General features: G+C 35.9%; 2 protein-coding genes across 3 annotated transcripts; both read left to right on the top strand.

Annotated features, from left to right (window-relative positions):
- Window positions 1-1,057: 1,057 nt before the first annotated feature.
- Polr2L (DNA-directed RNA polymerases I, II, and III subunit Rpb10) lies at window positions 1,058-1,469 on the top strand. The gene has a single exon (XM_081765661.1). It carries the CDS (start codon window positions 1,175-1,177, stop codon window positions 1,388-1,390), a length of 216 nt encoding a protein of 71 aa, XP_081621787.1. The 5' UTR covers window positions 1,058-1,174; the 3' UTR covers window positions 1,391-1,469.
- Window positions 1,470-15,246: 13,777 nt separating this feature from the next.
- LOC145690603 (uncharacterized) lies at window positions 15,247-43,496 on the top strand. 2 transcript variants are annotated; one of them, XM_081765660.1, is made up of 3 exons: window positions 15,247-15,421; window positions 21,364-21,580; window positions 42,076-43,496. In XM_081765660.1, the coding sequence occupies exons 2-3, from the start codon at window positions 21,393-21,395 to the stop codon at window positions 43,199-43,201; spliced, it is 1,314 nt and encodes a 437-aa protein (XP_081621786.1). In that variant the 5' UTR covers window positions 15,247-15,421; window positions 21,364-21,392; the 3' UTR covers window positions 43,202-43,496. The 2 variants fall into 2 exon arrangements, with proteins under 2 accessions (XP_081621786.1, XP_081621784.1); XM_081765658.1 differs by having other exon boundaries at window positions 21,361-21,580.
- The last annotated feature ends 17,452 nt before the right edge of the window (window positions 43,497-60,948 follow it).

Below are 60,948 nucleotides of genomic sequence, written 5' to 3'. Positions count from 1 at the left end.
AACCAGTGACACTGAACGAGAACAGAGGTCGGAAATACTACCAAGCTCATGAACGAAATGGGAGTATTTAGGGGCTATTTATTTTCCCCGATTACTGCGCCATGTTATGCATCGACGGAAAAGTATTGATGAAACTTTACATAGTTTGGGCCGTAGAATCCAAATCTGCAATCAAAAGTTGGGGTTTCCATTAGAAATTTCAAAATTGACCCCACTCCAACCCCCAGGGGGTGGGTCTAGAGGGTCAAGTTTGGTTTCATCAGATAGTTTTTTTAATATTACTAAACACGTGTTTTTTGGTTTTTCGATTCGAAGTTAAGTTCTCGATTTATTCCACCGTGTCCAGACTTTTGATTCACTCTGTATATATATAACTTTATTTATTAAGAAATTGGGGGAAAATGTTTGATTTTTCTTTCACTGTATCTTTTGTAGGTACGAAATCAATAAATTTAGAACAATGAAAATGTGAGAGTATAAGAGGTCGTATTCCGGTCTATAGCTTACTGTATCGGTATACTGTCCAGACTAACCCTAATTCAATGTTCAGGACAGCGCAGAGCCAATGGGGGAGGAACTGGAATTGTATGATAGCTCACCGGCATTATAAGAGTAGAGAAAGATTCGATTGCCAGACAAGTCTAGCATTTTTTCTCTTTGAATTTTATTGAATTCGTACTTAAAGCATAGAGTGAAAAAAGAGTGTCTCCAATTTCTAAATTATACGAACATGGTACACAATAACCACACTTCAACTCTTATTAATATGACCTTCGATTAAAATAGTCGGATGAATAAAGATAGGAAATTAGGACTACTAGAAGGACATCGTATTTGAATTTTGAATTTAATGGCAAATATTATTTATAAACTACGTCAAGGTGCTGTATGGATATACTGCTAATGTTGGTAACTAGTCTATGCCTATGGATCTACTGCTTATATTGGTGAATTCTTTAGGTGGATAGTTACACTGCTGGTGAGTAGTTACATTATCCTGCCAGCGAGAGTAGATGTCGCTGCAAGCGCGACGAACTTGATACGCTTGTTTTTCCATGTAGTTACCAATCTTGCCGTTAGGCTATGTGATCTGTGCTTGTAGCGTTGTAGAAGTTTCGAGTTTGAGTTGTATGTAATTTTAGGTTATCTTCAATTAAATATTGTTTACGTGACAATGATTATTCCAATAAGGTGTTTTACTTGCGGAAAAGTAATTGGCAATAAGTGGGAAGCGTATTTAGGTTTGTTACAAGCGGAATACACAGAAGGTGATGCGTTAGATGCCTTGGGCTTGAAGAGGTACTGTTGTAGAAGGATGCTTCTTGGACATGTTGATCTTATTGAAAAACTTCTGAACTACGCTCCTTTGGAAAAATTGGACACCAAGTAACGCAATGCTGACTGCAAAATCTCAGTTCTTACGCAATTATAGTATTTCGGAATCTAGTACTCAATATAAATTATGGTAAGTATTAATTTCATATGAGAGGGATTTGGAACAGTTGCAGACTTATAATCATTGAATCAACAGTTTTTATTACTATTATTATTATTTTTATTTATTTAGTTTTTTGTTGTTGGAATCATTTTGGGCGAAGAAAGATGTTAGTGTAGTCTCGAACCGGCATTGTTCTAGAACACAGGTTCAACTTCCTATAGAGCTTTAATAAAGACAAGACAACGTGCCCTGCAGGGCTCTAACCCGCCTTCACTCAAAAAGACTTGCTCGGCAATACTATGTGTATTAAAGTGGATCACCAGTCGGAAGCCAGTACATATTTTAGCTCATTCCCTTAACCACTGTGCAATGAAACGTTACATATTATAAATATTGGACTGTAAGATAGTTATGTTTCAGCTACAACACAAGACATTGATTTATTTGTTGTGTCTTCTGATATCGAAAAAGGTCACACATAAAAGAAAATATTTGATTCGTTTTACAATGAGCACACAAGATGACATTTGGTATTAGATCTTACTTGAACTGCTCAGTTTTATGAAACCTTTATTTGTATGTGTAAAGTATTTTAAAGTACCGGTCTTATTATGAAATAGATATATTGTTTGACCGTTTTTCATGTTGTTTCACATTTTATTTAAATATTAATTTACATTTAAGGAAATAGATTTTGAGAAGAAACTTGCGCAGAACGCCATAATGCGTTCTTGCCAAATTTGTACGTATACTGTATTAGTCACAATATGAAAATTCCTGGATTTTAGTATTGCAGCTCGACAAGCGTAACTTACCCGTGAATTGCGACAAGGTCGAAAACTACTTTTTCCCGTAAGTATCCAGGCAGAATTCCATGATCAGTTCCTTTATTATCTGGCATCAGTAAACAGTCGACTCTATTTAAACACTGGGGTTTTTCCTTATTAATCAATCTACACTGATGACTTCTCTTACCTTTTTTCCTTTTTTCTTATTGCCATGATGACATTCTGTCACTCTGTTTATTTCTCCGTAAATTTTGCACCACATTTTGGTTGTAAAAGTCCCGGCCCAAGTGGGTTTTAATTTATTAGATAAAATCAGGTTTTATTGCTTTTCCCCGTTTTTTATTGCCATATTTCCACTTAATTACTAGGTGTAGCTTTATTATATGAAGTAAGGTGATTTTGAGCTTAACGACTCTACAGTAGCGAGGCTATGTAAAACGTGGATGTTCTGATTAGCGTGGGATCCGATCCACATGAGCTCCCGCCGGGAATCGAACCTGGTTCTCTCCCACGCTAAAGGCGCGTACACTAACCGCTTAGCCATGAAGGAGCTCTGAAATTTATTATATGGATCCATACATAAATCATATTCTTTTTGTATCGTCCTTAAAGATTTCATTTCATTTTTTTCTTTTTGTATCTTAACCAATAATTTTTGGGGTGTGAACTTGATACGAAAGACACGAATAGTATCTAACCGAGTGAGGATAGGAACGGAGCAGTGTGTCCGAGCGTTAGCGAGGGGTTGTGTACGTATGGAGCAGGCGCGTCAGCGAAAGTGGTTATACACATAATCGACAGTAGCACAAAACTCTGTATATGGCATAAAATTACTTACCTTACGTTGTGGATTATTTATACGTTACTAAAGACGTTATAGGTAATACCCCGATATGTTTTCATTGCTTGCATAATTTTGTTCCAAATTAACTTAACACGTTACTAACGTAAATTTCACAATTATGTGGATCCCTTAACTCTTTTACACTCCTATAGTTGCGCGTCATCAGTTAGCACATTGACTAGAGATACTTCACTTTGTATACTGTGCTTACTAGCTACTTTATGGGTGAATCCATACATAACAGATTTGACTTTCATTGATGCATTTTTACATAGATACGCATCCCATAAGTAAGAGCACAGTATATTTAGATTATTTACATACTAATCTATTAAAATATTGTTACAAGTTTGTTCCTTAAATTTTACAAATTCTTGGATCCGTACATTAAATCTGCACAAAATACTATGTTCCTGATTCGACTCCAGCTCCCACCAAGTGGTTTTTGTGGTGGGACAATACCATGTGTGTATTTTCTCGTGGTTCTCTCACCATTATCATGCATCTCATCATCATAGTTTCCCTTGGCCTCGGTTCATAATCGTGAAACATTGAACTTTATCAACAAGAAAAAGAAAAAAAGTGTCACAAGGGAAGCCGTTAAGCCCCATCCGCGGGACATACTTTGCACCATTGACACCCGCTTGTATTTCGATTTTTAAAAGGAACAAAATATACAATTTTGTACGTAACAAAAACGTGGGTAATTTTATATAATGTAGGATAGGAATAAAATCCCGTATTATACTCAGGATTTAAAATCCTGAGCTGGCCGTCCGGACTGAAGATTCCTCTAGTTTCTCTTCATATACTATAATAGTGCCTCAAGTTCTGGAGCCAGGAATTAAAAAGCGGCATATTTGAACCCTCTGTAGATTCTGTTGAAGTTTTACGCAATCATCAATTGACTTACTTTCGAGTATTATTTAAGATCGTCGGCGAGAAGAACTTGAAGTTTTTATACACAGAGGAATATCATTAATAACAAGAAGAAACAACAGGGGAATCTTGAGGGACTCCCGATAGAGTATTGAACTTTTCACTTACAAATTCTTTGTGTGAAACATATTGTTTTCGGTCATGCAAGTACGATACAAGATATTCCATTGTTTGCTTCGAAAAATTCAGAGATGCTACTTTTAGTAGCAAGACATCATGATCAGCGACGTCAAATGCCTAGCTAAAATCAGTATAAACGACATCTACTTGACCGCCCACGTCGAATTCTGTTGCTATAAAAATTTTTAAAATTGATAAGTTTGTCGAAGTAGATCTATTATGTAAGAAGCCGTGTTAAGTTGGAAGAACGGATTTTACCTTATTTAAAATTCGCGCACATAACATATTTTCAAGGACTTTGGCAAAGTGCGACAGAATAGCTATTGACATGAAATGTTCAATTTCTCTCTTGTTTCCAGATTTTGGTAATGGACAAAGTAAACTTCCCATTTATCTGGAAATGTATTTGTTCTGATAGAAATGTTAAATATAATGCAGAGTGGGTATTGAAATACATCACTTCAATATTTCACAACATAAGGAGGAATGTTATCAGAACCACAAGATGCTTCTGGTTTCAACGCTCGTATAGCATTTTCTATTTCTTCGAGTTCTATTTCATTTCATTGAAACTTGTTTAATACCTTACATTCGGTCCGATTAGAAAGCAGAGTCAACTTTTATGTGGCGGGTACATTGTTGTAAACTGAATGAAAAAAATTTGTGCAAATGCCTGTGTTATTTCATTGGCATGGTGGATATCATGGCCATTGTATGTAAGGGTGCTTGGTGACAAATGTGTTTTGCGTTTAATAAAACAACAGATCCGGCTCGGGTCTTTTCCGATAGAGCATTCTGAGTTTAAAATAAAAGTTTTGTAGGCTAATTTTATATCAGATTTTATTTATTTAAGCAGTCTTTCAAATTGATCGCGATGATAAAGTACATTTATTGATCCCTTTTTCCACTTGTTATGGTGGTACGTCTTGAATTTTATTTTCTTAATTATAAGTAAACCAACATATGGATAACTTCCGCTGATAATGTCGTTTGGTACAGAAAATATGTTGTTAATCATTTGATAGAAGTTTGTTAATGCAGATTTTACATCATTCGATTGCGAGAGGCAATCCGAGTTTACGTTAGAGAGTTCTATGTACATCTTTTGGAAATCTGCTTTTCTAAAATTAAAGCCGGATTCCTTAACTTCTATCTTGTGTTTCTGCAGGTGTTTAAATGGGAGAGATAAGTAAAGCTGGGTGATGCCTGTCTTCATTAGAAAAAAGAGAACACACTTTTATCACAAAACCTCATTAAGATTTGAAAGTACTAAGTCTAATGTTCGATCATTAGTATTTTGAATGTCATTATGGGACGTTAAGTCATACAGGGAAATAAAGTTATTTAAGTCTTTACATTTATTTGTTGAAAGTAGGTAAATATTAGAACATATTTTATTTATATTAAGTCCCCTATGCAAAGAACGGTGCTTCCTATTGGAACATTACTTTCAATAATTCATAAAACAATTCATATGTCGTTACAGTTGTATTCGGAGGAATGTATACTGCACAAATAAACATCTTTTGTGAGTGACAGGAAAGTTTGACAATTACACAAAATTTAAAACACAAGAATTTATGTAGGATACATTGTAATTTTGATGTACTGGTATTATTACAACCCTTCCTTTACAATTATTTGATAGTTCATTTCTGTGTTGAAAAACTTGGTATCTTTTATCAAAGAATTACCCATCAATATAACAGTGATTGTGATTACATCATAATTATTTGATAGAGATTTGGACCGTAAGATAAAAGTATTTTGATAAAACACTGAAAACAATTTACAAGTACGGTTTGAAGCATGGTTTCGGATACATAGCTATTATCTACAGAGCACGACAATGAATGAAAGCCTCGGGGCTTTGCAATACAATAAAACTTGAAGGTGAAGTTCTGCTTTTAACAGACCTGGGATTTACTAATTTTGTTGTACTAATTGATGCAGTTCCTGAGCACAAATTTCTCATCGGTTTTAGGTCGATTTCCGCTTCACTGACTCGGGGTTGGGTAGTTGGTTTCCTAACAATGGGGTTGGGACAGCGGGAGGGTTAACATTCTTCAAAGCATTAACACTTTCATTTTGAATGCCTTAGGCAGACTTGTAAATGATAATAATGTAAATACTAGTCAGTTACATAGGTTAGTATTACAAGTTTTTTTTTTTTTTTTTTTTTTTTTTTTTTTTTTTTTTTTTTTTTTTTTAAAGACCACTTACGTTACTTACGTTACTGATGGGCGATTTGCTTTCGTTATACCACAGCACGCATTGCGCTTTCTCCTGCTTCAATGCCATTTCGCCAAATAACCCGCGCGCGCTAAGTAACGTACTGCGTCACTCTTAGATAGCACTAGTGCCATCTATTGGTCTTAAAAAACTTGTCATACTAACCTATGTAACGGACCAGAATTTACATTATTCTGTCCAACGGTTATTCCGTAATATTTTTTTATAATCAGGGCAGGACTTTATGCTCACGGTATGTCCCTAAAGTCCTTTGCCACCCCTAAAACTCGGAAACAGTGAAATATATGTCAAAACGAGAAAACACGTACTTCATCATTTCAAAAATACCACGTATTGAGGGAAACAGTTTCCCCAGGGTCCCTCGGAAGGTCGTAGACGGGGTCCAACTCAAAATTTTCAAAATGCAAGGGGATCAAGTAGTATATCGTTTGAAAGCTATTGTTTAAAGAAGGAAGATGGAACAGAAATATTAGTACTTGTAATAGGAATATTAGTAATAACGTCAGAGGTATAAGTAAGCACACTTCTACTTGAAATAGTATTGTCTCACTTAGTAATGCAGACATGCACCCAGTTAATTAAATCTTTCAATAGGTGTTACTGTTAACATATCTCTCAGTTCACCCAATCCCTGTTCTTTCGGACACGGTTTGCATAGCCGTTCCGAACTTGTATCGTCTTCATTCTTTTACGAATAACTTTCAAACAATATGGTACTTGACGCTTTTTCTACTCGCAAATTTTAAGTTGGATCCCACTTGGAACCTACAGAGATTCTGGGACAAATATTTGCACATCGAAAAGCTGTACTTTACAAATAAGGAAACACTCCTTTTATCGTTTTGACATTTTATGTTTTACCGTTTTGGATCATTAGAAGTGACATGGACTTTTCAATCAAGGCCGTGTTAACATTTTAATCCCCCCGTCATTTCATTCAGGGTTGGTATTGAAACATAAAACCTGTTTCATCTTCCTTCTTTTAACAATAGCTTTCAAACGATATATTACTTGACCCCTCCCCCCTTGCCATTTGCAAATTTTGAGTTGAACCCCGTCTGGGACCCTGGAGCAACTTTGTTTCCCGCAATACGTGGTACTTTTAAAATGATGAAATACGTGTTTTCTCGTTTTGACATATACCATTTCCGAGTTTTAGGGGTGGCAAAGGACTTTATGGATACCCTGAATATAGTAAAACCTCTCTCATCCTTCTATCTATCTATCTACCTAACTTTTAAAACTTAAGCAGAAACGCTGATTTTTTTTTTTTTTTTTTTTTTTTGTACTATGTAAATATCGGCAAGGAAACATTGTTTAGCGTACTCAGTGATACCAGAAGATCAACAATATTGTCAACTCAATATGAAGTTGTATTTTTTAAATGCTACTACGTCAGGTTATTACATATGTCAAATCCCTTAGTATTGTAAAACGAAAACTTACAATACTATCCAGTCACACAGTGTTGCAAACAGAGGACGCTACAGTATCATAAACACCCGAGTTTGGGTGCCCTTAGAGCAGTAATAACGTGAGACAGACGGGGCATATATGTAAAGTACTTCGGTGTTGAATACTATGATCATGATGTTACAGATTTTTTTTTTTTTTTTGTTTTTGTTTTTGTTTAATGCGTATGAACGAAGTTACGAGGAATTGAAAATTTGACTTCTTTCAAGAGCTTCTGCCCGACTTCGTATCTCAAAAACGGATCACAGACATTCAATTACGTTTACGTGCGGAGGTTAAGCAGGCCAGGAGAGGTGTTCAGTTTCGTTCCTGTGCTCCCCAAACTACAGCTAATTGTTTTACTACTACAAGAGCTAATTGTTCTGTGAATGGACATATAATCCTAGTAGAATATAACATTATTGCCCGGAAACAATATCTTGTCCATATGATTCACGTCGTCCCCTAAAACTGTAACATAATCACTGGTAGTATTCAGGGTGGATTGATTTAAATCACGATTTTAATCACTTAATTTTTTAAATAAAAATCTTTGATTTAAATCAAATTCCGAAATAAATTAATTGAAAGTGACCCGTTTTTGTTCTGTTATTTCGATTATACAAGATAATAATCATAATACAATGAGACTCAAATGTATGTGAGCACAGTATGAAAACAAACATAATGCAGAGGAAGATTAGAGAAAATTCCGTTTTGAACGGGTAACGGGTGAATTCTGCTTTCTTTTCTTCGTAACATAGGGTTTTTAAATCGTTAACTGTTCCAGCGGGGAAATCACCATGGACATTTAAGACGAAATTTCTTTTGTCTCCACGTCTATTTGTTTGTTTCCAGACAATAGGGGCGTATTTAGATGGGTCCGATCCCCTCTAAAACAAAACAAAACAAAAAAAAAAAAAAAAAAATTAAAACTAGGCGAAATTTATATACTAAATACATAGAAGTTCCTCGGGGTCGTAATACGGCAAATTTTGGATGCGTTAAAATATCGAATAATACTTTTGATGAAGTGGATATTTTCAAATATCTAGGATCAATATTAACAGACGAAAAGGATATTCACGAAGGAATTAAATGTCGACTAAAAGCAGGGAATTCGTGTTATTAGTCAGTTCGAAATCTTTTTTCGCGAATTCTGTCGAGGAATTTGAAGCTTAAAATATATAAAACGATAATCATGATTTGTTCTGTACGGTTGAGAAACATGGTCGCTTACTATGAGGAAAGAACATAGACTGAAAGTATTTGAGAACAAGATCCTTAGACGAATATTCGGACCCAGGAGGAACGGGAATGGGAAATGGTGGAAACTTCATAACGAGGAACTACATAATTTATACGGTTTATCAAACATTGTTAGGGTCATCAAGTCTAAGAAACTCAGATGGGCAGATCATGTAGCTAGGATGGAGAAAGTAGGAACGCTGTTAGTCTTAACTGAAAGATCAATCGGAAAACGATCATTAGGAAGACCTAGTGCAGATGGAACGACAATATTAAGATGCATGTCGCAGAAATAAAAATACAAAGTAGAAACTGGATCCAGTTGGCTAAGGGTAGAAGTCAGTGGAGAGCTTTTGTGAACGCGGCATTGAATCTCCGGGTTCCATAGGCCATAGAGTTACTTAGTTAATTTCAGGGTTTGAAAAAACCCGGGTATTTTTGAAAAAACCCAACCCACCTGGGTCCATGTGGGTTTTTCGGGTTTTATCGGGTTTAATTGGTTTTTTTTCGAAATATTTCAATGTCTTTGGGGTAAAAATGTTAAAATATTTATATTTCAAGATTGTCATTGTTACAACTTGCAACATTTTTCTATTCTCTGCTGTTTTGAAAAAATGGCCGCCATTTTGAAATTTTTTATTGGATAGCCGAAAAATCTATACAGCAAATTTAGAATGTCCCGTGCTTCTACCCTCAAAATTTGAACTTAAAAAGTACGAAAATTGTACCCTGTAGCATGGATACGCGCTATTTTGAATAATGGCAGCCATTTTGAAATTTTATGCCGCCAAAATATATACAGCTAATTTAGTCTCTCGAGCTTTTACTCTGAAAATTTCAACTTGGAAGACCGAAAACTGCCCTTTGTAGCGTGGATATCCGCTATTTTTTTAAGAGCCATTTTGTAATTTTACGTTCGTATACCGCCAAAATCTATGCAGAAAATTTAGTGTAGGTCCAGTTTGTATCCTGAAAATTTAAAAGACCGAAAGTTGAACACTGTGTAGTACAGGCAGACAAACAAACAAATTTGGATCATCCCAGGAGCCTGAGTGACGTTCGGCAAATATGAATACCAAATAGCTATATTATTTTGAAACAAAGACATAATTCATCAAAATGTCTTTTATGAAATAAATATTTTTCAACGTAAAATAAATGGTTTTATTGTTGAAGTTCACTTTCGATGCTTTGTGCGTTCAATTACGGGAATTTCCCGAGCACTTGTTGCAAGACGTTTCTTTTCTAGTGTTTGCCAGCTATGGAAAGTAGTAAAACCGCACCCCCGCAAAATTCCCTATGATATAGGTCTAAGTGTAACGTATCTCTGTTCGGACCCCTTCCCCATGGGGAGGAAAATACTATCGTGAACAAAAGTTCATTAGCACCTGTATTCTGCATATTCTTAGTACATTCAATAATAAGCTTAATACTATAAATTAGGAATGGCCAAAATTTTCCGGATTCCGGAAATTTCACTTTCCGGATTTCGGAAAATTCCAGAATTCAGAAATTTTTCCGAATTCCAGAATTGGCCATCCTTACTATAAATGAGAAACTGAAATCGGCATTGATCTTTTTTTTTTTTTTTTTTTGTATTTATCACCACATCTTTAAAATTATCGAAACAAATGAATAAATTAATCTTTACGTTACAATTTTAAATTTGGAAAATGAAATTTATTGTTTAAATTTACACATCAACTACAGGAAACTGCTTTAAGAAGTCCTTTTCTTTATTCTCAATAAATGTATAAAGTTCCATACAAATAAATTTCAAATTTTCCGTGATACAGTCCCTGTCATCTCTTCAAAATTATGTAAGCAGATGAACAAAATATATTAATCGTTGATAGATGGTGAAAGGTGAGTTTTGGATTTACAGAACGAAAGTTACTTTTTTAATCTATACTTTGAACTAGATACAAGGCTGGTAAGAAGTTTGCACCGGTCACCGGCTTTAATCAAAATAATAGCAATATTTCCGGCCAGGTCGGTGAAATAGCAACCCTATTCTTTTCCGAGGCCTGAAATTCATAATTTATAAAGAAAATGTTTCAAAATGTAATAAACGAAATTAAATATCTTCTAGCGTAAAATAAATAGCTTTACTGTTGAAGTATTCACTTCCGATGCTTTGCGCATTCCATTGCGGGAATTTCCCGAATACTTCTTTCACGACAGGTTTTCCCTGAAAATGCAGCTTGCTTTACTGTACATCGAAACTTCAATTCATACTGAAGTTTGAATTCAGCACTTGAAATAGTAAGAGTTACGTAGTCTTCGGAACTCCGAGCATTAAGCTTCTTAATTTTGACAAGAATTTTATGCTATTGCTGGTTTTGATTCTACAAAATGCTTATTTGAAGGGTAGCAACAAATGACTGTTGTTGGAAAACCAAATTTTACTGAATACTTTTGTTACCACCAAAGGTAAGAAATAATACTAATAGTTTTACTAATGTATTTACATATTTACTGTTAGTACCGGCATCTATGACCTTAAACCCGTCAAAGTATGAGAGTATGAGGGATAGCGTCTCTCGGTGGCGTCGAGTCAGCAAGCACACTATTCACGGAAAGTATTTTTCTAAAATATAGAATTGCTTATTTTATTTCAAATAGGCTATAAGCATAATCCACACATTAATTTGTTCTATAATTATCTCAAGCTAAGGGAAGTTTTTTTATTATTATTATTTATTATTTATTCATCCATTCAGTTTATTCAGAACTTTATAAAGGTCTTATGTTGAATGTTGTTGTCTACCTTAAATTGAGAGCATCTAATTCGCCCAAAGAAAGTTCAAAATCTGATAAAAATAACTTTCAATGTGATCACCTTAGTTGTACCAATAATATACTAACAAAAAACTCAAAAACCCAGGTAGGTTTTAAGGCGGGTTTTTTCAGGTGGGTCCAACCCGAAAAAAACCGCTGGGTTTTTTCGGGCTGGGCCCACTTGGGCAAACCCTGGTTAATTTGAGACGAAATTTATGTACTTTATATGTATTTCGTACCGTTAGCTAGTTCCGATTTTTTTTTTTTTTTTTTTTTTTTTTTTTTTTTAATATGCCCCTGCCAAATATCGGTAACTTTCGTGAAAAGAAGTGTCATGTTGATAAATGTTGCTGTACTTTTTCCCTAATGCTTCTGAAACATTGCTTGGGATTGAAATAGGTTAACGATTGGGGTTTAATTCAAAATCAAACCCCAATACTTTCGCTTAAATGGCATAATTAACAACAGATTGCAAACAAGGAAACGTTATAGTAGAATATTTAGTACCAGACGGACAGATTATTGAAAATAGAAATATCTGATTATTTGTAATATTCTGTAAAATCTAAATCAAATTAACACTTAATATTAATTCCTAATGTTTTTCTTCAGTTCGCGACTTGTATTATACGAGGAGAAAGATTTGATTTAAATCAAAAAATCTATTTAAATAAAAAAAAAATTAAGAAAAATGATTTAAAAAAATAAATCATGTTTTTTTTCCACCCTGGTAGTATTCCAGTTGTATTGACTTCCTTTTGTGTAAACAGTTTTTTCCAGTCTTACGTGAGCCTAAATAAATCACCGATTTTTACGAAACCCGTTGATTAACATTTTGTCGTATGGTTATTCATTGCCTTTAAAATTTATTAAAAACGCAATCAATTTATTTACTACACCATTTTATATTTTTGTGCTTATCTTTTAGCAATTCACAGTTGGTAGTTCATAAATGGAAATTGTTCCAGTCGCAGTTTTTTGCTTTTTTGCGCTATATACAAGGTGGACCACAATAAGGTTTACCGTTATAAACTTCTGCAACAGCGATACATGGCTCATTGAATTCAACGTCTCAATTTTTGGTTTGCTTATCTGAGAACACATGCGTGACGTCACATACAAGATTGCTGTCTCTCTCAGTTTAGAGCAGCGTTTTCATTGTGAACGATTATACGAAACTAAATCACCCATAACAGTGCAGTGCAAAGAAGTGGAATACGGTAGGATCAATTCATATCACTTTTCTGATCTTGTGTCATCATTTCCTGGTCGTCTAATTTGGCATAAGGGACGGAATATTCCTTGGCTACCGAGATCACCTGAAGTAAAACCCTTGATTTTTATTTGTGGAGTTTTCTACGGGAGAAAATAGTGCAGGTGCAGTCACCACCTATCGAAGAACTGAAGACAGATGGTGATTACGCCTCAACGAGATTACGGTCAAGACCTATACGGCTGCCATAAGGATTGATGCTCTCAGAATGCAAGTGTGTTTGTCGAGACACGGTGCCCATTTTGAGCAAGTTTTTAAATGCACAAAGGGAGGAAAAATATATTGCTGAATTCAACACTCATGTTATTGTAGTTTGTTCCTGTACAGAGCTCCGTCTCCTTTAGCCTAACCGGCATAAGATTTCTTTTTCCCTGTACAGAGTTACTAAAGTTTATAGTGATAAACCTTACTGTCGTCCACAACATGGAGGTGAGTGGGAAAAATTTAATGATATACTGTTTCTTGTCCCAAAAATAGCTCAGTTCGGCAAATTATTGTGGAGCCATTATCACAGTTCTACCTTACCGTTGCTAGATTTTAATGAAGTTTGGTACAGGTCTTGGTACCACTGGAAAATGACAAACCTTGATATTTCAGATTGAGATCGTTTGTCTACTTTCAAATATGGAGTTGAAAATTAGTTTAATTTAAGTCCTTTTTGTAAAACTAATTGAAATTATTTTGTTGCATAGGATGAGGCGCAAAGCTATTACTGAACCAGTGAGGAAGCCACTGCGTATAGTTAGTGATCGCACCAGAGGGGAGGGGACAAGTATGTGGGAACCTCCTGGTGACTACGTCTGCCTCTCGTGCATGCGTTATCTTTTTCGGTCTACAGGAGCCCCTAAATATTTTCTATGCCTCTCCGTCCCCTCAGGGAATTTAAGCTGGCGACGGTATTGTTTGTAGTTCACTTTAAGGGAAACAAAAACACAGCATATCAGTTATATTGTAATCTTGGAGTGTCGCGAAACAGTGTCCGCAACATTCAAGATCGGAAATTTTATGCTTTCATTTCTTCAGCGTCAGATATTCCCAATCTATTTGTCAGTATAGTTTCGTGTTCTAGAGTTCATTAAAACAGACACTTACTAAAATGCGACGACAAGCTGGCAGTGGCAGAGAGAAATTTATACATAACTGCAATCTATAACAGCAGGTGGTGGCTGGGTATCTTTTGTGGAAAGATGTAGTGAACGTGACATTTTTCTATTCAGCTGGCTTATCTCCACCTTTTGCATATTCTGGGAAACTAGATGTTCTCTGGATTTATGCAGTGGATGTACTGTGTATGGTCAATCCTGTGATCCTGACGCACTGACTGTACACCTTGCCTGACAAGAATATAGTAACAAGCGAAAAGAAAGCCTTTTTGAGTTCACTCCAAATTAAGTGGTAAGCATATTCACAGAGGACTTGAGCTTCCAAATATGGACAGAAAGCAGGTTTTTTTTTTTTTTTTTTTTTTTTAAATAAACTGTGTATGTTAATAATTTGATTTTAATACACCTTTATTTCTTTTGTGTGATCTTTCTTATGAAGAACCTAAATTACTGCAATTTTCAACTTTGCGTTTGGAAGTGTAAATTCTTGTAACAAACGATTCCATGCTAGTACCAAAATAAAATTTTGGGAATACATTCATGGCTTTTTCAGAAAATTCTTCAAAATTTTGATTTTTTTTCGAAAAAAAAAAATTTAAGAAAATTCCATGGTGTTACATACGATTTAAAAGCTCTTGAAAATAACACCTTAACCAGTGTCTTAAATTCTTTAGGTCAGCGGCAAATGCCAATTGAACAAATATCACTCATGCCATTTTTGGTAAATTTTGAGAACTTTGGGATCTTGTAATTTCGAAACCGATTCATGAGTTACCTTGAGCTTCCCGCTTTTCCACACACTAATTATACCGATGAGAATATAAAATATCACTGCAGTCTGTAAAAGTCGATTGGAAACTGTATGTTTGATATGGAATGACTGTCGTAGATTCACCACATTTCTGTGATTTTGTGAAGAATCTGCTATGCAATATTGCTTTAATGCAAATATATATAAAGTTGTTTATTTTATTTTATTTTATTTTTATTTTTTTTTTTTGTTTCAGTTAATGGTGATTTCGTAATTCTTCCCAATCCTAACTTGTGACACAATTTATTCTTTTGAAATTGAACGTAAAATTAACAAGAATCGAAAGGATTCCATAGTTGAACCTTCAACTTTGTCTCAAGTCTGCTTACGTGGTACCATTCAGTGTGATTTGTGATCTGGTTGCATGAAAGGTACGTACTGATAAATTTTCTTGTATCTTTGTGTACTTATTTATATTTATATATGGAAGAGGAGAAGGTAGATCCGAGTACAGTTTGAATCCCCATAGCAGAACATGCCGCGATCTGCGATATGATCGCAGAAAATTTGCCACGCCTGTGCAGAAAAAATGCCACAGGAGAAAAAAAAAGCCAACAGAAAAGTTTAAAAACATGCCTGCTATGTGCAGATGTCTTAAATGGACGGATAACTCACATAAATATAGTTTGAACTGTTTTTTATACCGTGTAAAATGTATTTTTAAGAATCACAAGTGTTTCATCTGCAGAAAATTTTTGAAGAATTCGTGCAGAAAACCTTTGACTTACAAGATCTCATCGCAGAAAGACAAAAGAAGTTCTGCCATCAAGGTTTGAGTTACTGATTCTAGTTTTGCAATGATTACTTTTTTTCAGTGTCGAGTTCTAAGTTTTGAGTACCTATTGTTTTATTTGTTTCCCGTTGTTTCTGCGTAACATAAAATAAGAGAGCAGACAGGAAAAACGGTATGGGCTATTCCACGTCAATTCAACCAACAGAAGATCAGTGCATTTTTACAAATAATTAACTAGGTTTTTATGCTTGTGGTGTACAGAAATAACCGTAATAAATTTGTTTTATGTATTTATTTCTCCTTTCCAATGTTATTTCAATAATTTAAAAGACCGAAAAATATAGCAAATACTTAAAAAATATTTTTTGGAAAATCAGTTGAAAAGTGAATCTTTTGTTGATTTTTCTAATATTTGGGCTCTACTCGGCAGCAGAAGGAGTTGTCTAATCGAGTTGAGAGTTTTTATACGTTTTATTGATGTCATTTGGCCAAAAATCCGCACTAGCCGTAACCGGATTTCGAAAAAAAGTTTTTTTTTTTTTTTTTTGATACACCCTATAATGTATGCCCATTTCTTTTCGAGTATTTGTCAAATGGTAAATATCTGATCGATTTCGACTAAATTCACACTGATAATCTCCAATAATTTAATCTGCGTATGGGGTCAATCTTATTAATAGAATGTTAAGAGAAATGCCTCGATAATTATTACAATCAGTTTTGTCGTCTTTCTTGTGAATTGGTACAGTGATTGATTCTTCCACTCTTTTTAAATATATTCCATGGTCTCTCTTTTTTGTTAAAAAAAAAAAAAAAAAAAAAAAAAAAAAAACTATATGTTGAATTTTCTTGTTAAAAATTCAGAAACCTTCAGCACTGGGGAAACCGTGATGGTGGTTATATATTTTACAGCCTAGGAAACCGTACGATTAGATGAACCGTCTATTACGTATATGATCCATGAACAGAAAATTCGATACTAGGGATGCGCAGGAGACAAGATTTGAGACTGTCTCGTCTCGAAAATGTGCTGTAAAAGTGATGTCTCGACTCGAAAAATATATATTTTTCTATTGGAAGAGCTGTGTCTCGACTCGAATTTTGTCAGGAAAATTCTGTCTCGACTCGACTCGAACGCCTCCCTATTCGATACCGTACTTTCCCGATTTGAACAAGCTTACGGAACAGTCAGTACATTACAGAATTAGGAGCTTTACCGATTTTGCAGATCCGGAGCACCTGATAGGTGGTAACAGATTATTACGTATGTGATCAATCAGTGAAAAATTTGTTCGAAATATTCATACAAACTTAACTGAAAAATTTCAAGAATGTTCAGAACCACCCGAAACGAAGCACTTGATGTGCAGATGTCTCTCATGTTTTTCTTTATTTTGCTTCAAAAAGAGGGTGTGTGATATTTTGAAGTAAAAATACTACATATAATTTTGATAGTTATTTGTGTGTCATTTTTTAAAGTACTTATTGTATATAAGAGGTTAAAATATTATTACATATATTGGTTAATCCTTTGGAATTCATAATATAAATATGTAAGAATTTAAAAAAAAATTTTTTTGAAATTATTTTCGAAGTTTCAAAATATTATCTGCATCAACCACTAATTAAATGAGTTTTTTGTTGTAGAGAAGCGAAACAAAGTCTGCATTATCAGTTTAAAGCAAAATTTTCAAAAAAGACCAAAATTTCCCAAGCAAAAAAGCGAAGCAGAAAAAACAGTTTTTTTTTAAAAAAAGCCGTTTTTTTCCGAGCCCTTGCATCTCAAGTATCTCAGTACTGTGTAACTAAAGAAAACTGAAAATAATGTAACTTCTTTCTTAATCTGTGTTAACCTGCAATTCGCTTCGCCTTTGTGTATTGAAACAATTGTCACAAGAGCCTATGAAGTACTCTGACCGGCTCACATTTTAGACTGTGACGCCACATAATGCTTGGTGTACTTGGATGTGTGTGTAAGCACATTTATTCCTTACGGTAGTTACTAGTAGTCTCCGTGATATATTTTTGGCTTTGCCACTTATTAGTATTGCATTCATTATAGCCTTTGGGACAATAATGTGGTGACATGGTTCAGGATTTTTTCCGCTTTCATATTTCTATTATCATATAAGAGTGAAAGTGACCCACTCATGAATACAAAGACCATATTTCTATAGCTAGAATCATAAATTTTGGACAGGAAATTCCCTTGTCATGAAAACAAGTGATAAGAAAGGATTTTTTTAAATACGTGTCCTAAGGTAGGTTAAAGGGGGTTCAAAACTTTTTTCAAGAACAAAGTAGCTCAGATTAGAAAGATAAAACTTGGCACATGAGCTTTTCATTGAAAATAACTGAACATATGTTTCAGTATTTTTCGGGAATTCTGCTTTTAAATAGGGAAATGGGGCAATTTCTGTATTCAGATTTCGACTCTCAATTGTGAGGATTCACTGAAGTTAGAGGCGTGGAATTTGGTATATAAACTCTTATTAGGAGGATACGTGTTTCGACAATTCCGCTTCTAATGGGGAAAGGAAACAATTTCCATTATATTCGACCCGATGGGAGCTCATGTGATTCGGATTCCACGTTAATCTGTAGGTCCCGTCTCATATAGCCTCGGTGCTAAATAGACGTTAAACTCAAAATCACGTCATTATATTCGAATTTCCGATTCTTTATACAGAACTACTTTATTGAGTATTCGTTTAAGTTAGAGGTGAGAAGTCTGGTACATTAACTCCTAATTTAAATTAGTGGAAGACGTGTTTCAGCCTTTTCAAAATTTCTGCTATTAAAGGAGATAGTTTCCAGTATTAAAATTTTCGATTCTTTAATCAGAAAATGGTTAATGTAGGTGTTCGCTTAAGTTGGATACGTGAAATTCGATATATAAACTAATAATTAAAAATGAGTAAAAATGTGTTGCAGCGTTTTCGACAATTCTTCTAAAAGGAAAAGAGGGGTTCAAATTTCCGGTTTCATATTCAATAAACTTCATTCTTCCCATGTAAAGAATGGGCATTTCTTTTTGTTCTATTATAAACATTCATCATTTTGCTTTAGTAAGCATATTTAAATAAACACCTAACAGTCTAGTTCCATTTGGGCCCCTTCCTCCTTCCCTGCGTGAAAGCACATTAGTGTAACTCCTGAGCTTAGCCGGCACATCACTTCTGATATGCGCAGTGAACACTTGTTACTTGCAAATGTCTTATCACGCAGATAACCTTTAAGCTTCCAAATAGGTGGAAATCTAAAGGGGCAGGTCGGTACTGTAAGGAAATAGATAGGGACACTATCGTTCATCCCAGTTTTGTGGTTTTCTGCGTTGACATATTTGTTTTGTATGCGATCTGACATTATCGTGATTTAGCTTAACGTCAGTATTCAGTAATTCCAATTTCTTGGTTCATAATATACAGTTAAGCGTGTTCAGTGGTAAGCAGTCACTTTTCTTGATTGTAACATCGCTTTCCAAACAGTCATTGAAAATTACTTCATTTTGTCCCTAGAAGAAACTAGTGATCAATTTATTGCACAGTTTGTACAGTTGTGGATATTTCGGATGTCTCCTTTCAAGATAATGAAGAAACAACGAGAAAAACATTACGTTCCAGAAAGTTTTGAAAAAAATCGTCATACACATAGTTTTTTTCCTTCATCGTACACCTTATCAGTAGCTTAGAAATGCGATAGTCAGATTTTTCCTAAGGCATGATTCAGCATAAGTGTCGTGTGGTGTAACGTCATGCCAACACGGAACAAATTGCACGAGAAGCGCCATCTATAGGTCCTTGTAAAGTGTGTTTATCACAGTTTCTAGCCAGCTAGTTGTAGTGTAAGAGTGGGTGCAGAATGAAGCGTGAAGAGTCAAAATACCTGAACAAAGCGATAGGCAAGTTTTTCCAGAGCCAAAACGGCAATCGAAAAGCAACTTTAGAGCATTTCCGGAAGCAAGGTGTGTCTGACAGGACAACCCAGAGAGCCATAAAACGTTTCGTGGATACTGGAAGCACTGATCTAAAGCCGTCATACCGACCGAAACCAAACACCAAGCTAGATGCAAGGCTCAAGAGACTATTGGTCCAAAATCCATCATGCTCATACCGTGAGTTGGTAAAGCGCGTGGGAACGTCGCAATCTACAGTGAATCGAGCAAAAAAGAGGCTTGGGATTATCACTAGGAAGAAGTAGCATAAACCAAAGTACGTGAAAAATCAAGTGGAGCGAGTCAAAAGGGGCACAAGAAAACTCTACAAGATAAGTGTTCCTAGTGGCGGAGTTTTTTTTTTTTTTTTTTTTTTTTTTTTTTTTTTTTTGTAATGGATAACGAAACATACGTGTTCGCGGATCCCAAAGAAACGGCTGGAACTGAGTACTATAGCTTAGTTCCAGGACATGCTATCCTATACGAAGCTCGAGTGCAACAAAAATCGAAATTTCCAGCTAAGTACTTGGTTTGGCAAACCATTTCAGAAGACGTTGATGTGTCCGAACCATTCATTACCACCGGTACCATGAACCATTATATATATAGAGAAGAGTGCATCAAGAAACGGCTATTTTTGGGGAAGAAGAGGACCATGGGTATGTATTATTTTGGCCAGACCTGGCAACTTCATATTATGCGGGTACAGTGACCAAGCTTTTAGAGGATAACAACATCCACTTCGTTCCCAAAAACATTAACGCCCCAAATGTGCCCCAAAATCGATCTATCGAAAGATATTGGGCACTATGCAAGGCTGAATACAAGAAAAGGAAGACACCTGCAAAGAATTTGAATCGTTTCAAGCGCGTGTGGGCAACCATTTCCAAGCGAGTGGCAGAAAAGTCCGGAAAAAGGCTGTTCATGTGCTTCCACAGCAAGCTGGTGGAGACCTACAGGCATGGGCCCGTGTCAACCAAGTTGTAACATTTTCTTGCAGCGTTTTGTACCTTCTGTTCCTGCAAGAAAGAATAAATAGTTTATCGTGAGTATGGCGCTTTCTATCTTGATTACAATTTCGCGACACTTATGCTGAATCACACCTTATAACGTAATCTCAAAATAATTGTTATAACGGTTTCCTTGGACATTCATGTATTTTCCATAAGTGTTCGTACATTTGTCCTCTTGAAATACACTTTATCCAAGTGTGTCTAGTTGTCACTGTTTGTGATAGTGTGTGGCGTGTCATGTGTGTGTTGAAGTCACTACTCTGAAATTTGACAGATCACCTGTGCACATTACTACGGGTCATTGTATATCACCATACACTACGAGAAATCCGCTGAGTAACTGAGGATGAGTTAACGCTAGATTTATACAAGGACTCAATTATTGATGGTTTACGGATGTTCACATCTTGCCCATATGAAACCTGTAAGGAGAAAAGCGGGGGAAAAAAGTGTTCCTAGTCAATTGATCAGTTACAACCCAAAATTCCCCCACGCAAAATTGAATTGCCTTGACATTTTAAAGAAGTTACAGAGGATTGTGTTATAGTTCTGGACTAATGTTTGTAAATGTTAGAGTACACTCATTGAAATCAAAAAATAAATAAATGATGAATGACTTTCTTTTTTCAGTAGTTGCGGAATAATTAGCAGTAACGTTTACAATGGAATCCGTGGAAGATGGAGTGGAAGATAATAGCCCTAAAGAACAGACAGTGAGCGATAGCGATGACGATGAAGATAATAAGTATGTTGAGAATTTTGAGAACTTCAACTGCGAAGTGAAGATAGAAGAAAACGAAACTGAATGCATCGACCAGAGTTATGATCATAATACCGAGGAATCTACACGGTTAGTAGCAGTTCTTTTCTATACGTTTTCTCTTAGAGTAGCGTTCACTTAATGTGTAGACAACGAGCTAGTAGCAGGTGTGATAGTTTTGACTTAGGGAACGTTGAGAACTACAAATCAATGATTTGAAATAATCATTATAACTATAGAAAAGAACGGATTGAAATGATCCAAGTAAATGTATGTTTATGGTAATTATGTTCAGAAAACTAATTGCGTGACTAAGAATTAGCTTTTACTGCCTGTCAACTTCTGTATTGAAAATGTTCAGTAATGCTCATTCGAAATAAAAAAGGTTAAAGAGTTGAAGTAGAAATAGTAAAGCCTGTTGCATAACGAGTGCATCTTTGAAGCGAATTCAATGCTACATAAATCAACCCTTGCATAATCTACACTCACGAATGACGTACAGTGAGTATCATTATGTCGTTGAAATCAATTGAATTGTGGCTTGGGTTGAGATAAAATTAAATGCTTTAGTTGTTGTAATAATTTTATGTTAAATCTTTAAAGCAGTAACCGAATAATAAACTGAACTTTAGATTCACGTATTACTGCAGTCAGATAGTTTTATACTTCGGTATGTTACTTACAGACTTCAATATAATCAGATCAGAAATCAAGAGACTGAGTTTGTTGTTCAATGTGCGTAAGGTCATGAATAAATCTTACAAGGAGAAAGCAAGCTTTGGTAAATGAACTTCCGAGACCATCTTTCGCGAGGTAGTACTGCACTTTTAAAGTGTTAATATTGCAAACTGGGAGAGCGCAATAGCCAAAAATAATGGAGAAAAAGCATCTTAGGCCCCTTGCAGATTATGCGGCGTTTTGCCGCAACCGTCACAGCGCCGTGATTATTTTATTACCATTAGCATATACGAGGCTTTTCAGATTATCCGGCCACGGCGTTTCGCCGCTTGCGGCCGCCGTAAATATCACGGTGCCCTTCAAGATGCGACGTGGCGCCGCGCCGTTCACGGTGTGTTGATTACTATTGTCACTTATGGTTCTCTGTAGACTAGATGGCGTGCGCCTGGCAAAATTCTATAGTTTAATCTTGTATTATTAATACCTTGGAGAATGTTTATTTAGATCCTGTTTTATAAAATTAAATTTGGTATTGTATTACTTGAAGATATATATATATTTCCAAAATCGAGTTAAAATTGTATACAAATGTTTAAGTATGAACATCAAACATTTTCGAAACGTAGAATTTCCAACTATACCTTAGAGCTACGGCAAGTCTTTCAGTCGGTGAAATGGCGTGTCTTAAGTGGGTATTCTGCCTTAAAATTTGTCCTTTGATTTTCTCTTAACAACTCATAGCAACAATAAGGTTGCTATCGACATACGAAAATAATTTTAAAATTTCGTTCCACCACTTCTTAAGTCACTAAGTAATAGCACAAATGCACCAGCTACAGATCTTTGAATATTCAAGAAGTGACCCCATTTTCCTCGTCTTGCCTTCGTCTTTTAGATCTTAAGTAGAATCAGTACAAATAAAATAATCTATATCAATCATCCATACTGTCTCTATCGTAAAAACAACAAATTAGTTTGGACGGCCAAAAAGCTGCCGTGATGTTCACAAGAGCTGTATGTTTCACGGCACGACTTTTATACACACGGCGCGGCGTGTAGTGTGAAAGAGGCCTATTCCGACTCGCCGCATATATGATACGACGCTTAAAGTTACCAAGTGACGGCGTAGCAGAATGAGGAGCATCTACAGCTCAGGTGCAGAGGGTCCCGGTTTCGATTCGCGATCGGGTCTTTTCTTTTGTTTGTTTTAACCAATAAAGTAGCCATTTGTAACACAAGCACGGCGTTATATGCGCTTCCAGTTTGTAAAACGATAACGCGCTTCACTGTTTGGTTCGTGGCTACGGGTAAACCTCAGCGTGCGAGTGCTATTACCAGTCTCACAGTATCTAAAGTAATTATCACACCCACCAGGTAACAGCTATTATTAAAAAAAATCCTCTGGAGCTTCAACAAGGGTGTTTTCAGTAAGGACGGTTAAAGATCTCCCTCTCTCTCCCTTTTTTCTTTTAACTTACACAAGCGAGGAAGAGAGAGAGAAAATAGGTTAAATATCTCTTAATCCTTATAAATATTCTCGAACAACCTTTCTTATCGATCAATTCTAAATTAACTATGCAACCTATTTGTAAGAATCCAGGGGTGTTCTTACTTCTACTAGCATACCAGACTCAAATTTAAATGAAAACTCATCACGTTTCCTCTTTAAGATATCTTTATTGCAATAAAACGATAATATCTGGAGATGAGTAATTTGGAAAGTATAAGGTCTTTAGGTAAAGTATTAATCTGTCTCTACTTACCCTCCCGGAGACTAAGAGGGACGTAAAATTTTCTCTATCCTAATCCCCAAAAATAATAGGGAATTAGTTCCTACTATAGTAGATCTAAAATTTTCCTGCTTCTGTCATTAAACCAAAATACACTTATCAGGGTTCACTCAGGAAGCGTTGTTATGCAAGCTGATGAAGTGAACCAATTAACAATACTAAAGGTGCCTTCATCACTTATCGAGCACCTGACCTATACCTATGCGAGTAATAGCCCGGAATCAGACCTTCCTCAAGAAAGGATACTATCTAACAAAATTAACTAGAAATAGGTTCAATGAGGATATTGGAATAGATCCCAAAAAGAGGCTTTTTAGATCAGCTCTCAGATGTAAAGGTATAAGGTTAAATTCACCCGTTCTGTTCCTCTAGTATTCTAGAGCGGAACCAGATGTGTTTTTAAACAAACTATCAGTCTGGCCTTATATAGCCAGACGTTGGCCGGTTTCGAACCCGAAGCCCTCCAATTCAAAAAAGATAAGCCTAGCCACTGGACCCAAACATGGAGCCCAAAACACACCATGGAGTGTCTAATGTAAACTATATGCACTAAATGTCCTAGTTAAAATTTTAAAAGTGAAATCGCGAGCTAACGTTTATGCTGAGTAAAATTTATGTATCCGTTATGTGGAGAAATAACTAGAGATGCAGGGCCTTGGAAAGAAATCGGCTTTTTTGAAAATAAAACTCGGTTTTTTTCTGCTTGGCTTTTTTGCTTGGGAAATTTTGGGCTCTTTTCAAAATTTTGCTTTAAATTGATAAAGCATACTTTGTTTCGCTTCTGTACAGCATAAGAACTCATTTGATTAGTGATTGATGTAGATAATAATATAGAACCTCTAAAATAAACCATGAATTTCCAAAAGATTTTTAAAAAAAAATTCTTAACATATTTACATTATGAATTCCAAAGGATTAACCAATATATATATAATAATTTTTTAACTTCTTATACACAAAAATAAGTACCTTTTTTTTAAAAAAATACACATATAACTAGCAAAATTGTATGTAGAATTTTTATGTCAAAATATCACACACCCTCTTTTTGAAACAAGAAATAAAACATGAGAGAAATACATTTATATGATGATCTTAAAAGCTGCACATCAAGAGTTTGGTTTCGGGTGGTTCTGTACATTCTTGAAATTTTTATGTTTTAACTTTCATATACATTGTATGAATATTCCGAACAAATTTTTCTTTCATTGATCACATACGTAATAATGTTACCACGTATCAGGTGCTTGGAATCTACAAAATCGGTAAAATTCCGAATTCTATAATGCACTGACTGTTTCTTAGGCTTGTTCAGAATTGGGAAAGTACCAAATTTTCTGTTAATGGATCATATGCGTAATAGACTGTTCATCTGATCGTGCGGTTTCCTAGACTTATAACCACCATCACGGTTTACCCAGTCTTGAAGGTTTCTGAATTTTTAACGACAGGAATTCAACATATCATTAAGAAACTTTTTTTTTTAAAAAAAAAAAAAAAGATAAAAACTATGGAATACATTTAAGAAGAGTGGAAAAAATCAATCACTGTTCCAGTTCACAAGAAAGGCGACAAAACTGAATGTAATAATTATCGAGGCATTTCTCTTAACATTCTATTAACAAGATTGATTCCATACGCAGATGAAATTATTGGAGATTATGAGTGTGGATTTAGGGAAGTCGATCAACTGTCGACCAGATATTTACTATTTGATAAATTCTCGAAAAGAAATTGGAATATATTACGCAGTACATCAGCTGTTTATTGGTTTTAAAAAGGCTTACGACTCGGATAGGAGGGAAACACTGTACAACATTCTTACAGAATTCGGAATACCGAAAAAGCTAGTTAGATTAAATAAAGTGTGTTTAAATGAATTCCAAAGTAAAGTCCGAGCAGAAAAATTCTTGTCCATGAGCTTCCACGTCGAGAATGGCCTGAAACAAGGAGATGCGTTTATTGCCATTATTGTTCAGCTTTGTTCCGGTGTACGCTATAAGGAAAATTAAAGATAGCAGCCAGGCCCTAGAGCTGAATTGTATTCACCAGGTTACGGCGTATGCTGATGATGTAATTTAATAGGAGATGATAGGAGAACAATAGAAAGAAATGCTCAGTCCTTATTAAACGCTTGCATCGACATTGGCTTAGAAGTAAATGCAGAGAAAACTAAATACATGGAAGTTCACCGGGATCGTAATATGGCAAATTATGGATGAGTTAAAATATCAAATAATAACTAACTAACTAACTCTATGGCCTATGGAACCCGGAGGTTCAATGCCGCGTTCACAAAAGCTCTCCACTGATTTCTATCCTTAGCTAACTGCATCCAGTTTCTACTTTGTATTCCAATCTCGGCGAGATCCATCTTAACACTGTCTTCCCATCTGCGCCTAGGTCTTCCTAATGGTCGTTTTCCGATTGGTCTTCCAGTCAAGACTTTGAAAGCGTTTCTATTTTCTTCCATTCTAGCTACATGACCCGCCCACCTAAGCCTCCTAGACTTGACGACCCTAACAATGTTGGGTAGACCATATAAATTATGTAGTTCCTCGTTATGAAGTTTCCGCCATTCATTCCCGTTCCTCTTGGGTCCGAATATTCGTCTCAGGATCTTGTTCTCAAATACTTTCAGTCTATGTTCTTCCCTCAAAGTAAGCGACCATGTTTCGCAACCATACAGAACAGGCATGATTATCGTTTTGTATATTTTAAGCTTCAGATTCCTCGATAGAATTCGCGACGACAAGAGATTTTGAACTGAATAATAACACGAATTCCCTGCTTTTAGTCGACATTTAATTTCTTCGTGAAGATGCTTTTTTTCTGTTAATATTGATCCTAGATATTTGAAACTGTCCACTTTATCAAAAGTATTATTTAACCCTTATCCGGGCAACCGGGGCCTCCCAGGCCCAGTAGCTTCATTTTTCTAAAATTTCTCAATAACCATACATATTTCGAAGACATAAAATATTGAATTCTTCTATCTTTCGTCGAAGTTAAAATCATGAACATATCGAGTTGGTAAAGCTTTTTTTTTTTTTTTTTTTTTAATATATAATTTGAAAATCTTTTCTTGACGTAACCGGGCAACCTGGGCCTAGGAGGCCCCATATAACTTTAGTGAAATTCCTGTCAAATATTAGATCAAATTGTCACATAATTATATATTGAACACGTGACTATTGTAACCTTTAGTCGGAACAGTATGCGGCAACAGACATTGAATTTTGAGTGTTCTGCACTTAAAATATGTACTGGGCCTGACAGGTCCTGGTTGCCCGTTTACGTTACAAAAATGTCTGGACTGGATTTGCTATTCTGCTTGGTCGACTTACACGCGTGACACGAAGTTTCGCTACTTGACAAAAATATATACCGGTACATTCTAGACTAGTCTGAACAGTAAGTGACAATAGACATTGATTTTGTGTATTCTGCTCTTAAAATATATACTGGACCTCACAGTCCCCGGTTGCCCGTTTACGTTACAAAAATGTCTTGCCCGGATAAGGGTTAATATTTTAACGCATCCATAATTTGCCGTATTACGGTCCCGACGCACTTCCATGTATTTAGTTTTCTCTGCATTTACTTCTAAACCCATGTCCCTGCAAGCGTTTAACAAGATCTTTGCATTTCTTTCTATTGTTCTCCTATCATCCCCTATTAAATTTACATCATCAGCATATGCCATAACCTGGTGAATACCGTTCAACTGTAGGCCCTGGTTGCTATCTTGGATTTTCCTTATAGCGTATTCCAGAACGAAGTTAAATAATAATGGCGACAACGCACCTCCTTGTTTCAGGCCATTTTCGACGTGAAAGCTCGTGGACAAAAATTTTTCTACCCGGTCTTTACTTTGGGATTCATGTAAACATATCTTAATTAATCTAATTAGCTTTCTCGGTATTCCAAGTTCTGTAAGAACGTTATATAATGTTTCTCTCCTAACCGAGTCGTACGCCTTTCTAAAATCAATAAATAGTTGATGTACCGGGGTATTGTATTCCCACTTTTTTTGGAGTATTTGACGAATGGTAAATATTTGGTCGATAGTTGATCGATTTCGTCTAAAACCGCACTGATAATCTCCAATAATTTCATCTGCGTATGGGGTCAGTCTTGCTAACAGAATATTTGAAAGGATTTTATAGGATGTTGACAGAAGAGAAGTGCCTCGATAATTATTACAGTCAGTTTTATCGCCTTTCTTGCGAATTGGCACAGTGATTGATTCTTTCCACTCTTGTGGCAATTCTTCCTTGTTCCAGATAAGGAGAATGAGTTTGTGTATTCTGTTCCACAATTTTTCGCCTCCAGCTAAAATTAACTCAGACGGAATTTCATCTACACCCGGAGATATGTGTTTCTTTAATTTTTTTATAGCGGTTTCTACTTCTATTCGGTTGGGTTCTGGAATATACGGTTCTGCGGTGTGTATCACCTTCTCTCCACGCACACTAGTTTTTGGTTGCGTGTTAAGCAAATCGTCAAAGAAATCTTTCCATCTATTTAAGATGCTATCCGTGTCAGTGAAAACTGTACCTTCAGATTTCTTTAATATATAAGCACGAGGTTGATAGCCTTTCTTAAATTCGTTGATTCTCTTATATATGTCCCGGATGTTTTTATTTTTACTATTATCTTCAAGTTCCTTAATTTTAGCTTTCAGAAAATCGCATTTCTTTGTTCTAAAAGTTTTGGAAGTTTTGTAACGGACCAAAATTTTAGACTTTGTTAGTTACAGACGTTTTTAATGTTTTAACAAATAACATAGTTTTCATCTCCTAAAATAGATAGTTCTATGACAAAAAAAGAATTTGTAGAATTATTTATTTTGTGGCAAAGATGTTTTATATGCAGAAAGGCTATAAATATATAGATTCGGATTATTTTTAACATTTAAAAATTATAATTATTATAAAATCTCTTTCCTTTTAACTTATGAATATTATCATGTATTTGAATATTGTCATATGGTATAATTTAATGTTCCCTTTTAATAATTGCAAACCTATGTAGAATGTTATGACTATGACTATGTTCTAATTTGTTGGAAGAAAAGAAGGAAAGAGATATACTGTTGTTGATTAGAAGAAGTGAAATATATACAAAACCTAGTTAAGTATCGACAACTGAAGATAGTTAAATTGTCAATAAATTAAAATAGTTCCATTAACAGATAAATATAAAGATTCTGTTCGTGTTCTGCTAATAGGTAACGCTATGAATTGTTTTAAGTTATATTGTAAAATGAATAACGTTACAAATATGTGTGAGTAATCTAGTTACGGGTCCCCTCAACTTATTCTTCTTTACCTCACCTTAAAATGGATCATCTTATTATTTTGGTATATCTATATACAGGCGTAATAAAATGCAAGTAAGGAAATTAAGTTTTGACGTTGGAGCTGTTGTTCTTTTGATTTATAGAATCCTGAAGTAGTGTAGATATGTGTATATATTTCCTAACGTGTACTGGATGGCTGAAGGAGATATATGAGAGTCGACTAGTGATATTACAGGTGGATTCCACGTATAAATAATAATTCAAGTTCGAGCCGATGTTATGCCGAACTGAATAAAATAATGATTGGTGTGGAATCCGATGTGCTTAATGAATCACTCTGTTGACCTTACTTTGATGTTCGCCCTTGTACATGTAGATGTTCTATTATGTGACTGCACACTTCCAGGCCAGTTTACTTTATGCTTACGTCGAATAATCCTGCCATGTTTAAAGACAACGCCTAGTAATACAAAATACCTTTCACAGTTAGGGATTCCAATCTAAGGCGAATCTGGAGAAGCGATGTCCTGAACCTTTTTATTTGATGTAACAATTCTCTATGTTGTCGAATGAGATAAGAGAAGAGAATATGTTATAGTTTCCCGCCTGATATCTGTGAAATTTTGTGTAGTTATTTCATTCGGATTTTGTAGCCAGCGTAATTTTGCCTGTTTTCTCTTCTCTGCTAGTTTTATGCATTCCTGGTCGAACCATGGTTTATTCCTACGGATTTCCGCGTGTCCCAATTTTTCTTTTGCTGAAATTTTAATGCTATCTCTAATTTCAATCCAGGTATCCTCAACACTAGGGCACTCCGAATCTTCTAAAGCCGAGAATTTATTCGAAACTTCAATGTGGTATTTCTCTCTTACCTGGCTCTCTTCTAATTTCTTTAAATTGAATCTCTCCGTTTTCGGATAATGAATATTACCTTTATTCATAGTAAAATATCAAATAATACTTTCGACAAAGTGGATACTTTCAGATATCTGGGATCAATATCACCAGACCAAAATCATATCCACAAAGAAATTAAATGTCCACAAAATCAGGAAATTCGCGTTATTATTCAGTTCAAAGTATTTTGTCGTCGCGAATTCTGTCGAGGAATTTAAAGCTTAAAATATATAAAACGATAATCATTCCTGTTGTGTTTTACGATTGTGAAACATGGTCGCTTGAGGGAAGAACGCAGACTGAAAGTTTTTGAAAATAAAATCGTGAGACGAATATTCGGACCCAAGAGGAACGGGAATGAATGGCGGAAACTTCATAACGAGGAACTACATAATTTATATGGTCTACCCAACATTGTTAGGGTCGTCAAGTCTAGGAGACTTAGGTAGGCAGGTCATGCAGGCAGAATGGAAGAAGATAGGAACGCTTTGAAAGTTTTAACTGGAAATCCAATCGGAAAATATCCATTAGGAAGACTTAGGCGCAGATGGAAGGACAATATTAAAATGGATCTCGCAGAAATAGGAATACAAAGTAAAAACTGGATCCAGTTGGCTAAGGATTGAAGTCAGTGGAGAGCTTTTGTGAACGCGGCATTGAACCTTCGGTTCCCATAGGCCATAGAGAGAGAGAATATATTTAAGTTAATCACAACTGCACAACCACCATGAGTGAGTGGTTAGCTTTTGCTCTTCTATCTGTAAGTCTGGGATTCAACCCCACATTCGACCATTTTGACAAAAGTTTTTCTTAATCGTATATGTGAATGTAGAGGTAATGCGTGTACTGTGAGTTCTGGCCGACTTCCTTTCTTATCGTTTTTAAATCGTTGTTATTACTAATTACCAGCAGTGACGGATTTGCGAAGGGTGTTAGGGTGGTGATGTTTTACGGGTGAAGCTTGTAGCCCGAAATTACAGAATTTCTAAAACATACGAAATATTTGTTATGCTTTTACTCATAAACTTCAAGCTCTTCTCAAATAAAAATTAGGTATTTTTAGAAAAACTAAACATTAATAAGAACCCCACCTCCCCCAAAAAAATACTTTTCTAAATCCACCACTGATTGTCAGTATAAAATGGTATTCAAGTTTGTATCCGGAAGATTATTGCTAAATCATTGCACAGCTACAGTGTAACAAGAATGTGGAAGTACGCTTTGACAGATATACTGACAAAGGTACACTCTGATGGATAAGTTTAACTTATGTGCTAGAAGCTAGAGTAGGCCTACTAATCTCTAGGTAATGAAACACGGATGACTAAAATGAAGTGATGTAGAAAAGATAAAAATGTCGATAACTCAGAAGTTAAAATAAAGTTAAATATCTTCTCAGTTGCCCTCAAATACTACGTACTTTATGTTTACTTTAATTCATAAAACATGTGTTCCATCCATCATGATGGTGAATTCCAGAGCGAAATATAGCATTTAGGTTATGAAATCTTATACTATAAGAAAGCTATTTAAATAGAAAAATCATGAAAATAGCCAAAATTTCCAAAATTCTCGTTTTTTCCTCAAAAAAGCCGGCTTTTTATGTGCAAAAAACCATCGATTCAAAAAAGCCGGCTTTTTTGCATCTCTAGAAATAACAGATTTAATTCTGAACTATTCCCGTGAACTCACTTGCCACTCACTATACAATACACAGACTTTTCAGCCTATTATGAAAACATCCGAACGACAGTCATCATTTAGACTGTTTCACCAAGGAACTCCCATTTCCTGAAATTGAAACCAGAAAAGGACAAAACTACCTCTCCCGCTGTTCGAAGCACTAAATGGTTCCTCGCCTCAAGAGAATGCATTCTGTATATATGAGAGATTCGGAAAGATACCCAACCGCTTTTTCTAGTAAAACTACCCATTGACCCATATACATGGCATAGGCGGAATAAAAGAAAAGGAAAGTAAATCAGGTCCCCCTTCCCCTCTGTCGGTATTCTAAACATGATGGCAACGGAACAATGTTTCCAACTAGCATTCGATATCTATAAAAGAGGAAAATTATCTATTTTTCATTTATATGCTGCAGAAAGAATATGCAAGATTAATATATGGATTATACAAGGTAGATAAACGATATTCTACATGAGTAATAATAATAGTAATAATATATATATCACAGAACCTTTATCTCTGAAACAAGTCCTGGTTTATCTTATATCTATTTAATAATTACAAATATACAAGAATATACATTCATGTTTATATATATAGAGTTACCTTGAAATATATATGTGGTGCCTTCTATTTCAATTCAGGCAGAGCATGTACCATCACCATCTCAGATATTGTTGAAACTTTTTTTTTATAGCAACTAGACATGTTTTTAAGAGACCCGTGTCCATACGAAGTGGTCCAGAGGTGGTTGCTCGACCATCTCCGAAAATTATAAAAATTTTCGTGTGATGACCCTTGTGTATGAGAAGGTCAATAACATCATTCATGTTGTTGTATGTACAAGTGTTCCTGAATGGCGGCCATCTTTGTTGTCGGTGGAGTGCCAATTTTTGCATTTGCAAGCGTTTACGAAAACTACAGTTGCTCAGGACGTACGCATCAGACGAACACCAAATAAAAACGAATATTTACAGAAGAGACAGAGGTACAGGGAGAATATAAACTTTTGCGTCTAAATAAATATGCAGGGTTACAAACCAATACATGAATTCCCCAGAAAAACTACAGAAAATTACACTTTTAAAGGGGCTGTATTTTGGAATGGCATAAAGTGGGAGGATATGTTTCATGCTACAGGGTGTCCGAGAAGTCCTTCCCTGATTACAGAAATTGATAACTCAGGCTAGAAATAAGATAGAAATATGAAACTGGTGTTGAATTGTTTACAAACTATAAAAGTTTTTGTCTGTGTTAGGTTTGTTCTGTTTTACCAAGTCTCAATTTTGTTTGTTTTAGGTTTGTAGTACGTAAGTAAGAAGCCCAAGAAGCCATGCCAACCAACCAGGAGAAGGCACAGTGTGTCCTGTGGTACCATGAGACACGATCACCAACCACGGTGCAGAGACAGTTCCAGACAACATTTGGGAGGACTCCACCTGATGTCAAGAGCATTAAAGCCTGGTATGAGAAGTTCAAGAACACAGGGTCGGTTGCTGACCTTCCGAGGTCTGGTCGACCAAGAACCTCAGCAGACACGGTGGAGGCTGTGCGGCAGTCTTTTCTGAGAAGTCCTAAGAAATCGGTGCGCAGGGCCTCACGTGAATTACAGATGCCAAAAAGCTCTATCCATGACTTTGCGGTCGAAATGCTATCACGTATTGAGGACGTTTATGGTTATCTCAGACGAATTGCCTTTTCCGACGAAGCGACATTCTTTGTCAGTGGAGTAGTGAATCGCCATAATGTACGCATTTGGGGTTCAGAACCCCCCAGGGAGGTCAGGGAGTTCACCAGAGGCAGTCCAAAGGTGAATGTTTGGTGCGCGTTATTGCACGATCGAATTATCGGGCCATTCTTCTTCGCTGAGGATACCATCACATCTGCAGTGTACCTGGATATGTTGCAGCTGTATGCTGTTCCTCAGCTGCTTCAGTATCGCCCCGATGTCGTTTTTCAGCAAGACGGTGCACCACCTCATTGGGGTTTGGACGTCCGTGCCTATCTCGATAGGACATTTCCTGGGCGATGGATTGGTCGTGATGGACCAACAGCTTGGTCCACGCTCTCCTGACATAACCCCATTAGACTTCTTTTTATGGGGTTATGTCAAGGATAAGGTCTACCGAACACGTGTACCAGATCTTGAAACCCTGCAGCAACGAATAACCACAGTCGCTGCATCGATCCCTCCAGTGATGTTGGCTAATGTGTGGATGGAAATTGAATATCGCCTAGATGTGCTACGTGCTACCAAGGGTGCTCATGTGGTAGTGTACTGATGTGACCAAAACTTTTATAGTTTGTAAACAATTCAACACTAGTTTCATATTTCTATCGTATTTCTAGCCTGAGTTATCAATTTCTGTAATCAGGGAAGGACTTCTCGGACACCCTGTAGATCTCAAAAAGTATGCATGGTGCAGCTATTAGGCCCGCTTTTGTTTGTGTTTAGTTGTGCAAAATCTTGCGCGTGGCGTTTGTTCCATCTTTCTAGCTCCATGATCATTGCCACGTCTTGTTACATGCATATATGATAACCAGTGGTGGGTAGCAGAAATATTATAAATAAATCATGAATTACCTGCAGTTGAAGTGCTGTTTATACTTCCACATGGACCTTCAGCAGAGTACAAGTTTCCAGAAGAGCATAAGAGAAGTGAAAATAAGTGTTTTGTGACTATCGACAATGTGCTACGAGTTGTGAGTGCACCAACACCTATTGGACCATCTGCACGGTTACATGCCATTAGCAAGCAAATTATTGCTTCATGTGGGAAGAAAAAAAAGTGAAATTTTGTTTACCACATGGACAGGCCACAATGTGCCATTGATCATGCTGGGATGCTCGTGGACGACAGGTTGCTCAGGGGAATTTACCATCTTGGATCCTTCAGGACCTTAAAACTGCCCTCAGGGTATAATGGTACAACGTATCTGTGGAACTCATGTACTCTCGTGAACAGCATGGCAGAAAGATTGTACAGCATGAATTGGTGGTGTCCAAGGTAGTCATACCTTACTGATTTCCTCAGAACTCCTCTGTGTTTATAAGTGACATTTCATGTTATAACTTCATAGTGGTCTCCATATGTTTGTTTGTTTGGTTTTTCACGTCATGTTTCTGTCCATTATGGCGAATTCTGTCATATTTGGTCAGTAAAGCTCTCTCAATATTGCTACTCATATATTGTACCCTGACTGTGTGAAAGAAAAGAAAGTATGGCTGAAAATGTTCTGTAGCAATTGTCAGTCTTTGTTGCAAATTTAACCAATGTTTACCATATTTTCTGAATAGTTTGAGATACCTAATTGCTGTAAAGTGCAGTATTAACTTTACGTCTATTGAAAACTGTATACCTGGTTGGATATTATACTTATCCAAGTAGTATATCCGATTAAAACATTTTGATAAAAGTGAAATTTTCAGTTTCTACTAGCTGAACCTGTGCTCTCTACACAGCGCATCATAGCGTATGAGCATAAATCTCCTTCTCATTCCTCACAACAAGGAGGGTCATCTGAAGGCAAAGGTATACGCCGAAAAGATCCGGAATCTTGAACACCTTGAAGAACTCATATTTGCAGTCTGTGCCGATTTTCACCAGAAACTCTTTTGAGGGTCATGGACAATTGGGTCGAACGACTTATCTTATGCATAACTCGGGATGGGGGCCACGTAGAGCACGTGCTCCGCCATGCGTGATAGGCAAAATTAGCAATTTGAAATGCCTGTAACTTTTGAACACATTAAGATATCAACAAACCGATTACACCATTGTGTTTGTCTTTAAATTCTAGCTTAAAGTGATGTGCCGCATGACCATGTTCCCATTTAAAACTCTTGACGTGAATTCAAGATGGCGGCTTTCAAGATGGCCGCCATCTTGGTCACCATCACAATCCGACTACATGGTTGTTGTTCACTATTTTCCACGAACACGGATTTTACAAGGGGTGGTAAGGGACTTATGGCCCACCCTGTACTTGCAGGGGCTATCACAATGGACAAAGCTGTTTTATTCTTGGCGAAACAAACTATTTGCAGTAAATTCTCCTTCTCTTTTAGTGATGTGTTTTGAGTTTCTAAACTAAGTAGATCACGGTGATTTCGATTGATGCCATTTTGTATTTTACATACGCATTTCGACCCTAGTGCACGCAAAATGTTGCGTCCATAATACTCTAAATGTGACACCCGCAAACAAATTGACGGTTGTATTTCATTTGTTAAGTCAATAATAATAATAAGACAAAATAAAAGTAAAATCGGAGAGTAAACAAAAACTCTGGGCTGGAAGGGTTAATATTTCAATATAGACACTTAAAATGTCATGTACTTTTCCCTAATGTATTATTTAGAAAGGATGATAACTTTTTCTTTTAGATAAATTTACCAGTGATGAATAACTAGAAATTCCCAAGGAAATTTTAAATGATTTTCCTGGCAGTTGCATGTGATGCGATTTCTGCTTAATATTATTTTATGGAAATTTGTGATGGAAACTGTTTTGAGGTAGACACATACTGTATCTGTACACATAAACTTTAGTTTCAAGAAAATACTTTGTAATTATACACATCACTTTAACAGTGAGTCAGTAAGATAGTTGTGAGATTTAATTATTCTAATGAACTTAGTGAAATGTACTAGATTGGTTTGTTGGATTTAAGTTCAGCGTCCCTTTCAGTAGCGAGACTGTATGAAATATGGACATGTAGCTTAACGTGGGATACGACTACATCTGAAACGTACTAGACTTACTGCGAGGTAGTTAATAAGGAATTGGGTCATATTCGAGCAAGCAATCTATTTCCTGAACTCGTACATGTTATATTCTTATTAGTTTGAATATCCTTATCTATAATAGGAAGCATATTCTATTTTTCAAGTAATTGTTTCCTGATTTAAGCAAAATGTGATATACTGTATTAATATATGTAAAACTTTACGAAGCATATTCTATTTTTCAAGTAATTGTTTCCTGATTTAAGCAAAATGTGATATACTGTATTAATATATGTAAAACTTTACCTAAAACTTCGTGTAATAGTGAAAAAAAAAACCATTAGCTTCCGATTAGTTTGTGAATCTTCAGAGTTTGATAAGTGGTCAAAAATAATCAGGTAAGTGTGATACTTGTAACGCGAAATTGAGTTGAAATCGCTTAATAGGAACGTGCACAACAACATACATTGAAATTCTTAGATGTCAGATCCACTGAGGGAATCGGTAGTATTTTTCAGTGCCATCGATACTTCTTTGTCTGGGATACATAGATAACTTAATAAATAGAACCAATAGGTCATAACTTTATGCTTTGCTACGGATTCTTTAATTCGTTTACTGAATTCATCATTGTCTTCATTTTAGATTCCTATTGCCAGTGTATCCCACAATAACTCTACAGTATTGTGTTATATGGGTAGTAATATGTATTAATATATCTGGTTCGTAGCAGATTGTATTAAAAAAAGTAATATGAATTGTATGCAATTCATGTTAGTAATGTGGTTACTTGCTTGTTGAAGCACCAACTGTATACTTGCCGTAATCCATGATCGGTAAGTGTTTATAGTGTGCGAGAGCAAAACGTAGTGATACCTACTGCGAAGAATTACCATTCGTAAATTCTGAAGTTTGTGTAGTGGAGAAACCTAAATCCCTCTAAATCTTGTCAATAGTGAGTAGGTATTTGCATATGGTTGTCCAGCTCAAACCTGTGTATTAACTGCTCACACATTGTTGGAAGGTATTGTCAGAAGGAAGATAATTCGCCATGTGGGTAAAATGACACCTGTACACTCTTGTTAAAAAAAAAAAAAAAAAAATCCAACGAACCTCACTCATCTGTCTTCAAAAAGCTTTATTCTCGTATTCATAAGAGGAAGTAAATGATACAAATGTGAATTATCTTTAGCTAAATGAAAAATCTTTGTCTGAAATACATAATCATTCTACGCAGAGTTATGAAGCTAAGCCCTTTCAAGGAGAATTGAACAGGACTACATATGAACGAGCGTGGATTAGTAACGAACGCCCATCCATTTATTTTTAACGTCCCACGTTTATGATCCAAGACTAAGGGAGACGTACAGTGATAACATGTTTTTACTCTGTTTAGTTTAGCTAGTATTTAGGGCAAAAGTGCTATTTTAACAGGCACTAACTACATATTAAAAGAAGAAAAATATTATATTTAATGTCATGAATAATGTTTGTATGTGAATATTTATTTTTCCTTCGCTAGGTAGAAGTCTTTGTTTACTCCTTGTTATGACAGTGATCCAGTCACTAAGGAAACAGATTCGTTACTATGTAAATGTTTATTGATAATTAAGACTTGTATCGCATTGCTAAGAAGCAATTGATAATTATTGCAAAATATAACATGTTTATGTGATTGAAACTAGAGTGTAATCCTTAAATAATCACCGTAGTAAGCAGTTAATAATTTTAGATGAATTATACTACAAGATAGTAATAATTCGAACTGTGGAGGATTAACGTTATAGGCGGTGATGATGGATGAAATGGTGGAATGAGGAAAGTGGAAGAAACGAAAGGAACCCAAGAAAACTCATGCGTACTATGTTTCTCCACCACAAAGTCCACTTGTCGCGAGCTATGATCGAATGAGAGGCGTCACGCACCGGAAATGAGCGTTGGGCCACTCAGCCATGTCCCGGACAAAAATGTATGTAGAAGAAAGTGTAACAAGTAACATATCACTAACCAATACAAAGAAAAGGCTTATATCTAAGCTGGTTGTCATCATAGTCTCAACAACATAGTCTCGTAACACATTTCTTCTGTCGCGGTACAGGTTTCAAATTCCTGTTCACAGAAGTCCGTCTTTTGGGACGTAACCTTCTGCTCACAACCAATTTGATGTCAACATCGAGATTTAAACGTTATTCGGTCAAGAATTTCTCTATCGGGTCAGTAAAAGATGATAGTCTGAAGGTACTAGATGAGGACCGTGTTCGAGTGCCTCCAATTCAAATTTCTGGAAAATCTTACGAACAGAAGCACAAACTCAAGAAGTAATTTGAAATTTTCAATTTTTCTATTTCATGGATGCTCGCTTTGTTTCTGGAGTATAGTGGATGGCCCAAGACTCGTCACCTGTAACAGTACATTCAGTGTACCATGCCAGGTGGTCTAGGCACATCATCATTTGCTGGACGTCTCCAACTCGTGCAGAGCTAAAACTTTGATCTCTTAAATATTTTTGCCTAAAACCACTTGAAGAGGGTAAAATCAGGGCTTACAGTAGCAGCATTGTTGGACATTAAAGACATGTTTGGGAAGAGGAAACAAATGACGTAGGGGTCTGAATTCGTGTATGTAGTCCGGGGTCATAAATTAATTAAAAAATTTACAGACCTGTAGCTGCTCCCAAAGGCCTGAAAGAAAAAATCGTAAAGTTGGGGAATTACGCCAATTTGGCATTTTTCGCTGCCCTATATCTCCAATGGGTCTTAGTAAAAATATCTGAAATTTTGGAAATAGTTAGTCCTTTACTATACCATAACAAACAACAAAGCGCGTTTTGTATTTTTGAGCAGAAGGAGGTCACAGTATTAAGGAATGACGACACACTCTAGGAGGTGTTTTGTTCAAGAATTCAACTGGAAATTCGTTGTGAAGTAAAATAAAGTAGGATGAATGGTTAGTCCAGTCAAGGCTCTCAAGCTCGTTTCTTTCCTCTAGTTATAACACTGTCTTATCACACCCACAGCGGCACTGGTTGAAGAATGCCGCTATCAGCAGAAGGCGAGGAAAGTCAAAATGCACACTTGACAAAAAAAAAAAAAAAAAAAAAAAAAAAGTCCGTAAGTACTCCTTGCTCTTGCTTGTGCTGCTTGCAATATCAATGATATTCAATCATGTTTATTCTTGTTTTAACTGTCAACTCATGCAGGAGACTGTTGTCCTTTCATTTGATCTACATTCCCAAGTCAGTGAACACATACTCACTGTAATCACTGACTTCGGAATGTAGACCAAACGAAAGAAAAACAGTCTCCTGCATGAGTTGACAGTTAAAACAAGAATAAATATGATTGAATATCATTGATATAGCAAGCAGCACGAACAAGAGCAAGGATTACTTACGGACTTTTTTTTGTCAAGTGTGCATTTTGATTTACCTCGCCTTCTGCTAATAGCGGCATTCTTCACCAGTTCTGTTGTGGGTGTGATAAGACAGTGGTACAACTGGAGGAAAGGAACGAGCTTGAGAGCCTTCACTGGACTAACCATTCATCTTACTTTATTTTACTTCACAACAACGAATTTCTAGTTGAATTTTTGAACAAAACATCTCCTAGAGTATGACGTCATTCCTTAATACTTTGATCCCCTTCTGCTCAAAAACACAAAACGCGCTTTGTTGTGTGTTACGGTATACTAAAGGACTAACTATTCCCAAAATTTCAGATTTTTTCATCCAGATATAGGACAGTGAAACTTGCCGAATTGGCATAATTCCCCCAACTTTACGATTTTTTTCAGGCCTTTGGGAGCAACTACAGGTCTGTAAATTTTTGTGGATTAACTTATGACCCCGGACTACATGCATACACAAAATCAGACCTCTACGTCAGTTGTTTTCTCTTCCCAAACATGTCTTCAATGTCCAAAAATGTTGCTACTGTAGGCCCTGATTTTAGCCCCTTCAATTGGTTTTAGGCAAAAATGTTGAGAGATCAAAGTTTTAGCTCTGCACGAGTGGGAGTCGTCCAGCAATTTTCTATTTGGTAGGACAAATACATACTGAGATATTCAAAACAACGTAAACGTCTACAATCGAAAAAAAGGAAAATGCCGACAGCCGCTGCGTCGGTATGAAATGTTGTAAAATATAATTAGTTGTGGTTGTGAAATACCCTGATATAGGATAAACATTCATGAAAAAATTAGATTTTTGTGAAAAGGTCGGGCGGCAATTTTTTCTTTTTTCTCGATCTCTTTGCATGGATTGACCCGACTACATTACCATCTTTAAAGTACTTCTTCTTTGTTTCCACTTTCCAGATTAGTGCATGCATGATAAAACTGATGCCTTACGTATTTATCCGCTGTTGTAATAACTGTCTCGCGTAAACAGAAGATGTTTTGAACACAAATACTGTGAACATGATCTGCAGAGATAATATTTGCGGTAGAACCGATTTGAATTTTATCTGTTTCAATTTTTTTTAACGCATATTGGGGAAATCATACATGCAGGAGCGGATTAAGGGCGGAGCCAATGGAGCCCAGGCTTCAGGGTCCCCAGCCTCATGGGGCTTCCTAAAAATCCCTCTCTTTAATACTTAAAATATAGCAATCAGCTTATTATATTATAGACTTCAGACACATGCTATTTTTTTCCCACTCGCTACGCTCGCGGTATCGCTAGAGTTATGTCTTCTTTCACCAGCGTCTTCACGATACTTTTGTAAGGGAGTGAGCTATTTGGGGCCTCTATTACAAACCAAATAATTAGCTTGTGGTGACAATTTCTTTTATGTATCTCTGTCATTTCAGTGTCTTTTAATGACAAAGAATCCTTTGCAGGGCAAAAATGCAGGAAGGAAACTTTTCTAACAATATAGCTTGTACATCTTTACCTGTTTGCTATATAATTATTCTCCTTTTACTCTATTAGTGTTTTTGCAGGGTTGACCATTTGGCTTGTATTTGGCATTTATGTGGCACACTGCAGTATATGAGCATTTAACTGTTAATAATGAATGTAATTAAACTAATTATTGTGAACTTGGAGCACATTAAAATATTACAACATAGTTCTCGGTGTTTCGATAAGTCTATGAGGTTTTGAAAGGCAGCAAAGAAAATTTATGCGCTGGAATTTTTCGTAACATAGGATCCCCTTGAAATAGTCGGCTCCAGGACCCCAAAAGCCTTAATCCGCCCCTGCATATATGTATATTGTTTATTGAAAAAAAAAAAAAAAAATAAATAAAAAAAAAAAAATAAAATCTTCAGTTGTATACTTTCCAACTCACATAACGAGATAATGAAGAAAGAAAGAACAGAAGTGGCCTCTGAAAAATGATGTACATATAAAGTACGATCATTGAGGTAGTTTTGAGATGAATATTTATTTTGTGTGGCTTAGGATTAGACACTTACATTTGAAATTGTATACGTATATATATAAGATATATATATGTATATATATAATATATATATCCTTTTTTGTTTTTACTTCCAGATCCGACAAGGAACGTGAAGAAACTGATGGAGAGAAAGAGAGAGTTTTCCGCTGTAAGTTCTTATGCGAAGAATGTTCCACATATTTTCCTGATTTACAGGCTTTGATTGAACACACTAAGATTCATAGGAATCCAATTGCAGAAGAAACAAAGAAGGAGGAGGAAATAAACGAAGTTCGTGAGGAACTAGTGCCAAGTGAAGTACAAGGTACAGAAGCTTGTCTCTTCATGCGGAAGAAGAAGTACATGTGTATCGTATGTGAAAAATATTTTGTGTGGAAACGTGATTTACTTCGGCATTTGAGAATTCACAGCGACTATAGGCCCTACAAATGTGGAGAATGTAAACAAAGTTTCTATAGAAAGGATAAACTTAATAAGCATTTATTAACTCACAAAAACAAAACTTATCTGAAATGTAGTGAATGTGGAGAAGTATTACCGACCAGAACGAAATTGATGGAGCACGCTGCAGGGCATAGGAAGGGGAAAACATTCACGTGTGCATACTGTGAAGATGTGTTCCGTGGTCAGAACCGGTTACTAAATCATTTGACAACGCATGCGTCGCAAACTGATCCACAGTGCCCACAATGTTTCAAGCGTTTTCCTGATCAATCTTACCTAGATATTCATTCGCTACAAAACCACTTCCCTTGTAAAATTTGTGGACAATGTTTCGTATGGCGAAAGGATTTGTTACGGCATTTTAGAATTCACACGGGTCAAAATTCATACGTGTGTGAGGTTTGTGGAAGAGCATTCTACAGAAAAGATAATTTTCTTGAACATGTAAAAATACATGAAAATATTACGGTTAAGTCCATGGAGACAGATGTGGTTCCTGCTATAGCTGAATGCTCAGAGTCCGAAAGTGTGCCAGGAAACAAAAAGAGCGTATTGCAACCCGAAAAAGGAAACAAAAATGTATCTGGTGGTGGTTTCCAGTGTGAAGTCTGTGGAAAGTCTTATGTGTGGAAGAAGGATTTGACACGCCACTCTCGAGTTCATAGTGTGGATAATGAATTCCGTTGCTTGACATGTGGAAGAGTCTTTGATAGAAAGGATAGATTGGAGTCACATGTTAGGATGCATACACAAATCTTAGACGCTGTACAATTTTAGTACTCTTAATAGCCATGTTCAACCAACCCTGCTATAGCAACTATTTCAGTAATTGCTTACAAAATATGTTAGAAACAATTTCAGTTAACTCATAAAAGAAATAAAATGCCAAAACTATTCTTTCAGCATTTCAGTAGCGTTAGAAACTTACAATATATATAAATAATGTGAAAAATGTGCACGAAACTGGAAATATGTGTATATATACATTAATGTTCGGTTAAAATGTGTAATCCAAAAGCAGGATGGGTGATTTAAACCACTTGATTTTTAAAATAAAAATCTTTGATTTAAATCAAATTCCGAAATAATTCAATGTGAAAATAAGTAAAATCCCGTTTCTGTTATTTTGATTATGGAAAATGAAACTCAAATGTATGTACAGCACGGTATGAAAACAAGTGTCATGCAGAGGGTGATTAGGGAAAATCCCGTTTTGAACGGGTAACGGGAGAATCCCGGTTTCTTTTCGTAACATTGGTTTTTAAATCGTTAACTATTCCAATGGGGAAATCACTATCGACATTTAAGACGAAAATTCTTTTGTGTGCGCTTCTGTTTCTTGCCAGATAATAGAGCCGTATTTAGAAGGGTCCGGTTCCCTCTCTGAAACTTATTTTTTATTATTTTTTTTTAGATTATATAACTTTAGGCAAAATTTATGTATTTTATATGTATTTCGCAAGCCGCAAGCTAGTTCCGATTTTTTAAAAATACGCCCCTGCCAAATATCAGTAACTTTTGTGAAAAGGAAGTGTCATGTTGATAAACGTTGCTGTACTCTCCTTAATGCGTAAGAAACATTGTTTGAGATTGAAATAGATTAACGATTGGGGATTAATTCAAACTTCAACCCCAATACTTTCACTTAAATGGCATAATTAAATTACCAGTTCGCGACTTGTATTATACGAGGAGAAAGATTTGATTTAAATCAAAAAATCGATTTAAATGAAATATATATATATATATATATATATATATATATATATATTTTAAAAAAATCATGATTTTTTTCCACCCTGTCCAGAAGTGTTGTTCCTTAGTAATATTAATACCGATCAATCTGGTTCCGGTATAGGAAACTTTGTTATGTAGATAACCAACCAACAGCAGTTGGTCCAACATCTTTAATAACCCTTGCACATTTCCTTAACTGCTAAACACTATTCCCTTACAAGAACCCTCACCTAGTAGAAATTTTTTTGTACACATTCAGTCATTACATTTTCTTTATCCTAAATCAGCATAAATCCATGTACTTCTTCAACAAACGTAGTCATCATTGAAATTCAAAATTTCAATAATTACTGTATGAGAATAAGCAACAGACTTATGTCGTGCTCAATTATTTTGAATATTACTATTAACCTCCAGGCATTGATTACCAATACGGAGATTCCATGCATGCTTATCCTACATTTCGTATCGTACGGTAATTTCATCATTTCACGAGTAGATACACTTTATACTACTTTCACCACGTTGCTGAAAGAATTGTTGCAACGAATTTTTTCATGTCGAAAATTCAAAAATTAATTGCACTTTTCACTTCAGAATCAATCAGTTATCTAAAATATTTAAGCTGATTTATTTATGAGGTAGAAACTTCGGTTTTGTGTTTTAGGTGTATCACTTTCTCTCTGATGAGTATACATCAGCAGGTACATATTTTGCTGAAGTCTGATCTGAACGAATTCTTTATATATATATATATATATATATAAATAAAATGTATGGCAAATAACTGTTAACGAACGAGCAGTTTTCGTTAAATTGCAAATTAAATAAAAAGTTGTAATAAAAACTGTCCTAACGGACACAACGGATAGACAGAATATAAATGAATTTACATCTGAAAATGTTTTGGTGATGAGATTATCATGAGAGCGTTTTTATTTGTCCTCTTCCAACACTTCTCTCTGTGTTACCTTAATGCCAACGGCTTCCAGCTTGTGCATATTTTTTTTTTTTTTTTTTTTAACCACCTTAGATATACTTCAAAAAATGCTGAGAAAAATATTTCTTGCACGATGAAGTTTGCTAATATAGAATCTTACCTTGTACTCCCAACTTCCGTTCGTGATGAAACCATCATTCCACAAAATATTTCAGTTCTCTCTGAAACCATTATATGTGGTATAAACTATGTACCCAAGAGCACAGTTAGTAACTGAAGTTTTGCTAACTTGAGTTCTCTAAAGCACTTGAACATGAGAATATTGCAGTAATAGATATGTAACTATTTCCACTGAAATGGGTTAGTGTTACCACATGTAAACTCAGTGTGGAACAGTTTTGATTGAAATTATCTTTGTTAGAGATGGATTGAAATTATCTTTGTTAGAGGTGAATATTTGCAAATTAGTGAACCTCATCTTAGTAACTTATTAGCTTATATTATAAGGCAACTGACAGAATACGTATGTTCAGGAACCGGACTAAGCGTAGTGGTTAACGCATCTGCAATATAAGTCGGAAGTTAGTTAGATTTACGGTCCAGTTGTGCATTGTTTTACTACTTACTAGCTATTTTTGTACAAGTGAATCTTCTCTCCACTCAGTAATTTGGTCTGTGATATATATGTATTGGGTTGGCCAAAGCAGCCCTTTCGGTTTGACTTTCAAATGTACTTCTCAGTTTCACTAATAACTTTGCTGCGCAATGTATTGACATTTGTTTTCTCAGTACCTTGTGCCTTTTTTTTGAGATATTTTCATAACTACACCCTTTTAAAATTTCCGACCTTTATTGAGCAAATAATGGTTGTAAGTGCTGTTTCCAGTATTGTACGAGTTTATTTATTTATTTATTTTTTTTCATTCATCAAGAGAATTTTGTGATGGAGATTCGAAGCCGCTATGTCTGGTGAGTAGAGCAGATGAATGAAAACTTCCCGGCCACGTTGTAACAGTTTTTGCTATCCATCAGAAAAATAAATGTTCTTCTGATGAACCATTACGAGTTTTATTGATTAATTCTTAAGTGTTTTTCGTCGAGTTCTGTTTTCATTTGATCCAATTGGCAGCCAAATACTTCTTTGAATGAATTGTTTACTTTCCAGAAGGAGTTTATAAATAGAGAATACTGCACCAATCCCAGGATATATATATATATAATATTACTGTAGCTAAAGACTGACCTTCGTGTAGTTAGTAATAATTCGTTTAACTTGTCTAACGGTCTTCAGCGTTGTACTTTATTGTGTAATATCCTATTTTCTTCGCCCATTTCGTTGTTTCGATAACGGATCGCTTTCGTTATTTTTAAGTCTAGGATTGCATCCAAAAATACTGCCAGGATTTTTTTTTTTTTCTTTTCGTATGTGGAACTAAGCATCAAAACTATTAGCATAACCAGACTGGGACAAACGTTCTCCAACTCTTTGATTATGATGCTCTCTTCTGCGTGGTAAAAGTGCATGTTACTTGATTCCTATCAGTCTACATTGGCATACTCGACTATATAGCATCATTCAAAAGAAAAAAAATCTCCACTGTGAAATTTCGGAAATTTTTTCTTGATATGTGCTATCAGTAACAGCTACCATCTGGTGCATTGCATATATTGCTTTTCTGGAAATTGTGATGTGCCGATAACGTTTCTCTTCTTCAATCTTTATCCACCGTTACACATTTGAATTTTTGTTAACCTTCCAATGATACGCCATATGTCAATGAATATTAAGAACAATTACATTCGCTCACCCGTTGCTTTTACTCGTTACTATGTTTTCTGCTGTGGACTTCAGTCATGTAATGGAAACATCGTATGCCCTATTGAACCTCTCAGAATTCCCTTTTTTCTTTTTCTTTTCTTTTGTAGTGGTATCAGCTTTTAAAAAATGGCTCTGTGGAAATAGTCAGATGAACTCGAATGGCTGGAACAAGCAAAAGTTTTAATAGAGTGACTCCAGTATGTTACTAGAGTTATTCTATGGAAATGAAACCAACTTTTCAAGCCAATGCAATATATACAGAAGGTTGTCCACATTTATGAAAACTAAATCCGAAGCTTTACACCAGGGTGTGAACGCATGTTTTCACCAGCGTTACGTTGTGCGTAACGACTCATATAACACAATAGCCCAATACCGAAACTTTTCGGGGTAGACAGATCAAGTTTGTTGCGCTTCTTTCGTTATACTTGCCACAAAGTAGACACTGCTTAGTTGATGTTTTATGATTTTCATCGAATATCTCTCACATTTGGAAAAATATGTTTTTTCGTAGTAGTAAGAGTTGGGTGAAAGATGGGTCTATTTGGAAAGAACCGCTTGCGAGATCACACTGCCTATGTTTCTTTCATGGTAATGTGTTCCTAGGCTGTTTCAAATAAAAAAAAAAGACTTTTTTTTTCTTTTTTGCACAACCTTTTAGTTAAACATAGTAAGTTGTTGAACCAATCCAAAATAACTACAGTGGTAAACTTGTCTTCCTGAAGGCCTACAGAACCAGTAAAAAAAGGCTTTTATAAACGGTAGTTTTTCAAACAATGCAAGGGAAATTTTGGCAAATACCAATACACGCATAAGCTCTCGAGACTTCTTTAAGACACTAAAACATGCACTACATAATTTTATGAATTTATGTATGTGTCAGATCAGTAATTGTCTTATATTGGTTTACAAAATTACCTGCTACCATTTTTTACAAGTGTACATTTACGTTAATTCTTTGCAAAAGTATCTTATGCAGAGACGAAACTTTTTCGCAAATGCGATATGAGCGAAACGTTAAAATAACGCGTGTATGTTTCAGGAAACCTCAAACTTTTCGTTTCATAGCCAGAAACCATGTTTATATTATCGCGAATTTTTGTAAAATTCGTATCACGTGCGATAAATACGAATAATCACGCCATTGTTTGGTGATGTTGCTTGGAAGAGGGTGCCTAGCTTTCAGATCTCTTGCATAAGAAGTTTGGCCTTTTATGGTAGTAGGAGCTAGCCACCCCAACGGATCAAATAATTTGGCCAAGTCGGACAATAACTTTTTTCGTAACACTATGATGAATCTTTGGTACGGTGATTTTGAAGCAGAATGTATATTGAGATGGACACCACGGCACTCCTAATGCCTTGATAGAATCATTATCGTCCCAAGGATCTATTGCGCTTGTTTCTCTTAAATGACTTGGGATGGACTCTAGAACACTTGGCTCATTACTCGTCCACCTCACAATTCAAACCCTCCCCGTTCCAACAGTTGTACTAGTTGTGACTAGATGAATTGCTTCTGTCACCGAGTTACTTCCAGTCATTCATGTAGAAATCGTTAAACACAACTGGTGATGCTAACGGGAAGTTGTGTCCTTCGTCGACGGCCATTTTGTTGCTAAGAATGGTGCACATGCAGTTCCATATGTGACTGTGAGCAACCTGTAGTCTTGAATGGGCTGTTTTGGATCCGATCTCCACACAATGCGTTGAAAGTTTGCGTCTTCTTGATAGGCGCGAATTTGCCTGAACATCATTTTTGCGTCTGCACATAGCACCACCTGGTGAGTTCGGAAACGCAGCACAATAGATGAGATCCTCTTGCAATGTTGGACCGACCATAAGAGTTTCATTCAGTGACACCTGTCGTGGTTTTCGCACTACCATCAAACACTACACGCAGTTTAGTAGTTGTGCTACTCTCCTTTAAAACGGCATGGTGAGGAAGGTAGCAACTTGTCGTTGGGGACACACTGTCTTCACTTGAAGAAATAGGTTCCATGTGACCGAGTTCTAAATATTCTGCCATAAATCTGCAATATTGTTCCTGATAGCCAGGCCACCGTACAAACTTTCTCTCTTATTGACGAAATCGTTTTACTGCTATATCATGAGAATAGCCAAGGTCAGAGTGATTGGTCGTAACCTTATGACGCCAACCTGGGGTCCGTGCGGACCCCAGGCTTCACTATATTCATATATCTTCTCTGTTTGTTTCGTGTTCCTGTCTGCGACTTATGACATCTCTTTTTAAGATGTTTTCAATTCACTAATAACAATTTAATTGTACGATTTTGTATTTAGAAATTGTAAGAATATTTAAGAACCAAAACGTATTTAGCATACCTGGGGTCCGTACGGACCCCATGGTTTTCCATGCTTCCATATGCGGAGACAGACAAATAAAGCTTGCTAATTGGTAGTTCCTAACAATGACAACATAAATAAAAGTGAATATTTATTCCTCTGACAAGTGAGTTGTTGTGTTTTAAAAATTGTCAGAAGATAGCAGCACGATCTTTGTATTATTATTCTATTACAATTTGGTTACCTTACTGGATGTTACTATTTACATATTTTTGAAACAAATTCTCTTTAACAAAAAGTGTACTTCCTGTATAATATTTGTGAGAAAATTCTTCAGTTTTATTTGTACTTCAAAGTTGCTGGAGAATATTACTACTCAAATATACAGAAAACGATATAGAAACCCTGGTGGAGTGATTTGTAAACCCATGGTTAAATAAGGGAGGAAACGTAACTATGGAAGTTTATTAAGAAGCACGGGACTCGCTCAGAGTTGCTTCTTCGGCTAACAACAGTTGTTGGTACAATGATAAGGTGCAAATTCAACCCTTTCCGTCCATAGGGAAATGGTTGAAAGCCGTGAGCGATCAGAAAATACGTAGAAATAAAGAAAATGTAGTATATAAACATTTTTGTGGAATGTATCGTAGTACACAATATCTGGAAACAAAGTATCTCTAAGCAGTAAAATAAAAGAACTGTTTGCGTTTAGTATACTTTTCTAGTAAGTATACTATATATATATATATATATATATATATATATATATATATATATATATATATATATATATATATATGTACGTATATTTTTACTATATTATAGTAAATAAAACTAAGGAACAGTATTTAACAATATAAAAATAAAAGCTAATAAAAAAGACTATTAACAAACACCGAGATTGGTTGGGGTCCGCACGGACCCCAAGTTGGCATTTACGTAATCTTGGAAATGTTGGCGTCATAAAGTTAAACGATAGCTAATTTCATATCGACCATTAACTCTTCTATGCGTCACTGCAAAATGTTCTTCGCATTCCCTTTCTTCTACTGTTAAAGGACGCACAAACGGTACTACTTCGATCTCCCACAATCGCTGCAATGAGACATCTAGATTACAGCACACATGAAATGCGAACACTGCCGATGTACCACTACAATTCACTTTCCCCGATAACAGCCAACCCAATGCGATGGGCGCACCCTGTGGGCTCATGTGTTTGCCCACTTAGACGGGTAATGGAAACGTCCGCACCGAGTAGTATGTCCACACCACTTGTTTTGTAGAACTCCGGATCAGCCAGATTAAATCCTTGTATGGACCCACTCATTAACTCTAGTGAGAGCCTGTCTAGGCATAACTCCGGTCACTTTCCTCACTGAATATTCATCGTTATTGTATCTTGACTCAAAAGCAAGATCTACAATTGCACGTGAATTACATGCACTACTGGAAACTATCCCCAAAATAGTTATATTTGCACTGCGTTTTGGGATGGCCAGCGCTTGAGCACACCGTTCAGATACAAAACTTACCTCCGATGCACAGTCAAGTAATGCTCGAAAAGATTTAAATTGCCTTCTGTTCCTAACCTTTACCACTGCTGTGGACAGCAACACTTGAAGAACAGTTGTCATTGCTCTCCCATCAGCTGTTACGTGAGAAGACACATCTTAGCGCACTAATGAAGTAATGTATGATGCAGCTTTCTACAGCGATGGCACTCACCTGATGTACACTGAGCAAGTTTGTGTGTTCCTGTTGGACAATTGAAGCACAAAAGCTTACCCTTTACAAAGGAATGTCTATCGTCTACTGACATTTGAATGAAATCCTTGCATTTATGCAGCGCGTGCTGCAGTCCAAACTTAACACATATCACATCTGCAGAAGCATGAAACGCCACTGTCCTGCTCTTTCCGGACGAACTTGTCGATTTATGGGCCTGAAGTTTGATTTGGTTTGCTTGTCACGGAAGCTGCGAGTGCACGCGATCTCTGGTTCAGAAACTGCGATAAGTCTGCGAAGGTTGGAAGTTCGTTCGAGTTAATTGATAGGTCCTATTGTTCTGAATCACTATCTAGTTTTTCAGTTACGTGCTACACTAATATGGCATCCCAATGCTCCCCAGAAATTTCGAACACTTTCAGCACTCGTGCACATTCATTAGTTGTATCCACAAGCCGTCTTAGAGAAGCTGGTGAATCGGGTACTGCACATAGTTGACGAATCAGTCTTTTTATCGTGTCATTTACGAGTTCACGTTTACTCTGGTACCGAGCATTGGTTATTTCCCACGCCTCTTTGTAACTTTGATCCGTCACCGACAATGATTCTACAAGTATTGCCGCTTCGTCACGCAAAGATGCCTTCAAACATTGAAGCTTTTGCGCTCCACTCAATAATGTATTACTATTCACGGATGCCACGAAAAGATTTCGATACGACAGCAATTCTTTTAAGGATCCATCAAATGTTGGTAATTCCAACTTCAGTAATCGCACTTCACTCACGTTTGAAGAAGTTACGTTTTTACTTGAGGTTGATGAAACACTTTCTGATTGTTGGATTATCACCATTTTCTCAATTCGCCCACCTTGTTTTGCATTGTTTCTATTTCTTTGTCATACAAATTAAATGTATGTTGATCACCTGTTCTTGTAAAATCTAACACAAGATTTTTACAGTCATCAACTAGTTGATTTGCCTTCTCTATATTAGTATTCGCTAATGCTTTATTGGAAGACTCACTGTTTATTCTCCAAGCGCGTTATTTCGCGTTTGGTGACAGTTTTGGAAGCAAGTAATTGTTCCATCGTTGATCACTTTTCACTGCACGGCTAAACAAACAACGGGAAAAATGAACGAGACACAGGCAATTCTGCGGTTGCACAAATTATTCTGGTGTTCTTTACAACTTCATGTTTTTCTTTTTTCAAAGCACTACTAAAAAGGCATAAGTTTCCAACACACATATATACACAGTTCAGAATATTGCTCTGTCTTTGAAGTCTACGATTTTTTGTAAGAGTAAAATCCGGCTTCACTTGTAGGACCAAATATTCGGAATGCATGCACGACAGCATTTCCCATTTTACCAAACCTTCCTTGCGCCTCGCTATATCGTCGTTTGTTTGGAGAAATGATGCGTAACTTTTTACAATATAGTTAACACTGTTCAACGTTTTTCTCTTTTTATTTTTTTACAGAAACGAAACTAGCCGTTCTTTGTTGATTTTTGGCCACAGAACGCGAAAATCGCACTTAAAATTCTCTCCTGGCTCAGATTTCTGAGTAGCGTCTTATATTTTGCATATAATGGTATGGGACATGATTTGAAATTATTGTTTTTTACGACACATAGTGTCGTTCTTGACAAGTATTTGCTGCGTATTCGACTTGGTAACGTTGTACGTTATCAACAGCTAGTGCGAGCGTCTTACGAGTCACGTGAGGCAATGATTGCAAGTTGCAGCTAGCTCCAATTAACGTCTCTAATCGTATTCGTGGTGTGCTTCAAGCAGTAGTTTGGCAGACTGTGTTACTGGTGAACCAGCAGTTTGAAAGTAGTGAGGATATTATCGCTGTTGTACATATTGTTTTCACTGCGAAGTGTCAGTGATTCAAGGAAAGTGCAGCAATGCCCAGCGTTTGTAAAAAATTCGGTGGACAGTGTGTTCTACATATGTGTGGACGTGATTTGTGGTTCCAGGAAGCAGCCATTGACTGCTGTAGTGCGAAGAGTATATTTACTATACTTTGAATGTCGTGTTGGAGACCAGGATAAATCATGTGCTCCCCACGTTTGTTGTACAAGTTGTTAATCTACTCTCAATGCCTGGATGCATGGAAAGAACGTTTCCATGCGCTTTGCTGTGTCCGCCATCTGGCGTGAACCAACAAGCCATAGTACAGACTGCTACTTTTGCATACTACCTTGCTTGAAGAAAGGTATAAATACGAAGAAGAGGAAGATCGAATACCCAGTGATACCATCTGTCATTCGTCCAGTGGCCCATGGAGAAGGACTGCCTGATCCTTCATTTCAGCCGGAAAACGACAATCCTGAATCACACCGACTCACACAAGCGGAGCTGCATAACCTGATAAGAGATTTGGAACTGCCAAAGAATAAAGCTGCGCTCTTAGCATCTAGGTTACAACAGTAGAACCTGCTGCAGGATATAGTTAGGGTATCAGCTCTACGCGATCGTCAAAAGGATCTTGCAAAATATTTCTGCTGCACCGATGAGTTAGTATTTTGCACTGATGTTCCAGATTTGATGCAGAAACTGAAGGTTCCGTACAAAGTAGAAGATTGGAGACTGTTTATAGACGCCTCCAAAACAAGCCTTAAGGCTGTGCTCCTGTACAACAGTAAGGAGATATCAGCATCAATCCCTGTTGCTTATGCACCCCTAGGTAAAGAAAGTTATCCCATGTTGGAACGCGTTCTGGATCTTAAAAAATATTGTGAACACAAGTGGTTAGTTTATGATGATTTTAAGGTGATCGCAATTTTGCTTGTTTTACAGGGTGGCTATACAAAGTACAGTTGTTACATAATTATGTGAGTGGGATAGTCGTGCAAAGAATGCCCATTACACTCAAAAGGAATGGCCACGACGAACAGCTTTGTTGCCAGGCGAAAACAAAAAATCAAATGTACCTCTCGTGAACCCACAAAGCATTGTGCTATCACCATTGCACATCAAACTTACTCATGAAGGCATTTGTGAATGTCATGAACAGGAATGAACGTGCATTGGCATACTTTTGCCAGAAGTTTCCGCGTCTAAGTACAGAAAAGATTAAGCAGAGAGTCTTGATTAGTCCGCAAATACGCAAGCTATTGCAAGACGAGGTGTTTGAATCTATTCTCAGTGCTGATGAGCTCCATGTGTGATATTGTTTCCGCAGTGTTTGTACCAGATTCTTGGGCAATCACCGAGCCGAAAATTACAAAGAATTAGCAGAAGAATTGTTATTTGTCTTGGAGAAACTTGGTTCCTCACAAGAAACAAGCAAAGAGAGAGCGTGTTTAAAACAGATACTTTAGGTAACTTACCAATACAGTTCTTGTCCTGTAGCGCTATATGCAAAATGTGAAGAGTGCTATTACACCGATAGTGTGCCAGGAGGACGTTGTATTTTTTATATTCAAATTCAGTGTCCAAACATTTATAAAAGACAGCTATTTTTATTTCCGTAATTATGTTAATGTTTGTTACTTTTACAGTTTCATTATCATAGCGTTATATGCAAAATATAAATTGTGTAATTAGTACTAAATCTTTATTCGGAACACGTATTTATTGTGTTTTTCGTGTTCAGCGCCCAAGAAATTATAAGGGACGGATATTTCTCTCTACGTAATAATATCAAAGTTTGGTAACTTTTACCTTTACAATTTCATTTTGTATTTATTTTCTTTTGTATGACTTACAAGTACGAGGAATGTCCTCAAGTAAGTGTAACATGCGTCATATGTACAAAAAATTTACATGAGTAAAATAAAGTAATATTACCTTGTCATGATATTTACGTACTCCTCAATCGTATAACAAGAATTTTCTAATAGAAATGATTTTAACTTTTGTCTGAACCTTTTTCATATTTTCTTCATACTTTATATCAATAGGCAACATGTTATACAACTTAACACCACCATAACTTACACTTTTTTTGATACATTGCTGACCAGTAATTACACAAATGAAAATCATTCTTATTTCTCGTATTATGATTATGTACATCCTTATTTGTTATGAATGCCGATGAGTGTTCTTTCAAATACAAAAAGAGACGATACAAATATAAACTATCCAGTGAAAGTATATTGACCTCCTTAAACAAATGTCTACAAGAAAAATTCGGCTTCTTATCACAAAGTATTCTTATGGCTTTCTTCTGAATTTTGAAAACATTAAATCTCTGACTTGAATTTCCCCAGAACATACCATATAGCAAGATAGAGTTAAAACACGAATGGTACAAGGTTTTAGCTAATTTTAAATTTACCTTCTTTCTAATAATCCTTAGTGCATAACATATTTAATTTAATTTATTAATAACTATGAAATTCCCATGTCAGGTTATGATCTATAGTAAGACCTAAAAACGAACAGTGTGTTTTTGGTTCAGATATAGGTTAGGGTATATTGGTTTACTGCACTTGTTATGAAAATTTATAGCAATGGATTTTTCAACATTAACGAAAAGATTATTGTTCTTCATCCAAAGAGATAACTTCATTTAGTGTTTGCCTAGCATTCTGTTCCAATAACTTTTCTTTTTTTCCACTCGCTAGCAGAGTGGTATCGTCAGCGAAAAGGGTAACATCTGCCGAAGAAATGCTTTTTTCAAAATCATTAATATATAAAAGGAAGAGCAATGCTCCTAGAATAGATTTTTGTGGAATTCCGTGTTTTATATATAATTCATCTGATAAATAGCTTTCCACAATGTTATTATTCTTATGCGTTATTTCTACGACCTGCCTACGATTTTTTAAGTACGAACCAAACCAGTCCTTTGCTTTACCACGTATTCCACAGTTCTCCAGTTTGTTCAAAAGTAAACTGTGTTGTACTGTATCGAAAGCTTTAGACAAATCAAGAGATTCCTATACAGTTTTCTTTCTTATCTACAATATTTCTTACTTTCTCAATGAAATTAAATATTGCCGTGTTTGCAGATCGACCTTTAAGGAAGCCATGTTGTTTTGTTGAGATAACATTTTCTTTCAATAAAAAATTAATTATCCTGTGAGAGATATTGGTCTGTAGTTATTTATGTTTTGTTTTTCACCTTTTTTAAACAAGGACTTAACTTTCGCAATTTTTAACTTTTCTGGATACTCGCCATTTGTAAGTGATAAAGTGGCTTTCTCACCTGATTGAAACATCTTTTCAATAAATTATCTGAGATTTCGTCAATTCCAGCTGTATTTTTGTTTTTGAGAGATTTTATTATATTTGCTATTTCATCTTCTGAGACTGGCTGTAGAAAGATTGTTTTTTCACATTTATTTGAACTTTGTTTAAAATTATTTACAGTAACTACTTTGTAGCCATTCTGTTACATTTATTTACTTTATCATCATCCATAATTTTTGCGACATTATAAAAAAAATTAAATATTTCTGCTTTTTTCCCTTGGGTTTGTTACATTGTTCCCTTCGTGTATTACTGTATCCACATATGGTGTCTCTTTGCCACCATTTAGTTCTTCATTTATAATGTTCCACATGGTTTTAGTTTTATTCGATGCATAAGCAAGTTTAAGTTGCTGGTAGTTCTTTTTAGTCGTTCTAATTAGTTCCTTGTACCTTTTTTATATTGTTTATAGTAGGCCTTTGCACAACCTGTTTTAAAAACCTTACTAAGTTTATGTAAATTTATGTTTGTAGCACTTGCTTTTAATACTTCAGGAGTAACCCATTGTCCCTTCTGGGATTTTAACACGAGTTTCATTTTAGGAAAAGCTATATCAAAATAGTAAGTAAAATTTTTTTATGAATTCATTATATATATCATTTGCGTTGTTTAGTGAAAGTACACCTTCCCATGTTTCGTGACTAAGTAAATAATTGAAATAATTGATATTTTGATTACTGAATACCCTTGTAACTTTGAAAGTTCTTACACTATGTTTCTTGCACTTTTGAGTTACAGAGAAGCGTTTATCACGTATTTCAGCAATCTGAGCTTCATGATAAGAAAATCCGGTACTAATCACTTGCGCCCTTGAGCTCAAGTGGTTACAGTTTAGAATTATCTGATCTAGTGCTGATATACTGGTTGGAGTTATCCTAGTAGGTTTATTTATTAAATGTTTTAAATTAAACGTACCCAATAATGTTTTTCTTTACATCAATATCTTTCAAAAAATCCATATTTAGATCTACTACTACTGGGGTGTATTTAGTACAACTATAATGTGAGAGTATTACTTCTAAGTTACGCACAAAAATTTCAACTTCACTATCCGGTGTCCTATATATACAGATTATTACAATTTTTTCCAGTGGGAGCTCCAAAATACATCAAAAATTTTTGCACCGTTTAATGTTTAAACTTAGTGCATTCTTTAAATTTTAATGGTTGAACCACCCCTTGTTTTCTTTTCTCGACAGAAACTACTTGCTAGCTTGAAATTTGGTAAATTTAGAGTTAATATATTGTTTTGTGCACACCAATGTTCGGTTATACAAATAATATCTACATCTTTCAGAATTTCGGTCAACAAAATTTCCATCGTTAATTGTTTCCCAATGGAAAACCCTTGTACATTTTGATGGAAGATACGTAAGCCTACTCGCTGTGTTAAATTTACCCTGCAAACCATGCCTTGTGAACATTTCTCCACCAAATTTACATCTACCGTTTTCACATTTCTGAAGTGTTTACACAAAGATTGCAGCTTCACGTTAGTGACCTTAGTAGCTTGATTTACACATGATTCTTCCATAAGGTCATACCTATTTGGAATATTTATCACCACTACTTTACAGTAATTTAGCTCAGTAAATTTACCTCTAATTTTCTTAATAACTTCATTTCCTTGGTTACAAGCCACATCATTTGTACCGGTTAACATTACAACATACTTTTTCTCCTTATTTGCAATTTTACGGTTAATTCCACTTAACACCTCTGCACTTTTAGATCCAGGCTTAATGGTTCCTTGTGCCTTTAATTTGTGTTTTAGATTGAGGTTCATTTGCTCAGCTAGACCTCTTCCATTGCTATCCGCATATACGAAAACTTGTTCTGTTCCAGGTTTATTCCTTGCACTTATTTTCTTGTCTACCGCACTGAAGGCCGGATTTACTATAAGTTTGGCGTTATTCATTGTCTTTCTTTTACTGTTGGTTCCATTCTGTTTCAAACACTTTGAGTTGTTCCTAGTTTCACAGTCAACATTCTGTAGAACACTAAATTTATTTTCACACACTAATGGAAACTCTGGCGTCATTCCTGTATGAAATATAGACCCCCTTTGTCTAGTACTTACTTTTGACCACTCAAACTTCGATGGATTTTTCTTCTCAAGGTTTAGCTCTACTGCTTTAATTCTTTCATGTAGAGTTTCATTTTCTATTTTTAGTAGTTTTAAGTCTTCCTGTAGAACACGTATAATTTCTAACAAAGTATCGGTATCGCAAGTAGAAGTATCAATGTTTACTGGTCCACCATGTTCTGTAAATGTTGGTCAAAACCACTCGAGCTGTTCCTTCATTTTATGAATTCTATCACCATTATTGATATTTCCACACTTGAAATGGAACCATTTGTCACATGATACGCACAAAATGCCATTTTAACATTTCTCTTACACTTACTGCAGGTTTCATCACACTTTATCTTGTTTTTATGAACAGCTTGAGAATTTACACCAGTACTCAGCGTTATATGCAATAGATAAATTATGCAGTTACCACTGAATTTGAGCTAGGAGGATATTAGCATGGTCATTTTATTGTTCAATGTCCAAGAAATTAACTTCCATAATCATTTCAATGCTTTGTGACTTTTACCTTTACAATTTCATTATGATAGCGTTATATGTAACATACTGTATAAATTGTGTAATTACAAGTAAATCTTAGCCAGGAGCACATTTTTATTGTCAGCGCCCGAAAATCAATAAAGGATGACCATTACATTTCTGTAAAAAAATCACTGTTGCACCGTGTAATTTAATTAACAAAACTAGCTGAACCTGCGCTCTCTACACAGCGCATCATTCACATATGAGCATGAATCTCCTTGTTATTCCTCTCAATATCTGTACCTGTCCCCTTACAGACATAAGACGTCTTGATAAAAAAAAATCGGCAAGGGGTATCATAAAGGGGAGGTTTTTTTTCTCAATATCTCGCACTGTTTGCAAGATTTGAGCCTATTTCCGGTTGGAGTTTCTAATTCATGTATGACCAATGTTTTCTTTCTTCTTGCATGCAGTATGTAATAAGCAAATACATTACATACACAATTAATTATAATGTCAGTGATATAATGTGTTCATCGGGCAAAACATTCCACAAGATTCATCTTAGACTGGAGAAATGATTATCCTTCCTTTTTCATTATTACTTGGCCATGAAACAATCGCCTGAGGCATATGCAACCCCTATATACAACAATGTGGTGTTGGATATGATATGATGCTTTAGTTTTTTATTTCTACTTCTAGTGTACCCTTAAAAATGTAATAAAGAAATAATGGCCATGCTTTTTAAATATTCTATTAGAACTGGACAATCTACGCAAGATCGTTTTGGAATCGATCAGTGAAAACGTCATCTTTCTAGAGCCTGTAGTTTCCGAGATCTCATTGTCGAAAGGATTGTCCACAAACATATAATCGTCCACAAACATCGTTTAAAAGAACTCCAAAGATGGCAGCACAATTCACTTGCATTCATTTTGTAGAAAGGCTTATTAGAATACAAATACTTTGAACAACAATTTTAAAAACTAAATTTTATGAAAATGGTCGATTTAAATAATTTATTTAAAGTACACATTTTTAAAGTATTTGTCTTTGTTAAAACTTGAAATCACAAATAACCGTAAATCAAAGATTTGAAATCAAAAGTTAGAGGTTGGAGCTCAGCTGTTTATATTGCTCAATCTTCTTCGCCGTCTAACTGGCATTACTTGGGGCCTAAGCGCCGCGTTTCTTCTAAATACATATAAAATGTTCCTTCGACGTATTTTAACTTTTGGACACATCGCTTGGTGCAACGCTCCCATGAAGTTCTATGATCGTTTATCAATACTCGAGCGTCATGCCATTCGACTTGCACATCGCATCAGGCTGCCATATCCCTACTTTCTGACTTTTGAGCACATTGACTTTCCTCAACTGACTCAACATCGCGCCTATCAGTCTCACACCCGTTTCTTCACGATACCCTACAAGCAGATCAGGGTTGCCACACTCGAGACTCGCGATGATGCCAAACACGGGTCTGAATTATGCTAGATTTTAGTAAATTATGCCAGATTTTCAAATTATCTTTCCTAATTAATTTTAAAGCCCCGCCCCTACTTATCTTCATTATTTTAACGAAGTGTTTTAACTGTATTCATATACAAAGCTAATATGACACTGTCAGTAATGATGGTAAATGTCACGTTAGAGGAGAGGATGGTCGAATTTATATTTTATGAATGGATGACATTTTAAGAAAAATATACACAACATGCCGCTTCCGACACAGCCCTGAAGCATTTCTTTTAGTGTATTACTAGCTGTCCCCTGATGCTTATATCCCTCCCTCTCTCAAGCTGTAAATTGAAAGGGACAGAAATATCCCAGATAGCCACACATTCATGTTTCAGTTGACGGTAATAAAACTATGGGTAAGTAAATATGTTTTTCAGGGTCACATTTTGCTATTTTTGAACATTTCTCTGAATTCATCGATAAATTACAACTGTGGAAATACTGACTGGCTTTCATTGCTCCAACCATTGCTTCAACTAAAAAGAATAATTTCCGACGGTCCCTGAACCATCTATATTTTCGCTCTTTTTCTGTTCTCCAGAGGGAAGAATGAAATTATGCTAGATTTGGCCAAGATGCTAGGTGCTAAATGCATGTGAATTATGCTAGGTCTAGCACCAAGATGCTAGATATGGCTTCACTGAAGCAGATGCTAAAATTGACGCCCCGTATAAGTATTTGCACACGCCATTAAATATACTT

Source organism: Thermobia domestica, chromosome 7 (genome assembly GCF_964235325.1).
Source record: "Thermobia domestica chromosome 7, izTheDome1.hap1.1, whole genome shotgun sequence".
NCBI classification, from domain to species: Eukaryota; Metazoa; Arthropoda; class Insecta; order Zygentoma; family Lepismatidae; genus Thermobia; species Thermobia domestica.
The sequence above is the reverse complement of the archived record's forward strand: the minus strand, read 5'-3'. Positions and strand labels throughout refer to the sequence as shown.

Coding starts and splice junctions, on each gene's coding strand:
- LOC145690603 (XM_081765660.1), top strand. CDS start 21,393: ATGGAATCCGTGGAAGATGGAGTGGAAGATAATAGCCCTAAAGAACAG. Junction 21,581..42,075: donor AATACCGAGGAATCTACACG/GTTAGTAGCAGT, acceptor TTTTACTTCCAG/ATCCGACAAGGAACGTGAAG.
- Polr2L (XM_081765661.1), top strand. CDS start 1,175: ATGATTATTCCAATAAGGTGTTTTACTTGCGGAAAAGTAATTGGCAAT.